The sequence below is a fragment of the Sylvia atricapilla genome, chromosome 10 (assembly GCF_009819655.1).
Source record: "Sylvia atricapilla isolate bSylAtr1 chromosome 10, bSylAtr1.pri, whole genome shotgun sequence".
Classification (NCBI taxonomy): domain Eukaryota; kingdom Metazoa; phylum Chordata; class Aves; order Passeriformes; family Sylviidae; genus Sylvia; species Sylvia atricapilla.
Window position 1 is genome coordinate 19735574 of NC_089149.1, and position 72089 is coordinate 19807662.

Genomic DNA, 72089 nt, shown 5'->3' on the forward strand with positions numbered 1-72089 from the left:
CAAGTAGCAGAGTGAAAACCAGGACAGGATGCTGAATATATTCAGAGCATTTAAAGCAGCAAATGTTTCTCACGGTGAAAATATTTGTAAAAGAAATGAAACAGTAATGTACTTTTCTAATTCTCAATCTAGTCACCAGCAGAGACCCCACAGAATGCTGACAGGACACCCTCATCTTTAGGAATCAATGTTTTTGGTCAAAACCATAAATATCTGCTATCCCAAATTATTATCCCTTCTGATTATGTCAAACAATTACATTCCAGTGTTAACCAGCATACGTCAAGCTGCAATTCTTCAACAAAATTATTTACTCCTCTCTATAAAATACATCCTGTTTGTAGAACAACTATGAATATTTCATGATTTACAGTTTTCAGAAGCAAATGTTTGATTTTCATTAACTTTTGTTTTATTCTGCTCTCCAAAAGCCTTTTAAGTCTGACCACTCAGATATTTCTAGAGTAAATAAATGCACTGTAATCATCTGAATGCATCAGGAGGTAATTTGTTTGATCCCCAAAGCCTTCACATATCTTGACCTGTGAATATTAACTCATAATTCTTCCATCTCTTACACTTAACAGTGAACATTTTAGTAGCTTTATTCACACAGAGTAATAACTTGGTGCACTCTCTGTGTACACACCAAACACAACTGTATGTTAAAAAGGGTATATAGATAGATATTTCTAAGTCTAATTCAATGTCCATACAAAAGCAAAGTAGAACATAAAAAGCTTCAAGAAACTACAAGTTGAAAGTTGCACATGCAGTCCATTGACAATGGAATGGGCTGTTGGAGAAATTCCATTTGCTCACATAATCCTAAGTACCCAGAATGGTGTTGAAAAAAAGCACCTGGAACCTGACAATTCCCACAGAGCTTGTTTTCTTCCATTTATTATCAAAACAGAAAATTGCATCCAGCAAATTTGTATTAAAAACACTAACCCCAAACACCTACTAGTATGAGAAGTCAGAGGAAATGGGACTCATATTTCTCTGTGATGGGAGCACACACAGCTCATTTTCTTCTGCAAGAATCACCTCTGTGATTGTCCATGGAACAAATAACGATAAAAAGTGTTACACCTGTTTCAGCTGTCCAGGTGAGACATGGAAAAGGAAGAAGAAACCACTAAATTACCCAGGAAGAGTCAATAACATGTTATTTGCCTTTATAGGCAGAAGTAAACATTATTCAGGCTGTAATTAAATTAATGCAACATTTTGGACAAAGGAAATCTGTGCAGGATCTGCTGTTGCAGGAACCTCTGCCCCACAGCACTAAACCCAGTGTCCTGGGTTGTAGTTTAGGATGTATTCTATCACCATCTTCAATTAATGGCCCATCAATGCCTTCTGCATGACTCAGAGATAACTCCCAGAGGGAGTTATCTCTCTCTTTAATGGGCCATCAAGGCCCTCTTCCATGACTCATCATCCCATTGTGAGATGCTCCGCCCATGGGGAAGAGCCAAGCATTCTCACCTGGATATAAGCTGGGACTTGGGACAGTAGAAGCACTCCTCACCCACTGGATTCCCAGAGGACCGGAGCTACCAGACCTTTCTACAAGATTTCTGTTTCAGGAAGACCACCTCGTCTGGACTGTTTCCATCACCCTGATCAGGTTGTATTCTGACTCTGTCAGTGGTTTTTTCTTTTTTTATTTATTTTATTTTATTAAATTCTATTTTATTTTCCTTTTCTTCTCATTAAATTTTATTTCTGACTTAGAGCCTCTCACTTGGTTTGTTTTCAAAACCACAACACCCAGCCTCCCTGGACTGCATTTTTGAGCTGCTGATGAGGCTCTCTAAGTGAACAGACAACAACCCATCTCTCATCCATCGACTTGCACTCCAATTCTCTGGGCCCCAAGTAAACATACAGGTATGCATGTATCAAAAATGCCATAATAGTTCTTAAAGAAAGGCAAAATTTACCCGTGTTATTTATGCAAAAGAGAAGAAATAGGCACTGACTCAGGCTGGCTGGCTAGGCAGCAGCAAGACCTGTTAGCAGGATTGACATGTGATTGCTTATACCCTTCATTCTCCTAGGAGAAGGAATTATGTAGAAAGAAACAACTGATGGCCTATCAACCACCCTTTAAAAAGGCATCCTCTACTTGTCAGAAAGCACTCAACTATTCTTAAATTGGATATAATTCTCAGTCAACAAAATAAAAATTAATTGTATTGGTTAAGCACTGCTCTACCTCCCCTTCAGCTTTCAGGTCATCACCTTCCCTTCTGCAGAGCCTTGATCCCTTGAAAATGCCTTACAGCCTCTTGGATATCCAAGGATCATCATTTTGTCATCTAATTACCCTTGCAAGCGGCCACTGTAAGCACCAGCAAACTTTGATAGAGCTTCCAAAGGACATTATGCAACACAGCACAGTCCATTTACATGAAGGTTAATTGATCTTTCTGGAACTCATCCCATTTGCTAAAATAACATACAACTCTAGTGCAATAAAGTGATTTTGTTCCTTTGTCTCAAAGCTAAAAGACTTAAAAAGCTTGTTTCCTTCTACGGCAGAAGGGAAGCATCTAGGGCATATTTGGCTGTAAGTTTCACACTTACATTGTTCAACAGATGTTTAAAATGGATTTGCAGACTATAAAGCTGATTATTCACCAGCACTCTGTGACCAGACCATGTCTCAGCAGAGTTTTAAAGAGCAGTTTAATAAACAGAGAATAGGAGATTCTTAACAAGAAATGGCACCTTTGGGTTTAAGAGGCACATAATTGAGTAAGCCAAAAAGTCAAAGACACTTAACTAGCACTACACAACTACTGGAATGCACCAGAACAGGTCTCCAGAATAATTTAGGAAATGTCTGCTCTAATCTTTGTTTTGTGCTGCAGCACATCCACATTTATCACAGACACAGTTAGGTCTGTGTACATTTTATCAGAGCCTGCCTTTCAGATAAGGGATCCGAGATAGGAATTCTCATCAGAATTCACTTAAAAGAAAATCTGGAGTAACTTTACTGGAAGCACATTCTTCATACAGGTCACAAATAAAATAGAACACAAATAAACAAGAACAACACAAATAAAAAAAGAAATGAGAACCATGTATTTTACTGTGTTCAGGAAAATATTCAAAATCAGGGCCTTGAACACAAGCAATATTTATCTCAGGAAGCAAAACCACTCTATTGAATTGGAATACTTGCACTGAGAGCTGAGTTACATTACCCCTGTTCCGTGTAAATCCATTGTCCTTCACATTTACTATTGCCTATGGAATTCTGTCTTAAGGGCTGCTTAACATGTGATCAACAGGCTTGGAGATGGAGACTTTTGGGGAAGTTACCAGCAGCTTTATCAGTAGTTTTTACAAGGATCAGTCTTTTCACCATCAGAATCTGCAAATCTGTCTAGAGTGACAAACTTGTAACACTTTTGATTGGGCAAGACCAGTGAGCTTGTTAAATCCCAGTGTGGCTGCTCTCATTTAGAACTCAAGTAGTTTGCACTTTGAAAATTAATACAAACCAAAGGTACAGCGCTTTTATTTAGACTAATTAGGAGGAAATTAAGGTAATTTGGATAAATCATCTAAAATCCTTGAATGGATGCATCCCATGCAGAAATTACCCTCCCAGAAGCAAGATCTGAACTACAGGAGAGAACCCTCTGTCACTCACTTCAGCATCTGAAACAAGCACTCAGAACTGCGTGTAAAGTTTGTCTGTAGAGATTAGGAAAATATGTTGGTTTAAAATCTGGCATTAAGTGTTTCTAATGCTGAAGAAGTTCCAAAGATAAATGGATGTAGCACTGCTATTTTAAAAGTTGATAACACATGAATGTTCAAAGTCAGAATCAAATATTTAATTCTGCTGGAAAGCTGAAATACTTGGCTTTTTGCTGCTTTAATGTATGAGTTTATTTTACCAGTAGTTGATAAACTCATACAATAGGCCAGGCCTACATAATAAACTTAAATTTATAAAGCAAAGGACATGAGCACAAGGAAAAGCAAAATGGGAATAGAAAAAAGAGAGTTTTTATGGTCTGATGACAACTAACCTGATACTTTGATCATGCAGTTCTAATTCCTCTAGGACCAGTTAACATTTAGAAAACATCAGTCCCAGGCTTGCATCTGGAAAATAAATTAATGTTGGTTTAGGAAATTCACTACCTATCCTCATGAAATGAAGGCAGCGAGAAAGTAGAACTTACAGCCTCACATGCTAGAAAGAGCTAGAAACCAGCATTGCAAAACAGTAGCATGCAGAGTTTTAAAGAAATATATTGCACAGCTACAAAATTGCTCAAGTAAAAATTACCAAAAATAACAGTGCAGCAACAGAATTCCTGCCTGCTTCCCCACTGCTTTTTCTCTTCAGTAAACAGTCATTGCATCATCATGAATATGAGTCAAAATCCCTAAGAACATCCTTGTAGAACACACAATAAGCCCAGCTCTCTCCTCTTCAGGTTTGGTCCTGCTGCCACTATAAAGACAATGAAAATTGCTTTTCATTTGATGAATTCAGAATCAAAACACTAATACAACCCAAAAATTAAGCTTTTCTACAAATTCTTCTGTCACAGCATTTAACTTCTAAAGCCATTCAGAATTCAATAAGGATTAAATGCCACTAACATCAGATGCAGATGTGAGCATAAGTCTGAGTGAGTCTTCAGTGACATCAGCCTCTTTGTCCCAATGGTACAGAGGCATCTAAGCTATTTTAAGAGCCTAATTTTGATTTATTAAAAGAGGTGTTTAAATACAGGAGTTTCTCATCTACTGCCACAGAATAGGAAGGCAAATGTAGGTTTTAATATCCTCAGTGTGGAATCTCTCTACACAGGAAGTGGAGACACTGCTGGTGCCACCCTTAACCACCTATTACAAGGAGCACACAAACTCCTACCCAGAGAGAAACAGAAAAGTAAAATCCCAAAGGATTTATTTCTATGCAGCACAAAACCTGTTTGACAGTTCAGCAGTCACCTGGGCTCTTGGGGCAGCTAATGCAAGACCAGAGACTCCACCTGGAGCTCTCTGCTTCTTTTGGATCCTCTGCGATCTCATAGGTATGGGAATAATGACAAAAGGAAAATGAAAACCAGGATTACTCAGTAAAATGCACCTGCAACACAGTGGAAACTAATGTTCCTTTTTTATCCTGAATACTCTCCCTAAACCCCTTTGGGTTCTGTGTCTTCAAAAACAACGTAACACTACAAGTTCAAGGCATTTTGACTTCACTGTCCAGTGCTCAAAACCAGCTGAGAGGACAGACTGAAGAAAACTATGAATGGAATTGTACATCTTCGGCGTGCTGAAGGAAGCGCCAAGCTGTGCGGTGTGACATCAGCAGTGCCTGCAACGCTGCGGGAAAAAAGGGGCGGCGAGAAAACCGTTCTGCCACGAGCCTGAATGAATATTAGACCACCGTCCCGGGGAGACGCTATCGCTGGCAGCCCTCTGAAAGCAGGTCACCCGTAACACTGCGGGGCAAAGCCTCAATGCCTCCTCCTCATTAGCGGTGTTGGAATACCCAGCGAGCGCTCATCGCTTCCCGGAGCAGCGCCGGGCTCCTGCGGGATGCTGCTGGAGCATCACCGCCTCGGGCCCCGCTGCCCCGGGACATCGCGCTTCGGGGATGCACGGTGCCTTATCTAACAGCTGAAAAACAGCAAGGCAAAACAGGAAGAAAACACACCCGATAACGTTGACAAAGTGCAGTTTAAACAAAGGTGGTTAAATAAATAGTGTGGTTAATAGGCATGGAGTGCCTCCGCCCCAGATTTTGGAGGCACTCAGCACACGGCTGGCAAGCGGACTCGGGCACGGGAGGGTTCGGGAGGCTGGGAGGGAGCAGCGAATGGCCGGGAAGGGAGGAGCCGGCTGGTGTCTGAGGGGCCCTGAGGGAGGGCGAGTGCCCTTCCCCTACAGCGGGCGGGCGGCACGGCTGTGCGGTGTCCCCTCAGCCCCGCGCACCGCCGGATTGACTGAGTGTGCTGTGTCCCTTCAGCCCCGGGCACCGCCGGGCGGCACTGAGTGTGCTGTGTCCCCTCAGCCCCGGGCACCGCCGGGCGGCACTGAGTGTGCTGTGTCCCCTCAGCCCCGGGCACGGCCGGGCGGGTCGGGCTGTGCTGTGTCCCCTCAGCCCCGGGCACCGCCGGGCGGCACGGCTGTGCGGTGTCCCCTCAGCCCCGGGCACCGCCGGGCGGCACTGAGTGTGCTGTGTCCCCTCAGCCCCGGGCACCGCCGAATTGACTGAGTGTGCTGTGTCCCCTCAGCCCCGGGCACCGCCGGGCGGCACTGAGTCTGCTGTGTCTCCTCAGCCCCGGGCACCGCCGGGCGGCACTGAGTGTGCTGTGTCCCCTCAGCCCCGGGCACCGCCGGGCGGGTCGGGCCGTGGTGGGCTGTGTCCCCTCTCACGGCCGGGGCGCTCCGCGGAGGCGCCAGGCGCCCTCAGGGCCGCCCCTCAGTACCGCTCAGTACCCCTCAGGAGGCACTCACCGGCCGCGGGCAGCGCTGGGCCGGCTCCCCGCTCCCCGCTCCCCGCAGGGCTCCGGGCCGGGGTCCCCGGTGTGCCCGTGGCGGAGAGGCGGCCGCCGGTCCCAGGCGGGGCCCGGGGCAGCCCGGCCCGCCGAGCGAACGGCCCCGCGCCCGCGCCAGCGCCGGGAAGGGCGGGCACAGGCGGCGCGGCCCGAACTGCCTTCTTCGCTCGGCTCTTCTTGCTGAAGGTATCCTTTCTTACAGAAAATAGCGTGAGGTGGCACTTAAAACGTCTACAAACTTCTTGGAAGTATGTAAAGTTTTCGATTGTGGGTCTCAGAGAGTTTTATTGAATAGTTTGCTGTAGATCACCGTGGAAAGGCAGTCGTCGCACACATGGAAACAGAAGGGTCAGGGGTATTGGAATAGGTATTTGGGAGTATGGAAAGACTTGGCATCTGGTAGGAAGTTTCTAAGCTTATAAATGTGAGTTGTGAACATCTATCTGCTTCATAACTTGCCCTCTTAGCTGTAAAAAACCCGAGGTAATAAATCAAAAAGTTACCAGCTATCACGCAGGAAAAGTGATGCACACTGAAGTGTGTGCATCCTATGAAGAACCTGCATAAATTGGTCCTGAGTTTTTAATAAATACTCAGAGCTTGTGTTGTAAACCGTATAAAAATGTTGTGTTTTCACAAGCACAAGGAATCTACACGTGCTGAGAGCTGTGTGTGCTGCAGCAGCACAAACATGAAGTGTGGGGCTTTATCCTCCTGTCTCCAGCATTCCTGCTGAGCCAGGGAAGGGAGGACTGGCACTGGGTAACTCACCACACCCCTGCTTTACCTGCACAGCCAAGGCACACCCTGTCACACCTGAGATGGGCATCTTTTCCATGTTAATGCTCGGTGAAATTAATCAGTGTTTGTGTGCTGAAGCGTGGAAATACACAGTTAAAACGTGGAAACCACTTCTCCCCGGCACTGTAGTGACATTTGATGCTGACTGTTGGGATTTTGATTTCAGTTCTCCTGGACAATGAGGTATGTGAGAATATAAAAGGGTTGTGTGCATTTCAAATTCAGCACAGTAAAACTGCTGTGTATTGCCATGGAAATTCTGTGTTTTACATATGAACCTCTCTGTTGATTCACAATTTTTGAGATTTTTATGCTACTGCAATAAATTCTGACCCCTTTCATATTATAAATCCAGCAGCACTGTCCTGGAAAGCAGGAATGAGTTATATCTAATCACTTTTATTAGAACATTACAAAAAATTACCCTAAGTATCCTTTATACATATAAATCACGTTGTCCTTTCAGCTTCAAAAATGGTGTGATGTTTCATACTGGGACTACAATGGGAGAATGGAGAACTTGATGTCTGCAAAGTGGGAATATATCTGTTTTTTTTTTCAAATGGTTAAAGTTGCTCTATATCAATGAATCATGAAATACCAGAACATAAAAATTTCACTGATGAAAGGCTGAATACTCCTGTCCTGAACCTCACCCATTCCATATTTGGAATTAACCCCCCTATTTTAGTAACATGTAATGATGACTCAAAACCTTCTCTAGATGGAAATGCCAATGATGCTGTGCTAGAAGAGGCCAAGAGGGCAGTGAATTGTGTAAGTGGCAAAGTATCCACAGAAAAAGGCAAATAACACTGATCATTTGCCCTTTTTGTTTCTAGTATCTTCTCAGGATTTAAAATAATCAAATACTCTGCTTCTTGATGAGTTTTGCATAGTTCAAGTTAAGGAGTAAAATTTCTTGAGAAGCTACTTGATAGAGGGGTTAGGACAGAAAATTTGCTCATCATTTCATGTTAAGAAATGTTTGCAGTTCTGTATTAAAGTCAATCGTCTTTAAAATGTATTTGGTCAGTCATTACATGATGATATATTTTAAACAGAACTCAGCTTTGTTAGTGGAGCCTTGTCCAGCTTAGAGAATCATTCTAAAACCTAATGTGTAGGCACAACCAAGAGCGTCTCTCTGCTGAAAGGAAAATAGCAGGTGACATTAGAAAGGACAATACGGAACAGAAATGAATCAAGCAATCACAAACTCTCTTAGTGTTATCAAGGATAGCAGTTCATTTTCATACTTGCTCTAACTTGCAGTGAGCCCATGCATTTGTCAGAGTAAATTTACATCCTTTGTTCCTCAACACAGACTTGCAGAACAGTGATACACACAGGAGGCTCATCTGTAAGTCTTGTTACTGATGAGCCTGTTATATAATAATAATAATAATAATAATAATAATAATAATAATAATAATAATAATAATGACACTGTCCCTTGACAAAAATCAAATTAAAAAACTGTATCAAGCAATCATGTATACTTGCTTTAGGAAACAGAAGCCTTCAAATGTTGTGAATGAATAACCTGAAGGAATAAATGAATGCATAATTTTATCTGTTATTCCAAGACTAATTAGGCATAAAATAATTAACTAGCATAAGAGTACTCATAAAAATATAGTTAGTACATAAAATTATCAAGGCACTCTGTGATTAGTAACATCATTGATATTCTTTGAGGGAAAATTTATTTTTGAACCTAAAATGAGATCTGTATATTTTCTGTATAGACAAAATGTGGCTCTTCATTAACCTAAGATCAATAGAGAGGAGACAGATGGGGGGTGGGGTGGGAGAGAAGAGGAACAGAATCTTGCAAAACCAATTTGTAGCACTAAAAATGAATAGAAATAATAGCCTTGCAATGACAGTAATAATTTTCTTCAAATAGAGAGTAATAACGTTTTTAATTTCCCAATTCTAGAAAATGCTCATGTCACTGTATTATCTGTATGTAATAATAATAAATACAGTTATACATTTAACACAATATTCCAATGCCACATTAAAGATACAATAAAGAGTTTTTCTGGAACCTGAGCAAAATTTTATTAGCCACAAACTTTAAGGTGCTAATAAGCCTCACAAATCATGGCACTGTTTCTTACTGATTTTGCATAATAAATCTATTCCATGTGTTAACTATGACTTAAACATACATTTAGTGCACACATTAACTCTCCTGCCATCTATTTCATTACTACTCTTAAGAGCCAAAAAAGTAGAACTGCTTTTTGTTAAGGTTTGTAAATATTTATATTATACTATTTTTTCACTGAAGTGTAACTTCTGAAACTTCTAGAAGGTAGAGTCAGAGTTGTAAAACATTCAGGGACTTAGGAACCTAGAAAAAACTGAGTCCCTAGAAAAAACTGAGTTCCTAGAATTTGAAGGAATACTGTTTTAATATTCAGCCATATAGCTCCAAGCTTATTCTATATTATATCTAAACTTGTTTTCTGAACTCTGTTAAGTGCCATGTTTGCTGTCTGGTGCCAAACTAATTCACTGCCAAATCATATATGCTTTCTTGTCACCAGCAGTTGGCTTTTTCACAAAATGTGTATTGAACTGAAATGAGAAAATAAACATTAATCAATAAGCATTTGAGTGAACAAATGAAGTTCTATTACTGTGCTATTTTTCTTTGATTTAGCAACTACCTCATGATTACACATCTTACCTTGCAGTGCTCACACAATCAATGTGTTTCTACATTGCACCCAAGAAAAGGCAGTCTTTTACACAGTTTGCCAAACCAATAAATTAGCAGTGCAATTTAGTTTGTCATTTTAATGGATTAATCTTCCAGCTATTACAGATGTCCTTAAAAATCAGGATTGTATAATATAATCCAGTGCATTCAATAAAGCTATTTTCAAGAAAATGTTGACTTCACCAAAGGGCTTCAAGTCAGAATTTAAAAAGACAGTCCATTGGTTTATATTCTTCCTTTTATTTGACTGCATTTTGTGCTGATTTCATATTAATGAAGTCTTTGAATTGGGTATTAAACAAAGCTTACTGTCAAACCCATGAATATAAATCAGAATATGACATACCAGGACCTAGAAGCATTTCTATTATGCATGTATGCTCATGAAGATAATTTTGGTGCTGCTGAATATGGAAATATTTAAAAGGAATTTGGAACTGAAGTGGAGGCAGTCTGCAATGGTAAAGTGCTGTTGGAAGTTCAGTCCCTCTCTGACACTGCCAAACTACAGCAATGGGGAGGAATGGTGGTGCCCTTTGCAGTCTGAGGTACAGCTCTGCCAAGTTAGATTGCCATGAGATAGGTACATCCTGGGCTGTCAGGGAGCATCAGTAAAAACGATGTGAAATAGTTCAATGGAATGTTTAATGAATATGCAAATGTCAGCTAGGAAAAGAACTCATTTTTTAATTTGCTGATTCGAGTGCAAGAATAAATTACTGGAAATAGAGGCAGGAGTAAGCCATCTGTAAATTCATCTCGAGAGAGGAGGAGATGAAAATGTTCTATTCACTATCTCATTGTAGGACATAATGCCCAGGGCATCTTGCCTGAGGCCAAATCTATTTCTTCATCTATGAGATAAGAAACTTCTGTGTCCTGACTGTGTATGGAAAATGGTTTGTCTCCTTCTGTGTCTTTCCACAGAAAATATTCCATGTGTTCAGAGCTCTCCCAGGAGTGAAGCTGCAAGATGTGTGGACAGGGGAGAAAGGAGAAGGAGGGCTCAACAAAAGCACAGCTTATGTGTAGCTGGTCGGGCGATTTCAGCCTCGGCTGAGTTTGCCTTGGAAGAGGTTTCTGCGGAGAGTGTGTGTGTCCTTCAGCCACACCCGGGAGGAGGAGGCAGTGGATGCCAGCAAAGCCGTGCTGGGCCTAACCACACCAGTCCAGGACAAGCTGCAAGCCTGTGCACGCTCAGGAAAGCCATCTACAGGTGCCAGGACACTGAAACCCGGACAGGTTTGGCAAACTTAATTAAATCCTTCAGTGCCTTTTGTGCTGTGGGGATTTTCCCTTTACATGTCTGATGCCCGAGAACACTTTGGGGCTGTTGATGGAGGCAGAATTACTTAGAGTTCCCTCACTCCAACTTCTGAGAAATGAAGAGAATGCAAGATACCTAATTTAATTCCTCTAATAATACATTGCCTTCCTTCAAGCACTTATTTTTTTTTTTTTTAGTAAGAGCAGGATTAGAGTTCTCCTTCACAGTGTAACACAATAGGCCTATGTAGATACTTCACTAGGAAATTTGCAATAGATCCTGTCATGGAGAGTAGTTTAATTATCTTGAGGTCATTACATAACATAATCATAAATGAAGCCAAATCTGAAAATAGCAAAGTAATATTATTCAGAGGTGGAACAATCAGGTGTAAACTGAAGATGAGTTTTCAAATAGCTTGTAAACTAGATTACCTGAATGGAAAGTAAAGTCTGTGTGGGAATCATCAGTGGGTTATAATAAAATGGCCTGAAGCTGAGGGTTTAGGGTCTATGATTTCACTACTTAATTGCTTTTCACACCAAGTGGTTCATGTTTAGCCAGAATAAAATGCACATTAAAACTGATGGAGAGCAATTAGGTGACTAAGTACCACTTTGCAATTCTTCAATGCACATCAGAAACAACTGAGCCCTCTAACTCAACAGGTTATTTTCCTCTTTCTCTCCTTTCTTGATGTATACTTTTTATTTCCTCAAATCCCAGATATAAATAGTGAAGATAAATATGACAACATGGATTTCAAAGCAGTGTGGCACAGTAAAAGCTGTAATTGGTATTAGGTATGCTCCAACTGCCGAAGAAAAAGTGGATTATTAGCATGAATAAACAGTAACCAAACTCCAACACAATAGCCCAGTGTTAATGGAATAAGCAGAAATTTAGCTTGTCACACTCAAATTTATTATAGTCTTGATTTCCATATACCATAATAGTAAGCCCAGTTTTCAAAGCAAAAGCCAGCCCAGCTGTCTTCTGGAGAACTAAGAAAAGCAGAACCACTAATCAAAGCTGAAACATGTGACTTTGAACTGACTTGGTGTCATGAAATAATACTGGCAATAAGAATTTGTGAAGAAGCTATAAAATAATGTTCCATCAAACTATTGAAATGCATTGTTTGGATGGGATGGAAGCTATGGGAAGAGGGATATATAGTATAATTAGAAAAAACAGTGGAGCATAACGTAATAGTCCAGTGACAAATCTGTAGTCTGGGAAGAGCACACCAGAGCAATGTTTGGATTATGGAGCAGTAACAGCAATAGGATCTCTGCAGCACAATTGCCTGTTCTCAGGAAACAAGGTTGAGAAAATTAATTTCCTCAAATGCATAGTTAATAAAACACCTGATGCCTCTGGTGAAGTTTTCCCAGTTGATTCTTCAGAGAGTAACAGAATGAATGAACTTACATTTCCCCTCAGAGAAGAGAATCATTCAGACAATAAGCATGAAGTTAAAATTAAGCTAAAATAAGTAAGATAATAGTACAGATTTTAAACAGCTTTTGAAGGACTGGTTTCGATTAGATAATAGGCAAAAATTCTTTACTGTAAGGGTACTGAGACATTGGCACAGGCTGTCTAGAGACGTGGATGCCCCATCCCTGGAAATTTAAATTCAGGTTGGATGGAGCATGGAGCAACCTGGTCCAGTAAAAGGTGTCCCTGCTCATGGCAGGGAGGTTGGAAGAAGATGATCTGAGGTCCCTTCCAACCCAGGCCAATGTATGAACACTAAAAACAGAGTATTTAACTGTCAGTTATGCCTTCACTGCCATCCTCCAGCAGTTAAGCTATGAGGTTTCATCAGCCTGGACCAGCACAGGCAGCTGTGTGCAACTGAAGGTACCCATGTGATGCTGCACAAGGAGCTGTTAGGCTCAAATTATGTTTAATTTTAGAAAATAGCATTCCAATTATAAATTTTCATCTGGCTGATGCTTGATTTGTAAAGCCTTGAAACATAAGTACAACTTTTTAATAATTCTAATACCTCCTGTGAAAGCACTGAATTTCAATGCAGTGTAGGGAATATACTGGACTCCATTGCCTTCCCAAACTCTTCACTTCAGATATTTGAAAATACAGTTCAAGTAACTACATTTACTTTTCAAGTGAAATCCTCTAAACTAAACATATTAAAACTTTGCTAAAGTTTGTGATAAACTTCAGGAAAACACCATAGATGTTAATGGTGGGGGACATGCTGTCCAGGTATATTGATGAGTAAGTATATATCTCACCCTCTTTTCAGACCTGAAAGGAGTCATTCCAATATTTTTTCCTCTTGCAAGTCAATGGAGAGAACTGAAGTTCAAAATTAATTATTTCTTTCCTACTGTGTAAGTGCTAAGTTAGGAAGTGCACATCATCCTGAGGAGCAGAGAAACATAATTTACTGATGGCTCTTTGAAGGGAAGTTTCTTAATGAGGAAGTGAGCATAGAAACAGAGCTGCTGCTCAAAGGGTGAGTGAAATACTGGATTTCTTTTTTATTGTAGATTATCTGTATTCATGACTGTCCCCAGCTAGGTGCTGACTTCAACTTTTCCTGATCTCATCACAGCAAGAGAAAATAATCATAACCCAGCTATAACTTTTCTAAGTCAGCAGTCAGTTGACTGTCACTGTCAGTCCCTGTCACTCAATTTCTTCAGTGCAGCTAATAAAAAATATAGATTTTTTCCTTTCTCAGGCAGTAGAGATGATCAGAAAGAGACCAACAAAAAGGGAAAATGCCCTCAGCAAGATGGGGCTGGAGAAATTCTATTCTTAGCTGCTGACAAACTAGACATTAAATCTGTCATTTAATTCCAAAACCCTCCAGTCAAGTGTTTTTCAGTATTTTACTTGAAGGCTGTTAATTTAATTTTTAAAAAAAGCCTAAATGGACAAGACATATGGAATGATATAAAGTTCATGATGATTTTTAAGCGAGGTTCCATTAATTTTATAGTTTTGTGTGAATTAATGGAGTTTATCCTGTTTTGGGTTTTGGGGGGTTTTTTCCCCTCCAAGATGATCTTTCCTTTTGCAAGCAATCAAACCTAAGATGCTCTGCATGGTGCTTGGCTGCTGTGCCAGCCTTCAGCATGGTGTTAGCTCAGTGCTGGAGTTCCCAACAACTCTCCTCTTGCAGACCTCACCCTGCAGGTTCTGGGGGAACCCAGGCTGAGCTGCCCAACAGGGACACCGCACAGAAGCTGGCTCAACTCAGGAATCTCCATGGTATCGCAATATTAGATGATGCCTGTGTGGAAAAGAAGGAGAAGCTAGCTGGCAAAGCAGGTAGCCACACTTCAATGCCATTTTTCTGATTCTGTAGCCACTAAGCACCCCTTGGGACCAAATCCTTCACAAGTGACTTTAACATTTATTATAGTGGACGTTAGCAAGCACTCAGTACAGGTAATTATTTCTGGTCCTCTTTCAGCAGTAACTATAGATTCTGAGGCAGTGCATTCCCACAGCATTAACCTGAGCAGATAAAGATGATGACACACATCTCTCCCTTCATGCTGAACTCCCTGTTTCATCTCTGTTTCATTAAATACAACCTTTGATTACAGAAAAAAGTAATTATCAAACGTGTCACAGGCATGCTAAAAATAAATTTTTCAGCGCACAGTAGCTAGGTAGGTAGGTTAATTTGCCTAGGCAAGATCTTTCCTGCTTTTTATCTTGAGCTCTCATTTGAAATGTATGTTTTCATCACTTCCATTGTAGGTTTCACCTGAAAATTTGAGTCACTGTTGCAATTACAATAGTTAGAAATAAAGCTTTGTACATCTTTAATAAGCTCTCCTTCCAAATTCAGGTGGTTAAAAAGCACGAGGCATGTCTGAATGGGCTCTGGTCTGACTTTGGCTAAACAGTGTCAGTGCTTTGGGAGTGGCAGAAGTTTCACACCTCTGAGAGCAGCAGCTCACCTGAGTTTACACATCCCTAACGATTCCCACATTCTGCAAGAGCCAGACCAAACACAGCATTTTCTTCCCCCTTTTCTGATACAAACACCGTCAGCTTTGCAGGGCAGCCCAGATACACCAAGCAGGGAAATGTCATAAGTTCCATCGGGAACACTGGGAAATGTCCATTAAGTTCCTACATTAACATGATGCCTGCTGGCTTTGCTTGAACTCTCAACCAGACAAAGCAACTTAAAGCATGTCCCACTACAATTCTTGTCAAAACTATCTGTGATGCAAAGTTAAAATGCTGCAAACTCAGTTGAGAGATCAGAACAAAACATGATTGTGCTGGGCTGGAAAAGTGGAATCATAAAGATTTTTTTTTTTTTGTGGCTTTGTTTCAGAAAGATGTTAAAAAGATGTATTTGCACTACTAGACTGCCTAGGTAATTGTCCAACCCCATGTTAAAAATTTATGCAGACATACAAGAGTTATAATTATAAACCCCTGAATAGTTAGAATCAAGAAAATGAGATGACTGGTGTTTAAGTAGGTTGAGCAGGTAGAATGGTCATTTTGAGTCGTTTGCTCATTAAGAAAGCAGCCGAAAGAATAAATCTCAGTTCAAAATATTCAGACATTTTTATACAGTTGCCTGTCAGGGACCCAGTGACACTATGCCCTTGATGGTTAACCAGTACATTTTTATGCATGTGTGAATGAATAACATTTAATTCTCAGTTGTTAATGAAACATTTATTCTTCGTGTAAAACCAGATATAGCAGTGGTAATCCTGAAGCAGCCACTTTCACATTCAGAGCTGTTCAAATGTCAGTTGCCATATATGCTGCGTGAGAAGTCACTCACAAACTTTCATACCAGCCAGAAGAAATCAGCACCAATACCCACTCTCTCAGTTCCAGCAGTGGAAGGGTGTGGGAACAAACCAATGAGCTCTTGGAGGAAAGTGGGTGAGGGTGAGCATTCTCACTCTCAGAGCCTGAGAGTCAGTTTGTAAAGCAACATAAACAAGGCTGGTGGCTGATGCAAAAGCCCGAAGAGATGGCAGAGAGAGTATTTGTCTTGTTACTGGGAGGCTTTGCCTGTGGAACTGGGGCTCCTACTGAAATTTGGGGGTTCCCCCCATCTGAAAGTTTGGAAAGCACTGACCAGCTGAGCCAGAACAGTGAATGCTGCAAGTCACAGCTGTTCCTTTTGGATGCAAAGCATCATTTGTTTCACCTGCAGAAGAAAAGGGCAGGGCTCTACCTGAGCCTTTAAGTTTTCATCTCTACTCAAGGCTCAAATTGCCATTGCTGCAGTACAACTCCTGACATGCCCCAGGATGGTTTTACTCTCAGATCATAGCACTGCACTTTGCAAAAGGTGTTGATATCTCCTTGTTAGAAGTTACACATGGTGTCAATAGGTCATTTCTTAGGCTGAATTTTTTTGTGGGAGGAAATTAAACTGATACTCCTTTGCCTATTGTGCCTGTCTACTAAAAATGGAAAAAAAAAGGTTAAGGTGGTAGTTTATACCTAAAAACACTAGAAGCTACTTATTCCTACTGCTGTAATTGAACACGTTGGCTCTTCGGTCTACTGTCTTGGTTTGGGAAGACAGGTATCTGCCAGGGAAAGCTGGAGCTTCCCTTGGAATGGAGAATGTAAACCACCACCACCACCCTTTTTTCAATTATAATTTTTTCAGTTAAAAGCTTTTAGGCAAAAGATTTTGGAAATAGAAATAGCAGTTCTTTACTGGTATGTATAAAAAACCCAAACAAAACCAACAACAACAAAAAAACAACTACAGCATTGATAACAAAAACAGTACTAAGAACTTCGAGGACTTTGCTTCATAAAAACCCAGGGCAGTTTGGTCTCGGTGCCTTTGTAGGATCCTCAGAGCACCAAGCTGGGAACAGTGGATAAAGAGTCTGGGTAGCTGTGGAGTGGCAGGATGTCCCAGCAGGGCAGGGGGATGCAGGGTCACGCTGTAGTGAGAGGAGCAGTGCTGATGGAACCACGACGGCAGGGCAGGGCTGGCCCAGCTCTCACAGGGCAGCAGAGAAGCTCAGAATTCCAGGGTGAGCAGATGATGGCAGATTACCCAAGACTGGACTGCAGTGAAATCCTCCAGCAGGAGCACCAACCCAGCCGTGCTTTCTCCCCGAACGCCGAAAACCAGACTGACCGGCTACCTGAAGCTCTGCTCTTTACCTGCCTCAAACCCTCACTCCCCTCTGAGCTTCGACCACCCCTTTGTTTTGTTAAATAGTCTTAAGTACGACATTTAGTCTCCTTGGTAACTTATGGGGAAAAAATTCCTTAGAGTAAAAACGAACAAAACCTAACCTCCAACATCTACAGAAACAAAATGGGGATGTAAACGGATTTTTCTTAACCAATCATCTGCTTTGTCACTCCCCCTTTCATAGATCTAAAATGGTGCTCATTTATAAACATCGATGTTGCTGAATCTATGTCCTTACCCTATTGAGAGGACCGAATGATGTAGGTATTTTCTTCAGCTGCATTACTCATTTACACCTACCTGGATAATAGGTGGCTACAAGAATAGCATCATTTTAGCACCAATTTTTGAATATGCAAAAGAGGAGCTTGAACTTATCCTTAAAAAAGGTTTCTGTTATAGAACAGGTGTGCAAAACTATCTAAAAAAAACCCCGACACAAAACCAAACCCCCACATAAAAGAAAATGCTTACTCCTTTACATGAGTAGATTTAAGAAGATTTTGACGCTTACAATAAGGATCCAAAAATTCTTCCACAGAAATTAAGTTGGAGAAGACAAACATTTCTCATTGTACCATAAACCTGTTCAGCCCAATTGGTGTTCACTGCTATGTGTTTTGCAAGATTTTGCCTTACCCAGCTATTTATAATCATTACAAATATTCCACAATAAGGCTTTTTCCATATAAGAGATTTACTGCATTTTTATGCTAATTGAGCAAACTGAACATAAATTTGAATAATAATGAAATTAAATAGCATTTCCATTATTAAACTATCAGCTGTGGGCAGCAATTCCCTTCTTACTTAGGACTTGCCAGATTTTCCTTGGGAAATATTAACTTACTAACTGAAGGACTTTATTTCTACAATAAAATATATTAAGCAATATCTATTAGATCAATAACTTAAAAGATAATTTAAACTCTGATTCTAGATATGTGAAAATTATTTCAAGAAATAGATGCAGGCTTTTCCTTTACACTGAATTTGCATAAGTTACATAACAAAATACTTTTAGAGAGCCCAGTAAAGTCAGGTTTCCAGGCCTCTGTGGATATTAGCTGATTTCAGCCCTAGTGAACACTTTAGGAATCACAGAGCCTCACAGGGAAATTGAGAGTATGGATAAGGAGGCATTTGTGCAGCACTGATACAAACCAGTTCGAGCTCCAGCACCCTGGCTGAGCTGTATCCACTTGAGGAATTCACACCCTTCTGAGTTCATCACTTTTCCTCTCTTGGTTCTTCTAGGCTTCAGAGCAACCTGAGAAACAAAGGCAGTATCAGTTGAGTGCAACCCAGCCCCATGCACTCATCCTTATTTCATCAGGCAAAACTGTGCTAATGCCATTGGAAATGCTCCTGATAACATTAATGATGTCAGCACCTCACCCCAATAGATATTAGCTTTAAGAGCTCGATGGTGGCAAATTGATTTTTGATATTTCTGGCATTTTCCCTACTGTTTCCCTTCCAGAACTACTCTTCACTGTCCTGTATTGCTGTATTGTATCACTTGACCTGTCTTTTGCTCATGCTTTTTGTCAGGGAAATGATTTGGTTTTGTGCTACAGGAGGAGACTGGAGCTTCAAAGTCTCCAAATCTGTAATGAGCAATTAATTCTGGACACCTTCCTCCTATAAACTATGACTTTAGGATTTGAACATAAACACTAAGATGTCATTTTATCAGAATATTCCCTAATATGTACTATTTTTCAAATATTTGTCAGTAACATCACTCTTGTTCAGTGAAGATGCCTTTACCTTAAATGCAGCACACCCAGGTGGAGCTGAGTCTTTCTCTCAAGCCTTTCTCCTATAAGGAGAAAAGAAACAGCAGCAGAAAAAACATGGAGTTGCCAGCTGAGGTGTTTGTCCAGCTGAGCAAGGGCTCCAGCCCAGCTCACAGCATTCTCTGGAGGCTTCCCAGAGGCAGCTCATTTCCTACCCCGCTGGCACCTTGTGACAGTGTCTGCTCAGAGACAGAAGCAGAACATAAAAAGACAAAATATGTTTGCACATGACCTAGACAAGAAATCATAATGCAGATTGCCAGAGGTCAGGAAGCATGGCCAACCTACGGCAGTGCACAACCTCAGTTACATTCATAATGCTGGTAACAGTGCAGCACAGAACAATCCGAGCTAGTTTTAAACAAGCCATATAACGAGCTCTAGGTCTCTCTAAGCATTTTAGAAAGGTAAGGTGCCTTTAAATTAAGCCTCTAAGCATCCACTGCAAATTCTCTGAACTGCTCTTTCTGGTTTTATTGGGTACAAAACATTAATCGCTGTCAGATGAAAAATACTACTGTGATTGATCAAGAGGCCTGAAGCAGACAAGTGCATGGTGCCTATTCTGAACTTTCAACAAAGATGGCCCATGTAGTCTAGGTCTCCAAAAAGCCTGATGTTCTCTTTCCCCAAAACATCAGGTGTTTTGGTGAGTCAAAAGGATGCCACAGAGGGACCAGAACTCTCATTACAACCTCCTTCTTAGCTTTGTCACTCTTCTGTTTTGGCAGTACCAGTTTGAGTACTTCAGCTACAAGCTCGTTGACTGCCCAGTTTCTGCTGGAAAAGACAGGCTAAAAAAATTGCCTAGATTTTTTCTTTTCCCAATACAGTTTCCTTACTCTGGTGTGACCCATCTGAAATACCGTAGAACTTTAACCAAAACCCCACAGCACTGAGGTATGTTTAGTGATGACATGAAAGCACCAGGACAGCAAAAGCTACTAAGACAATATCAGTGTAAGCAAACAGCAGACTCTCTAGTGAGATTTCCCATATGTATCTCACAAAATAACTATTGCTTCAGAACAACTCCAAATTTACTCCACATTCACAAATAACATAAATCCCAAAGCTAATGGCTGATTTCAGACATTTACATTTTAATAAGTGTGTGGCACAGGGCCATGTTCAAATCTGTGTCTCATGGTTTTTATGCATAAACACAAAAGTGTATGAGATTGCTGAGCTAAGAATGTTGAAAATGCCATCCTGGGTAAATCCCATAGTGCACATTAACAGTGAAAAGTCTTTATCAGTGTCCTGTTAAATACAAATTTTCTATACATCATGAAACAAAATTCTTCACAGAAGACAAAGGTACATGTTTTTCTAAAGATTTCAGTGAAAAATGACCAAAGGCTTTACGCTGTAAGTGTCCACCTGGCAACAAGAGATGAAGCAATTGCCTGAAGTATTTTGCTTGTTTTTTGAATTCTCTGCTTCAGTTCTTGAATGTTAACAAGAAGAAAACCAAAATTATTATATAAAAGCCTGCAGAGTGTATTCATATAATCATTAAAGTGTTTAGATTTTCAGAGCAGGGCTTTTCAAGTATGCCAATTTAAGAAACTGAATTCTGCAACCTGTTATTGCACAGAGCACTGAAATGGAACTAGGAGAAACTGAAGCGTGAACAGGCAGGCAGCTGGAGGTGACCTTCAGGAAACTGGGAAGGACTGAACCACCAGGCAGGGATCCTTGTTATCAGTGCATTTCCTCAGGCTGTCTCAGGCACATTTTCAACAGACTGCTGAACAGCACCAGCCCAGGAAAAATATGGTAGAGAAACACATGATTACCTGGTTAATAATCATATCTTGTAAGTAATCACATGCCTGTGGCAGTGCCATGGACACGGCTGGCTCTTTACACCCTGTTGCAGAAAAGTGACCTGTTTATTTCTTATAGGGAAATAGGAGCTACAAACACTCAGTTTGATGCAAAGTCTCTTAAGATGAGGGAAAGAGCAGAGACATTATATAATGACATTATTTTCTGTTAGTTCCACTTTTCTGTGGTGTCATCTGACAGCAGGAGTTGCCTGACAGCATCTGAGCAAAGCAGAACTCCAGAAAATGAAATGCAGGAATTCTGAGATGCAGACTAATTAATCTATGGATGCTACACTGGATAACAAAGCATAACCCCTCAGATATCTAAAATAGCACCCAGATTTCATCACTTCAGTAAGACTTGACACTCAAATTCTCAAAGGAGCAATCACTTCTCTTATTGTACACTCAGTTTTTCCTCTACTTATGATTCTCACATACAAGTAGGATACTTTACAGGACCATAAAAGTAGGACGATGTATTTGAGCTGAAAAATATTGTTCCACTATTTTAAAAATTCCTTTATATCATAAAGCAGGAATAGTGTTAGCATTAATATTTCTCTTACAAGAAACTTCCTCATCATTTGGCAGATTTTACAAACCATTTAAGGACAAAGTGGGAAGACAGTTACAAAAGTTGCAGGACTGAGATCTTCAGCAGGCTCTCTATTCCTTCAGTGACCAACCAAATGGCACCTCAGACATTGCCATGGCACAAATAAGACCAGTTGCAGAAAGAGAAAATCGTATTTATTCCCTGGTTTGAGTTCATCTTATTATATATTGCTAGAAATGCCTCTTTTACCAACAAAGTTTTGACATTCTTTCCCCCCTCACCATTATCTCTCTATAAAAGTAGAGCACTGAGCCCACATTGAGTGTGACTGGTGCATATAAACTCACTGGCCATAAGCAGAGAGTATTCTCACCTTTGTTTTAGCATAAGTCCAGTGAGAAGATGAGAATTTACACATAAATTGCAAGTGAATCAGAAAAGAGGAATCAGGATCCCTCTTAGCAGAAATACAGCCACGATGAACTAGTTCTTACAACACTGTTCACATGTTCATTATGTGCTACTGACCCCCATTCACATTCACCTCCCTGGGGCATGACACACAAACAAATACGTATGAAAAGCTTGTCTGATGCTTTAAGGATTCCAACTTGAAACCTTGACAGCTACTAAGCTGTCCATAATGTGCTACCATTGAGGAAATCAGAGAACAAATTTGTCTCTCCCTCATGCAGTGGAGATAAACTTGTTCAACTTGTAAACTAGACTCCAAACAACTACCAGTATGCATTTCTGGAAGAAAGATTGCTGTGGTACTGTATCTCTACACAGTGTGATTTCCTTAATAGCAAGCTTAATTCTAGAATATTCTTCAAATGCATGACAACATGCAAACAAAAGTTTGAATTTCTCCTCTGAAAACATGGCAGTACAGCAGGCTATTTTTGATGGAACATTGGGTCATGTGTGAATATGAGAGAAAAAGATGCAAAAAGATCCAAGACTCCACTCAATGTTAATTACTATTATGTTATTAACACATACTTTTTTCTAATTATTGGTCAGATTTAAAGATTGTCTCCTCTTTAGAGACAAGAATATTGCTGGCTTTATAATCACTTCCCTGACATAACATTATTCAGGCCCATGAAATGTACAGTTATACAGCTTCTTGTTTGTGTTGCTGAAATCAGTGCCTCTGGATGTACCTAAAGATAAGGATACTGTGGGAAGATAAATGCTCTTTTAATCCAGCTGCTCGAGTGGGCTGTATGCTCTGCTTGAACACACTTCCCTCTCCACCAGTGAGCATGGAACGTGTAAGAACTCTGAAAAAAGTAGCAGGAGTTGTGAGTCCTTTTCTAGAACTACCTTTGAATGAGCCTTAGTTGGAAACAGAAGCAGCAGCCACCCTTCCCATTGAAGCTGAACTGAACTCACAGCAGCCTCCATGCTGGCTCTCCAAGCCCATCTAAGTGTGGGCTTATTGTTCTGTGTTTTTGAAAGCCTAACCCAAACACCAATCCCTGGTGGCCAATATCTCCAGTGAAACTGATGCAAGTCAGACAATTCCCTGGCTTTTTCTGCACTAGAGGAATACAAATGATTGGACTGCAACCTAGATGATTCTACCCTTTTTGTTTTACCCTTGCAGTAGGCTTAACAACCTGAATGCCTCCCCAAAAATCTGTGTAAATCTGGTACCATCCCCTAAATTTAGGGAAGCGCATAATCCAATAAAACTGAAATTCTTAAAAATGCTTTTGCAGAAAGATCTAAGTGTAAGGTAGGAGTTATCACAACACCATTGACTTGTCCGAGCACAGAACTCCGAACATGATCCAGCCAGAACTGTGTCATGTATCCATGCTGTGAAACTGAGCCACAACAATAAAAAAGCCAGCTAATTCCAGAGGTAAAGTTAAACAGAAGTTATGGGTAGGCGCTATTACAGACAGGTTAAAAGTCTGAAAATCTGCAGTCTGTGTTGCATTCTTTGTATCAGTCCTTTCCTGAAAGCAAATTCTAAGATGCAGCTTTAAACCTAAGCAGAGATATTATCCAGGATACATTTTCCTAGTGCACACAAATGAAACGTTCTGACATCTTTCCTGCAGAAATACTCTCTGTGTGATGCCCAATCATTCCAAAGATAAAACTCCCATTCAGTTCAGGAGGAGTTTTCAGTCTCTACAAATTTATTTTTCTTGGCTAAAATGTGTGCATTTAGCCTTGTAAGTGAAAATGAGCAGGCATGATTCTAAAGAATAAGATATTACAGTTAATTTAACTTAAAAGAATTGAAAATAGTGCCAAACTTACCAATAACTGTAAATCCATAGAATAATATATACATAAAATGTTAATTAGGTAACATATGCCCTCAGTTTTAGCATAATCCTCTTTCATCACCATCCACTGCAATATTATCAGACAGAATAGTCTTAAAGTAGCACCATTTGTGTTATCAGCATGGAAAATGCTATTTGGAAATTTTCACAGACCCTTAATAGACCCATTCTACTCTTGACCTTGACACTTCAGTCTATGCCATCATCCTAAACTAGGCTCATGCCAGTTTTGAATTATACTTCCAATTCCATTAAGTAAAACCTCACATGTGTTATCTATCAAGTGACAATGCTTCAGTGCATCCAGTGCACCAGATCTTCCACCTCTGCTTGCCACAAGGGAACATCTCCCAGACAGCAAGGCTGCCCAAAGGCAGGGCTAATTAGAAGACCAGAGAACAAAATACCCTTTGGAAGGAACACTGTTTCCTTTGCATCCGTGGCACTGTGTCTCCCTGCAGGATCTACCTGTTTGTACACATCAAAGGACAGCTGGAAATCCTATTAAACATTCCTGCATGTAAGCAACGGCAGTGGAGCAGATTCACTGGGAGGTCCCAGCAGGACAACTTCCTCCAACGCAAGCTGTATAATGAAACAACTGGAAGCTGCCTGCAGTGGCACAACTCAGCCCTCCCCTGCTCACTAATGCCAGACAGAGGATATATTTACCTTGAAGTACAGCACAGGCTGTTATGTTACCTGCAGGCAGACTCATCTCTGTCAAATACTACAGCAGGAATTTTTGACACCTTTTGTTTCAGGCATAAATGGATTTGGTACAAACCCTACTGCTATTTCTGCCTTTCATTCTCTTCTTCCAAGGCTGCACTAAGGAGTCCAGGCAAATCAGAGGCCAAGAGAATGGAAGAGATAAGTTTATTGTATTGCTTATAGGGCATTTGGTGAACTAACAGGAAAATGCCCTCTCTCCTAAAACATTAGTTGTTATTTTTACCTGATAATGTGTCTATTAATATCCTGTCCCTGACTTAGGTTCACTGTCCTTTGGATTTTTTTTAAGACCATAATCAATACTTGGCAGCATTTTAAAATAAAGCATACAGTTTACAAAATAAAATCTTTAGTCATCTCTGCAATGATTTCTGAAGTTCTTTTTAAAACATGTCTTACTTAATGCATTTTAAGACTAGTTGCACCTATTTAGAATGCCTTTGTAAACCAGCAACAAACTCCACAAATTTGTTTCTGAGCTACCAAAAAAAAGTGAGAATTGAATAAGGAGTAACTCAGTATTTTCACCCCCTACTTGATTCTCAGCTGGGAGGAAACAAAAGATTTCTAAGTCCCACAAGTGCAGTTGGGAGACAGGCATATGAGACACAGCTATGTAGTAAAATGGATGGAAAATAAAAATTCTTCATTACAAATTTAGACACTTCTGTCAATTTAAATCACAGCTCACAGTGCAGGTTCACAGCAGCTCATCAGGGGCACAGTTGGGTGAATCCCACTAACCCTGATGGAAACATTTGTTACACTCACAGCTACTTGAGAGCAGTTACCAACCCCCAGATGTTTCTCAGCAACCCTGAGCCATATCGTGGCACTTCTCAGGGTATCATTCTATTAGTCACCACCCACCAAAGAGCACCAGCTCAGGGAAACAGATTCTGCCAGCTGGAATAACACTACTTCTTCCTAGAGCAAGAGCAGTATCTCAGCTGCAGCAGGAGAACCCAGGACAGCAAATAAGACAGCTCTGAATGATTTTACTGCAGCTCTGCTAAAAATTCTTTTAGACTTCCTTCAGCCTTCTGTAGAGTGGTTAAATAGGCACTCACTGCCTGGGGCATAAACTGTTTAATATACACCGTGGAGAGACCACTTTACTCAGATTGTTAGATATGGACATGACCAGTGCAATGGAAAGGTTTTTATAAAGTTGAGAAGGAAGAAGTTGGCAGTCAAACCCTGACAAGTGACCTGGAAGCATCCAAGGGCAACTTGTCCTTTCCTTTGTGTATAACTGGATTGCTGTACTCTCTTCTCACTTTCAGTGTTTTTCCTGAGGATATCACACATCCATGCTGACACGAGTGACTGAATGCAGTGTTACTGTGCCCAGGATTCCAGTTCTTCAGTCCTGCAAGTCATCTCCACTCCCATGAGCTTCATCAAGATCAAAACTTGCACTGCATCTCTTGCTGCCAGGAACTGTGGATGTCTGGATGCCCACCCTTAAATTCCTGCAGGGCCATGGTTAAAGATGGCAAATAGGCACATGGAAGTTCAGCAATCTCTGAAGGCAGAGTAACATTTGTGCCACCTGAGTATTTTCTGTGGGTTCTCTCTATTAAAAAGCCTGTGTTGTCCCAGCTGAGAAGATGAACAAATACAGAGAACAAGAGATCAAGACTCCAGCTCTGTGCCGTGCTACCAAGAGGCTTTTATGATTTAGGATTGTACTCATACATACTCAGGCCACTCAACACAAGGCCTCTCCTGGGTGCTGTGATTTCATTTGTGATGTCCCTGAAGAGCCAGAACTCAACAGGCTCAGGCACAGACCATCTCAACCACTGTCAGAACACCAGAGTTCTGAGGCAGGTGCTGTGTATGGTCTTTAGGGCTGCCCAAGATATAGAGAGTGTTTTCTACAAAAGTTTACTTGCTATCTGAATGCCTGTAGCACCTTCCTCCCTTTTGTACTATAACAAATTCCAACAGAGCATCCACATCAGAGTCCAAGGACACTCAGGAACCTGATTTACAAATTCTACACACTGTGAGGTCAAACACATTGAGTATTCAGAAACCAGAAAACAGCAATAAATAAAAAAAAGATAGAGTTTACCCAACCAAAAAAGCCCCAACAAAACAAAACACCCCCCACAAAAACAAAAACCCAAAACCCAACCACCCCTACCCTCGCCTTTATCAGGACTGGAATTCAGATAATCTGATATTCCCTGCCATGCTTTCAACTGCCACTGGATCACTACCATGTGTCAAGTCAGCTGAGATCCAGAGATGTCTTCCTGCCTATGGAAATTCAGCATTACATTATCTCTTTTGTCCTCTGATGAAATTCAAGCATTTAGACTAATGTCTCACACATTGATTTGCTGAAACAGATCTGATAAATCTAAGCTTCTAACACAGCTTTGCCAGGTTCTGCTTCAGATTCTTCAGCCACTGTCACCAAGACTGCAACCAGCCTTTTCTTAGTTCCATTTCCCCCAGTGGCATTAATGACATTTACTTCTATAGAGTGCTTCATACTGATTTTAGCTAAAAAGAATCCAGCCATGACAGATTTGACATATCTGTGGCTACAACAGTTTAATTCCTCAATTACTTCTTTGACTGAGCAGTTCCATGCACTAAAGCTGTCAGGTTCACAATGGAGATATAAGCAAAAGCTCTGCCAAAAATCTGACAGACTGATTACTTGCACATTTTTAGAAATTCCTTGTCACAAGACTTCAGTTTGAAGATCTCAGACTTTGACTCCTAGCCCAAAGGGATCTCCTGCTGGCTTTACGTCTCAAAACAAATACAAATGCTCATAGGAACAGCTCCATTTCAGTAAATTCAGATTTGCTTTGGCAAAAGTGCAGTATAACTGCAGTTGACCATTGCAGGCTGTCTCTGCACTAAGGATATGTAAAGGATCACTACGTGTTTGGATGAAATTCTCCTGTTTTTCCCAGTGTTTTACCCTTGTTTCCAACCATTGTTCTGCTGTGCCCCTGGTGCCACTGAAATACCAACAGGAAGCCTGTAAACCACATCATCTTACAGGTGTGTTCTCCTCACCTGTGATCTCCAGGAATCTGACAAGCTTAACACAGGGCTGCTCAGAACCTGGGGCAAGACTGAGAGGACAGATCCTGTTTGCAGTGATAGTTAAAGCTGGGAATCTGGTCTGCAAGGGTTGCTGGAATTCTTGCACAGAGCTGGTGCCCCATGGGGTACCTGGCAGTCACAGATCCCACTGAGACCCCAACAGCACAAGTAACTAACTGGGTGGGAGTGAATGCTGTCAGGAAGCCAGGTCTATGGAATGTAACCCAACCAATACTCTGTCCCTTTTGAGGGGAGCACAGTGTGGCACTGAAACAGAAGGACAGCACTATTTACTAACTCAGCAGTAACATCTTGGGTTTTCTTTCTTTCCCAGTCCCTGAACCAGACTGAAATATTTGCAAGATTGTTTGCAAGAGCTGATGAAATCCTAGCTCCAGATGGGACATCTACAAGTTGATGTGTTCAAAAAATAAACTTGTACTAGAAAATGCTTATCTTTGGATATTGCATCAAGGGGACACATATATGGTGTGAATTTACATTAGGATCAAACCCAGGGGATCCTGCCTAAACTCACATCAACAGCCCCTGACTTACACGGAAAAAATGCCAGTGTTTGTTTAGACCCGGTGTGCAGCAAAGCCACCAGTTGCTGGCAGGTGATACTGAGGGGCATCTGTGTTCAGGTGACAAACTCCCTGCTTTACCCTGAGCACCTCTGAACTGAATTCCAGAGTTTGTTCTCGTGTGTGTACTACAAAAAGCCTTTTTTAAGCTACTTGTCAGCAATCTTACAGCACCTCTAATGGTTTACAACACCAGCAAACTGAAGGCAAATCTCTCAAGTCGTTGACAAGCAACCAAGTACCACCTTATTTTGTACCATTATATTCAAAGCCTTATAGAAGCAAGTAGTCAAACATTCATTTTGGTCTCTGAATTCTCGTATGAAGACTTTTAGCATATTTTGTTTGAGAAGTGTGATAAAACCCAATTAAATCTATTTGCTTCTAGCTTCAGCAACGAAGAGATGATGTGCCATTTTTCTAAGTTTGCTGGTGAGCAGACATGTAGTTTCACAAAAGAAAATTTAGTCCAAATCAACCAACTCAAGCAGAAAAATAAATTATGAGCTTATCCTTCTCTAAGAAAAGAAAAAGATGGAAACATTTTTGGCAGCATAACAACATTAGCTGGAGAACATTAAATAATTAGTTGGCAGTGGTGAGCTTTTGATTCAACTTCTTTGCTGTGAACGAGTTTTGCATTGCAAAGCAGGTTTGTAAAATTTAACAGCATTTTCACATTATAATTTTTTTTTTCTTATGTTGAGTATTCCAGAATTAGCCAGGCCCACTGGAATGCTGCTGCATACTGGCAAAATAAAAAGTGAAGGCTTTCAAAAGATACAAATGGGAGTTGAACATCCAAGTCCTGACCTTCAGGATGACTTTCAATGGGAACCAAGTATTTAACTACTATTTATGTAGGAAAAAGAAAACATAACATTTAGAGCACAGCTTTCAGAGATACTCACCTGCAAGTATGTCCAGGTGCCCAGACCATGGACATACAGTCACTCCAATCCCCTCCCCAGCTGCTTGTTCCATCTCTGGCTTCTACTGCAGCAAGATACCACATATAAGCATATTCTAATGCTTTCCTGACAAAATGATCAGTGAAATAAAAGCATAGTTCCAATTACTCCAATCGATTTGTGTTAGCAGCATCACTGAGATGTGCATGGCACCATATCCAAGAGTAAACTTCCTCCAACAGGGAATTGTGACAGCAGATGGACCATACTAGAAAAAAAACCCTCTTCAACCTGGCCCAGGAAGAGGCATGCACAAATACATCTTTATTTATGCATGGCTGCTTCCAGACCAGGGGTATGGGCAGCTCAAGGAACATCCCTTGCAAGGCAGTCAGATCTGGATGCAGAATGGTCAAACACAACCTCCCAGTCTGAAAACTGGAGAGCTTCAGATACTCATGCAAGGAAAAGAAGGCTCTGCTCCCTTCAATCTACAGCTCCTTCCCCTTCACTGCCGTGAAGGTCACAGTAGTGACCCTTATGACAAGAAAATATCCAAAGCTGAAGTCACAGCTCCCCTTCAGAACAGCATGCCTGATGCAACAAAGTTTATACTTTTTTATACTTGTTCTCTGGGTCTACTAATATTTTCATTTCAGGACCATTATGGTTTTGTGTTGTGATTTTAAACAGCCTGCTTTTCATTTTACATTGTGGTGATAGTTCTTTACATTTTGCAACAAGAAACCAAAAGTCTCTCCAGCAGTTCTGTTAATAAAAATCCTTACAAGTAATACAGCTGATCTGATTAAGCTTCACTAAGATTAAGGAAGCAAGCCAGCCTTCCAACCAAGACTTGGAAGGAAGCTTATAAATAGTCTGAATATTCACCCATTCAGCTGCTTCCCTTCTCCCTCCCTGCAAGCCCATCCCATGGAGTTGCCCCATGTCCATACAAGACATGATGTCTTTCAAATATCTTTGGTTGCTTCTCACTCTCAGACTCCTCAGCCACATCTCTGCTAATATTCCTGCACAGGAGCTGTCTTTAAAAGGGTCTGATCTAAAGGAGCATAGCAGGGAAATGTGCAGAGAGCCAATGACAGTGCATTGCCTCAGACAAAAGCCAGTCCTGTTCTGAAATATTCTGTGTTGAGAAAACGAAGATTATTTCCAATGTGCTCACTTATTCCTGACCCTAAAGCAATTCCTGGTTATATCAAAATACCCCTGTGTCTTTGTCTCAGAATAGGGGCAAAAATGCAAGATTTTAATTTGCAAAATCTCAACTGAATAATGACAAAGAAAAATCCTTACTGAAAGCAGTCCAGCACTACAGTCACAGAACTGCTACTTATTTGGATTTTGTATGGTTTCAATGATAAACTAACTTCACCTCACATAGAAAATAATCTCAAAGCATGAGTACAGGAATTAGATGTCATGACAAAATTATTCAAACTGCTAAACATCAAAGAATTTACCTCAGCTACATAGGATTTCCCAATTCCCCAAACAATCAAAACAAAATTCTCATAATAAAAAGAAAAATTAACTATGATTTGCCTCATTTAATTAATTGACTGCTATGCACCTTTAATATTTTTTTCCCCATTTGGTCTTACCAATTTGATGGTTTCACTTTTGCATGACTTGTGTTAGGACTTGCAGTTGCTTGGGTGAAAGCACCTTACATGAAGGCACAAGATAACAGCCTGAGGGACAGAGAATGCTGGCATAAATTAAGTCACACTTAGGCAGCTCTAATTTAAAGCCTCTCTGAGCCCAAGATGTATAATCCCTTTTGAATGAAACAAACTCTCATCTAGAGGAATCCAGGAAACCACTCTAAGTTCAGTCTCCAGAAAAGGCCTTTCTGAAATTAGCAAAAAGCTATTTCTGTCACAGGGAAAAGAGACAGCTTTTTGTGGTTCACTAAAGTACCTGTAAATCTATTTATCTTTGGCATAGAGAGTAGTGCAAAAGAAAACAGATTTTTTGTTTTTAATAAGAATCAGTGATTTAACTCTCTGCAGGAACAGCTTTCTCCCCTGTAGGAAGAGCTTTTTCTCCCACCCTCCCTCAAGACCCCTTCTGTTGGCATTAGCCTCAATCAGTACAGTGCAGTCACCTGGTTTATGAATTGGTTTATGAATTACATAGTTCCCAGCAGGAAATAATGGGAAATGCAAAACTTTCTCAGGAAAAAAAAAAAAGGGGGGGAGGATAACAACTCAGCTTTTTCAGTAACAGCGATGAAATCTGCAATAAAGACCAGCTGCCAGCAAGTTATTTTATTATCAGACAGATCAATTGAATGCACCTTAAGTTCCACACACATTGTTATTTATATCCACAGCCTGTCAGTGCATGGCTAATTCCCACCGAGAGGGAACGTGATTTACTGCTGGCTGTGCACAGCTGCAGAGCCAGGAATGGAAGTGTTGACTCTCCCATGACTTTAAACAACCCCTCCACTGAAGGACTCTGTAGGCTTGAAGGTCAGACACAATGCAGTAACGTCAGGACAACAGCTCCCCAAAGCTACAAGAGCAATTCTAGGTGTGCAGCAATGAAGGAGAATTAAAAACCACTGGAATGCTTTTTCAGGATAGCCCTACTCTGTGCTGCTGGAAGAGCAGTAGTAGGCTGGCATGATGGCATCAGATGGGAGGGATTTATTTAGGCAGCGTAGGAGGGCAGAATCAGGCCTACAGAACGATGCAAGCAAAAATATTGTGAGGCTGCACTTCAATGGTGCCATAATTTCATGTATAACCAAAAGGAAATTTAGTGTCTATAGAGCCATAGAAAAACTTTGTACAGAATGCATGAGTCAGTGCTGCAAACCAGCAATTGAGAGCCAAGATACAGCAAAAACAATCCAAGAGAGTCAGTCTGAACTAATTGCTGGGGTGCACAGAAGCTGGGCCAGCTGTGCTATTTGCTAACTGTAAGACAATAGCTGGCTGATTATTCAGCTTGTTTGTACAAATATGATGAACTGTTTTAAAATAAAAATAAGACAGCAGTTTTACTACACAAATCCAAGAACAAGGCAACCCAGGCCACTTCTCTATATGCAAGTTGCTACTCAAAAGCAAAAAACCCCACAAAAACAGCAGACAAAGGGAAGTCAAGGAAACTCTCTCCAATACAAAGTACCTGAGACAGGTGACTCTTTAGAGGGCTGTTGGCATTTATTGTCACTGGTGATATCAATTTCCATGGACTCTTGCTAGGATAGTTGTCCTGGGTTGTAGTTTAGGATGTATTCTATCACCATCTTCAGTTAATGGCCCATCAATGCCTTGTGCATGACTCACAGATAACTCCCTCTGGGAGTTATCTCTCTTTAATGGGCCATCAAGGACCTCCTGGATGACTCATCATCCCACTGTGAGATGCTCTGCCCAGGGGGAGGAGCCAAGCATTCTCACCTGGATATAATCTGGGATTTGGTACAGTACAAGCAGCCCTCACCCACTGGATCCTCAGAGGATCAGAGCTACCAGACCTTTCCACGAGATCACTGATTCAGAAAGACCACCTCACCTGGACTGCTTCCATCAGTTTTTTTTTTTTTTTTTGTATTATTGCATTTATTTTATTTCATTTTTTCCTTTTCTTCTCATTAATTTGTATTTCTGACTTGGAGCCTCTCACTCAGTTTCTTGTCAAACCATAACAATAGTAAATTAGAGCAGTTTCAACACAGGAAAGAAAGCCAGGTTTTGAGGCAACCTCCCAGTGGAACAAGTAACCTAATTAGTTTAGCGATGAAGCCTGGTAGAGTTATGAATGGTATAGGCCACAAGCTCCCATAAGGACCTGGATTTAACTACACAAGAATCCCTGTTTGGTCCTGCATTGCTAAGTGAGAGGGGAATAATTTATGTGCCTGTAGGTGCTTTGGTTGCTATTCAAGCCTTGCACAAAAGTCAGAGAACAGTAACAATACAGGTTTGTACCAGGCTGGTTCAGTGGCAAGGCCCTTATGGGGAGCTGGGCAAGGATAATTCTGAACTGGAGAAAATTACTTATAATTCCAATGGTCTTTAGGCTTCTACCTTCTTTAGTCCTCTGCCATCATTCCCAGGCCACTTTTAAGCTATAAACCACCTGCAAAACACACTGGTTTCTCAGTAGTAATACTAACCTGCACATTAACGTCCCATTTTTGCAAATTTTATAAATCCTTGGGAGGTACATTTTGATCTAGCTAAACAACAGTGTCACAGACAGCACAACAAGGTATTAGACACTTCCATGTCATAAACAACTTACTGGAATTTACCAGGTTTATCAACCATAAAAGTTATCCTTAATACCAACCTGTAGAGAAAATATCATCAATGAAACTTTACTAGAAGTGTGACCTACTAAAGACTCTCTTTCAAGTCATATATCCACTTCCAAACTTTTATCACATGTGAAAAAAACATGTATTACAAACATGTGAAGAAAAGCACTAACTTTTCTATACACTGATATATCCAAGCTTTATCCAGGCTATTCAAGACCTGGGTCTTGGCTTTGTTGCTTTTTGTTCGAATTCCCACTCTGAATCATGTTTTTATATTGACTAGTCATATAAAAGAACACCTCTTTCTAGTGTTTTATGCCCTCATCTCTGGAGGGCAGTGACATCTCAGACAGAGCTCTGCAAATGGACTCTGTAGGAAGTAATTTGTTAATTTTACAAATTGCTGCTTGGTGGCAAATACATCTTAAGCAGATTTTCTGATTGACAGGTTGAAATAATCAAAGTACAAATACAGAATGAACCTCAATAATACTAAGTTCAACAAAATGTTACACTTAGTCACCTTAAAAAAAAGGTAATTCTCATAATGTTTCACATACTGAGGGAAAATATAAGCAAGCTCAAATATACTTCCTTTCCTGTCCTATGGGACCCCAGATGTTATTTATGAATGTGAATTTATGTGACACTCCTGTTCTCTAAGTGCTATGACCCATTCATGGTTTACTGTCAGTGACCCTACTGTGCTGCACATAATTCTGGCTGTAGGACATTAACATTATCTTTAACCTTGAAAGTGCTTTCTTAAGCAGTATCAAACTTTTCACCATGTTAGAGACTTTCTGTTCATGTTAGGAGATATTTGATTCCCTGTAAACAAGGAAATAATCAGCATAAATTAATGTTTTAGGCATTAATGTAATTTTAGTCTCATTATTTCTTACTGACTTCTCACTAACCTGGAAAAGCTGAAGTGGGGGGCCATGGAAGGGTGGAAATACAGCTGGGAGAACAATGACTGGAATTGCTTTAACTGGAATGCAATTCCCAAAACACCACACCACTGTTCCTGCACTGAAATTCTTATGACTAGAAAAACAGTGGGAACACCGTGTTACTGTATAAAAAAAAAAAGCTGCTTTTGGCAGAAAGCGGTAAAGTTGCATCATGAAAAGACATATTTGGGCCTGAACAAATACACCATTTTGCCCCCAGAGAGAAGTGCAGTCATTTACACCGTGAATACGAGGGTTGGCTGGCAGAAAAAGGACACTGTACACTGGATCAGATTTTTATAAACTTGCAAAACTATCAGTTTCCATAAGTGAAAATGGGTACTCTTCTATAGATCTGTTCTCAGTATTTTTTTATTGTACTCAGTCCAGAGACCAGAAATGCCAAGGTCAAGAACAAAACCCCACCTTCAGAGCTGAAAGTTCAGAATGAACTTTCCCAAAAATAGCCATCTTTTCACTAGTCCCTCTGGGTCTCCTGAACCTACACTGCTTTTTCACAGGGAACCACTTGGTAACACTTCAAATTAACAGGCTAAATTACAGCTCTGCTAAATCAGATATTACAGGTGGAAATGCTTTTCTTCCCACTAACACTCCTAAATCTTCAAAAATTAAACCAAGAGAAAGCTAAATCAAGAATGTTTGACTAAATAGTTTTTCTTACTTGGTTTGCAGAAAATTAATTTGCATGCATTAATAATAACCTAAAACATTCTGCATTAATTGGGGTCTGCTTAGAAGGCAGCTAACATTCCAAAGGTGCACACCTGTACCTTGCATGAGGAGGTCCTGTTCACAGGATCACAGAAGGGTTTGGGTTGGAAGAGACCTCAAGGGTCATCTCATTCCAAACCCTGCCATGGGCAGGGCCACCTGCCAACTAGACCAGGTTGTTCATGATTAACACTCCTCAATGTTACAGTAGTAAAATTCATCATAATCCAAATTCCCCGAACACAATTCCATGGAAGACTATAGCTGAGATACTAAATCATCTCACATTATAGTGACCTCATCAGTCCTTCCTGTAGAAACACCTCTAAACCTACTTTGAGAACACTACTGTTAAATTGTTCCCTGCAGTATAGTGAGCTGATAATTAAGTTTTCCTTATGCAAAGCTCAGCTGACTTATACCTCAATTCTTTTCCTTTTGTCTTTGCCTTTATTTCATGTAAGAGGGTGAATTAGTCAGGGTCAGGATAAAAAACACTACTGCAGGTGTCCTGTCCATGGCAGGGGGGTTGGAACAAGATTAATTTAAGGCTCCTTCCAACCTAACCCATTATAGCCTTCTCTTATATATAGCCCACCTATTATTTTTCAGGGTGACTTTGCTGATATTCCACTCTTACCCTGCCTTTAGCAGGGACTGCCAGGCTTCTTGCTCAGTCCCAAAAATGCTGTTTAGTCTGTCAGCTCAGGGTGGTTGTGGATGTTTCTGTTATAAGTTTTTGTAATGCCACTTGAGTTTTCTTGTAGAAAAACTACTGTACTTAGATAATCCCATTTTTTCCATCCATTACCGCTTTTATGATCAAAATCTACAACTGAAAGAAAAACACACACACCCCCCTAGTAAACAGGTGCAGAGTCAAATTAGGAGTTTTTGTTCCTTGTTTACAGTTTAAAGTCACCCTTTATCCCTCTTATGTCTGGCTCAAGCAAAGAGGGGCAACACTGAGTATACCAAAAGGCCTGGGAATTGCTTCAGCTTTCTTCCATCTCCCCTCGCAGCTGCATGAGGACAGGAGGCTGAGAGAAACCGGGTGCTGGGAAAGTTCCTCTGCTCCTTTGTCAGAACACGCAAACTCGAAAAGTGGGATATATTTGAGTAAGGTGTATATGCTCTGTAACACTGCAGTCCAGAGCCTTGTTCATTCCAGGGACTTAAAGAGGAAGCAACTGACACACTGCTTTTTCTAGATGCTGTTTCTTATTTCTTATTCAGGAACAGGAACCCATGGCAGATACTTCCCCCACATGTTCCCATCCCTCCATTTGAGTAGCAGGTTTTTCCACAGCTAGGAATGAATAAAGCTCAAAGTCTCACAAAGATTTATATTTCTTGAGCTCTTTGGGAAGAAGGGGGATGGTTATATAGTTTTGTTGTTTCTGCTAAGTTAGAATTCTCATGCTTCTACTCATCTTTCAGCACTTTCCATATCTGTCATCTATAAAATTCCCATCCCTTCCAAATTAATTCTGATCACGTTTTCGTGGAGGGTGAGATAAATGACAGCCCAACTAAAAACTCAGATCCTGAGAATTACAAAAATGCTGTCCACAGAAATATCCCATCATACCTGATAACCACTCCAGTGTCCCTACCCTGCCACAAGGAAATAATCTTTTACCCTGGGAAAGACGGTACTGGGAAGAAAGTTTAGTTCTGGCTGCCCTGAGGTCTGGGGAATGCTGGCTCTAACTGGTTCAGTCCTGTGTGTCCAAATGTGTATTTGGTTTTAACAGATCTAGGCTGCTCCCGCTCCAGAGGCAAAATTCCATTTACATCCTAGCTATAAAGTTTTGGCCATGGTCTCCTCAGTTTATAACAATTAGGGACTAGGGCAGATATTCTTCTCCCTAATGGGGAAAGGTCAATATTTTTTATACTGGTTTTGTGATTTTTTTTAAATTTTTTTTAGTATTGCAAAGAAAGCACTTTAAATCTTTGTCTGTTGGCTGAATGAATTCGGGAATAATGTTGGACCACCCTACAAGCAGAGCTGAAGGGTTGTCATTTTTCAGTAGTTCCACTCAAGTAGTCTCTCTGGAAAATGTGTCAATGGTAATAGATCATTCTTGTTTCAAGTAATTCAAAGCAAATTTTCAAGTCTCTAAGCATATCCAGCATGAATCCAGCTGGAGCTCCCCAAATCAACTTGCAAGTCACTGCAAAGGCCAGAAACATTTACAGTGGCAGTGCAGGATAACAGAATTCTAAAGTTTTGCTGCTAACTGCACTTTAGAAGCGATAGAATGGAAACAAATACCTTCAGAAATGACAATAAAAGTAACTGAGAACTATCATGAAAACTTACCAGCTTCGAAACAAATTCTGCTTGCCTGCCTTTAGCAGCCAGAGGAAAAAAAGTTATTTGCACATCATTAAGAATTTTCTGCAGGAAGCAGCATTTGTGGACAGTGAAAGTCTTAACAGCAGGATCTGTCTTCACCTGTTTCCAGGCAATGAGGAAGGAAACTCTTCCCCAAGCAGACTTCACTTCTGGACAGACTGAAAGAGAATACCTCAGGAAGTCCACTGAGATGTCTCACAGAATTCCTTAAGAATGACCCATTTCTGGGAACAGATTTACAGTTACTGGACTTTCTTAGAATGAACAGTGTTATTTCTTCAGCGTTCACTTCCTTTTCCTATCCAAAGGATAAATACAGAAACTGGGGAGCACCTTCTCTCAGGAGGTGTGCTCTCCTTTCAGCATTCACATCCACAAGGCTCTTGCTGGTGCTCTTTTAGCCAAAATCTATCCTGAGATAATATCAAATAGTCCTAAGGAGAACAGGCCTTGTCTCTTTAGAGGGAAGTGACCTGAGCTCACAGAAACATTTCTGCTGCCTTCTTGTGGAGGTCTTGAAGAGCTAGAAACAGCACAGTCTGACACAGTCCTGAAAAGTATCCACATTACCTTCTCAATGGAAGAATCTAGCACAGCTAAACAGGGATAAAAATCCTGCAAAGATGTACTTGGAGAGCTTTTTTCCCTTGGGTGAGAACTGCTGACAAAGGGGACACCTTCTCAATTTAAAAATATTGTTACACATCTAACCCAAAATCATAAAAACATTAATAAAACCAAACCAAATCACATTACCTACTCACTTCTTCCACTCTATTTTTACCTGTTTCTTCTTGCTATGGCAAGGATACTGCTCTAACTCAGATGTGACCAACTTCCAGATTTTTATGTTTTCTCAGCCTGTACCTTGGCAAGGACAGCTTCTTGCAAAGTTCCTTTGAAAACTTTACAATGCCCACACACTTCCTCCAGTCAGTACCCCAAATCCTTGCTTAATGCAGAAACTCTCCCTCACTACATGCAAAGAGGAACAGACCAGGATGAACCAGCCCAGAACATCCCATACGAAAACCATATATTATCTCCTAACATCCCAGCATATGACAATGTCATTCTGTCTGTCCTCAGACAGTGACAGAAATATAATGCTGTCAGAAAAGCATCATGTAAGCACTGGATCAGGACAGATTCAGATCAGCAATGTAATAACTCATTGTTTAGTTACAGTGATGAACTGCTTGAAGATATCTAGAGAAAGAAAAAAGTTAGATTTGACCACACCAAATGATTTTGACAATACCAAGACCACTTTTTGTCAGAGTCTTCTTCAAAGGCCATCAAGAACTTGCAGTATTCACCAGCAATCCAACAGTACCCATTACAACACACTTGCTCTTTTAATCAAGATCTTACCATGTAGAAATAAATAAGATATTTCCTTTGTGGTTCCATATCCCATAGCTCCAACAAAGCCCCCACATGAACGCAGGAGAGCCAATCTACGTCATGTGAAACACAGATGATCATAAATTATCATCAGCTTACTTTAAGACCAGCAAGTCTTGCTTACTGGCCAGTTACCTTTATGTCAAGAACATACTTTGCAAAAGAAGAATGTGCTCTAGAACTCTACTACAGACTTGAGTCTGTAGTTTTCCATTTTACATTCTGGTTCTATGTTATCTAGTCTCTAATTACAACGTGACACTCCCACACTACAGTATTTGGAGCCTCACTTTCACATTGTATTTCAGAAGTTTGGGGGAATGACCGTCTCAAAACAGACAGCTTTGCATTTTGGTTACACTCCAGACAATTCCAACATGCACATCCTCAGTCCCATCCTCAGTGTCTGCTACAGAGCAGGATTAGGAAAAGCTACCAACTTGCAAACAGCCACAGATAATGGAGGAAACATTGCCTTTGTGGAGGTTTACCTGGAATTACCAGCATTTCACCATCTTGAACTTGTCTCAGAAGCTTCAACTTCATACAACTTCATCACTGAGGTGTCTGCAGTACTGAGCCCAGTCTCAGGAGCATCCCTTGAAATATTCCATCTAAACAAACAGAAGGTCTTGTACTCCAGTTTGCCTTTCATAGTTCAAGACACCATTTTGTTTGCATCAATTTGCTTATGAAAACTGGGTTCTAGTCCTGGTGTCTCCTGCCTTTTACAGAAGCTGTGCAGGAAGATAAGGATGCTCTGAGTCAGCACAGAGCACACTGGCTGAGCAGCATATGCAAGATGAGGGGAGTGTTTTGTCTTCAGAAGTACATTTTAGTGTAAGTGCATTATCAAATTTAAGGGCTTTCCTTTGAGAAAGACACCATTGTCAACCCTCACGTGCTTCCAGGCTGCATCTCTGTCAGACTGCACCGCTGCATTAATGTCAAGTCATAACCAATTAGCACTTTAAATACACCTTCATTTTACACACAGCCTTTTTGACCATGGCAAGCTCAACATACCCCTTTCTAGCAGAAGGTGTTGTAAAGCAACATAAACTTCAAAACATCCCCACACACTTATCCTGAGCTCTGCCCTGCCAAAGTGCCTCCAGTGCAGGGTAAAAGTGAAGGATCAATTACAGACAATTACAGATATGCCAGTTAGAGGCATAATTTCAGATGTGTCAGGAATAAGCACACTGGTTGCCTGTACTGGTTCCAGAGGACTGACTACCTCTAAGCCTGGCTGGCCAGGGAGCTACAAAGTGTGGCAAGGTAGGGCAATTGACAGTAACACCTACCAAAAGAAAAAAGCTATCACAGATGTGCTGATTTAATGTGAATGCTGAAGTAGTTTTGAGTAGCTGAAAGAATCAAATCAGACATCAAATCTGCCTCTGTATTAGACACTGTAAAGACTCAGGTCCAAAACAGACGCTGAGGGGGAACAACAGCGGTCACCAAACAAACCTCATGTTTGCATTTGCAGAATGATCTGTGAGGAAGCTCAGCACAGACTTCAGATCAAACACCAACTATCATAAGAAAACCAATATCAGTATCTAACAACGTGTGAGGTTCAAAGACTTGGTTATAACCTCACATGCAATTAACTCTGAGCATTTTAAGGAATTATGGCCCTTCAGTTTTGTCAACAGTGGCTTGTACTAGGTGGCACTTCAAAGGGACACGAGCTCTGTGGCCACCAGCTCCTGAATCTCAGCTGACAGACAGGATCACTTCACTCTGCAGAGGTAACTGTGTTCAAATCCAGCTGCAACAACACATACTGCTAGTTTAGGTCATCCATGAATCCCTCCAAAAAGGCCATACTAAAGGAAAAATACACTCACCTTATTTTCAGCTACTAGAAATTGGCACAAGATAAAATGATTCACTGGGTTAATGATTTTTTCATTTTTAATCACAACTGTGCAGGCACTGGTATGTATCAATAATAGAAAAATTAAAAGGTTAAAAACAGCGTACAGTTTAGCACAGCAGGCAACATTTGAACAGAAACACATAGTTTTAATTTGCTTTGAAGTTTAAAGCAATCCAAACAAAAAGTTAACTATATAAATACAGAGTAAATGCACATAGTTTACAGCCAACTACATGTATGCAAGAATAATAGCAAACCTCACATGAGTACTGAAGTATTCTCAATCTGTCATCTGTGAGTGTTTGGCTATGACTCTGAGGGCATAGTTATGTTCACATATGCAGGGTAGGCAGACTCTTAAATAGAAGAACTGAAAAAACTTACATAACTCAGTTTTAACAGACAGAAAATTGAAAAAAGTAGTACATTTACCTAGGCACACTTCAGCATTCAGCTTGTTTTCCAAATCTGAACAGTTTAAACAGGAAGCAACATTTATAAAGGCTCTCCACTCTTGTGTCTGGAAGCATTCTTTTACAATGATGCAGTCTGAGGAATGTTGCAGACGTGTAAGAAAAACAGACTATCAGAAACTCATTAACACCTCAATCAGCAAGGGAAGATGCGGAGTGCGTTACGTAAACAGAGATGGGGCAGCGTTAATGGATAAGCGGACAGGCGATGTCTCGGTTACAACTACAACGACCAAAAAACTCCACAGCTCCCTCGCGTAAGCCCGCTTCCAGCCGCGCAGAGCGGCAGCGGGCCAGCCCCAGCGGATGTCGCCGTGCAGCTCAGCCTGTCCCCGCACAGCACGGCAGGGCCAGGAGGCGCTCCGGGCCGGCATTCCCGCCCCGCTTTTCCCAGGCTTCTCCTGCCGTGGGTGCCGCGGGGGGCGCGCCGCCTGCCGGCCCCGCCGTGCGCCGGCCCCGGCTCCCAGCACAGCCAGGGAAAGGAGCCACGGGCTCACCGCACAGCCTCTCCTCTAGCGCACACACGTGGGGCGGAAATACAGGACACCCAAATGCAAATCAAGACGGTCAAGTTTAAATGCACCGCTTTCAGCTCTGCAGGTAAAGATTTTATTGAATGAAGCATCTTGTTATTCTGCTTGAGTTTTTATAATAAATATCAAGAAAGCTATATAAATAATTTAAAGATCTTTGGGAAATATATCAGAGGTAATTTTGCGGATACTTGTAGTTTAAAAAGAATGAAAAATCCCAAGAAATTTTTGGGTTATGTTTGGTTATGCAAAGGAAGCCAAAACAACCACCCCTGAAGTTTAAAACAAAGCTGGAACGCCCTTTAAAGAGGTGGAGTAATAAGCTGATTGTCTGCTTTTAGCTGTCATCTCCCATATTCAACTGCACTTGTTAAAATGTCCTGCTTATCAACTCCAGGGGCTCTGCCCTTACCCAGAGAAGGCACACACACAGTACCCAGGAATGGGAGACAAATACAGAGCCAAGGGACAATGTATCCCAACAGAGGGGGGAAACTCCCATGAAGCCCAGGCTGCTCCAAGTGTTCGCTGTATTCATCAACTCCACAGCTCAGTATGGTCTCTGCCAGTTTAAGTTTTGGCTATGACTGAGCAATCTAGATAACCTGAAGAGTGACCCACTTTCTACATCACAAAAATTACAGTAAGTCACTATTCCAGCATTTATTTATCTGAACAAAAGCATGACATCAAATCTTAGGTCAGCCATAAATACTCCAGTCTTTTCCTAGAGAGATCACTAGAAAAAGCCCGCTTTAAAACACATTTCAGCACTCCTTTCACTTTGAGACAATTGAGTTCACCGTGGTCACCCCTCAGACCATGCTATGTCTTTAAAAAGGGAACATTTTCCAAGCAGGGAAGTCAATATAGCACTGCAAGGTCGATGTACTTTCTATGGGTGGCTTTTAGAGGATGAGCAAATTAACACAGAGAAATTACATGAAATACTCAAACACTGACACTGTGTGGAGAACATGACAAGGGTCAAAATAAAGGAAAGCAAATGAGAAAAACCCAGACTGATTGTTCTGCAAACTTTGAGTTTTTACATGGAGCCTACAGAACCACTGCCACAGAGATGCTATGAATTTACAGCATAAATTCCTGCACAACTTACACAGAAACCACCTGCTTTGTTTAAAACCAAACTGCATGTTTCAAACACAGTTTGATTCCAGATAATCAGTAAGAGGAAAAAAAGTCCTAAGCCCTAAGAAGGCCGCAAAGTGCATAAGAAGTCATTCTTAAAATAAAGCCATTGCACATGATGCACAGTTCAAGTGTACTGCAGTACCAGACTGGAAGAGCCAAGAGCACAGTTCTGTCCATGCCAGGGCAGCAGCATTTATATGGAGAAAGCTATTGACCCAAATTTATAAATGATCATCTTCCTCATAAGGAAAATGGATGCAGACTGAGAAGATATCTGTCTGGAAAGCTGTAAAAATTCCTGTAACATTCAACTGCTTGACACTCCAGTTGCATGACTTTGCAAAATTCTGTAATTTATGACAGAATAAACCAGCTAAGCCTCACTGCTGAATGCAGGGCATTATTTTGCAATTGGCTTACAGAACAAAACCAATTCCTGAAAAATCAGACAATGTGGAGGACAAGGTTATATAGCTCATCTACTGAGCTCAAGCTGACAGAAGTGATACAGCAATTATCAGGGGGAAAGCTTTCAAGAAAATATCATTTACAATTTCTCCATCCTTCTGCACAGAGCCTGTCTGCACTGACAAGATCTATCACAGCTTCAGCTGGTTTCAGCTATCTGCTCACCCTAGCCATGGTGATATGTGCTCTCCCCCAGTACTCCCATATAAATACTGGTAACCCAAGGCAGGATTTGCCAGATACTTAAGGGTAATACAGCTTGTGCTTAAGCAGCATGACACTATCTGAGTGAATCCTGTCTTCACAAAGGGGAGGCTGGACTAGTTGAGATTTCTCATCACATTTCAAATCCTTAAAAAAAGCTATAAAGTAGTATTCAGAAACTTCTTCCTTAGCTGGTGAGCGACCTGAACAGGTTGGCAAGGAAAACTGATGATACAAGACAATGTTCCATAGGCCTCTCTCACTTAAGAAAAGTTCCAGAAAATAAAAAGGATGATGCAGCAGGACCAGAAGTCCACATACACCAACGTTAACAGATTGATAACCTGAAGAGTTAACAATCAGACCCTCTCTCACTAACCTACAACACTGCTCAAACATCAAGGAAAATAAAAAGAACAATCAAAACCAAAAAGCTACAACAGGTATCACCTTTTGTAGTGAAGAAAGAACTGTTCTAGGTCCCTGCACCATATTTATCTTGAGGTAGCAACATGGAAAACTTTACACACTTACCACTACCTCAGTCTCTTTATAAATCTTCAGAGCAACTAAATGGAAGTTTCATGTATAGAAAGCTATAAAAGTACTGTCTTGCCCATTCCTCCAACAGGTTACTATGCAGTAAAACAAAACAAAAATGATATAGTTGAGAGCAATCACTAAGAGATGGTAATAGGACTGCCCAGGAACATTTCATGTCCCCTCCCTCACCCATTGGGTCTCTGAAGATGACTCAATGGCTTTGTCTAGATTAACAGATGCAAAGAAAATAATTCTGAATTAAGAGATGTATGAAGGCATTCTCTAAGGGGCAGTTCCCATTTGTCACGTCGACATGAGACCACACAATAAAGGCAGCAAAATTACTCAGAGTTGCCCACAATCAACCTTCTGTTTTGTCCACAGTTGCTTGTTCCTGATCCAACATTCCTTTTGCCCACCACATTGGCATTGACATTCAGTGGTCCACTCCAGTCTTCCCATCTTCCACCTTCTTCCACCTTGTCACACTGCTATCCATCAAGTAAGTAGACTACAACTTCATAGGTGGACATCATGATAGCAGTGTTTGGAATCTGTCTGATCAGGTGTGTAGTTAACCCTCGGTAAAGGGAGCCATACCCTTCCTCTCGTACAAGCAAAGAGAGTGTCTGGAAGAAAGATCTGTATTTTGTTCCCTCTTCTCTTAGTCTTGTTCGCACAACCTCTGTACAAAGAAAACCAATGGAAAAAAAAGAAAAATTGAGTGGTTACCTTCAGCACTTTTCATTCTTTTTCCCCAGCATCTGATCAGGGATTTTTACATAAAAATACCCCTCCCCAAGTTCTCAATCTCACAACGCCTCTTTAAAGAAAAGAGGAGGAAGATGAACAGAGAAGCAAACAAGTACGTGCAAGAAGAAAGCAAGTATTAGATATTTGACTAAACAAGGCAAATTGATTTGCTTAGCTACAATCCAGAGGAGGACTGTTGCTTGGGCTTACATTTTAGCTCAGAAATTGACATTAGTCCAGTACTTAGTTCATTAACAAACAATATACACACAATTACTTTGCAGGAAGATCAAGTGCAACTGACACAAACTAACAGCCTGTTTCCCTAGAAGGGGGGACAAGAACTTGCTGGCACATTATGGAAAATTGCTGAGTATATGGAAAGATTCCAACTAAAAGTACCACTTTGAGAACCTTGGGCCATACCCTGGCAAATCCCTTGGCAAAATGAACATTGCCTAAGAAAAGGTCATGCTGGCTATCCACTGTAAAGCACTTCCATTTCTGAATACTATACTCACGTTGACCTGCTAAATCTGCTATTTAGACAGAAAAATATTTCTTGAGCAACTAAACCAAAGTTGGCTACAAATCCCACTGAGAAGGCTCCCTTTGATGGAGCTGACTCAAGGCCTCAGCTGCACATGTCCCACTTACCATGGGGATATGCTATTGACGTTGCACATGTTTTGGAAGTGGCAGCAGCCATCATCATGCGAACAAAGTCCGATGCTTCTTTTGCTGACTCATCCTCATTGTCCATGGCAGAAGCAGTCTTATACTCCAGTAATCTCTTCTTAATACTCTCATAAATGACAAAGTGAATAACAGTCTCAGATATGCCAGCGTAGGATGCGGACATTCCCCGGTAAAAGCCTTTGAAGCCATCCAGGCGATAAACTTTGCGGACACACTCAAAAGCGCTCATCCGCTTTTCTCCACGATTCCTAAAAAGGAGAAGTCCAAATATCAACTGGTGCAACCAGTGAGACTGGAAAATAATTAAAACAGATTTGTAGTGATGAGAAGACCTAGGAAATAGCCAACACTGATGCTGAGGGGCTCCAAGTCACTTGACAGTCTCAAAGGCCTTCAGCACTTAACACAGGTAAAGCACTACACGGAGTCCAAGCCAAACTTCACACACTGACTAAAGAAAAAGTACCACAAAGAAACGTTGAGCAGCTTTAGGCCTCCCCAACTCTTGTGCAATAAAGGACTAAACTGCTGGGAAACTCTCAAATGGGCTATCCATGTCAGCAAGTCATAAGAAAAATGGCCATTTCCTTTTGCATAATGGATTTACCCTAATTGTTGCCTCAGTAAAGAGCTCCACAGTATTCAGGGCTAAGAGTTGAAATAGTAGCCCTCAGCATTACAGCTCTCAGCAAACAACTGGCGCAGCAACCAGTCCAACACTGGCAGCTGTTATTTGATTGAACTAAGCCTCTGCTGATGTCATGGAAAATGCTCATTAGACATACCTGTTTCAACAGTATTTGGCAAATGAAGTTTTATTCCCATTTTGAGCTTGCTGACAGAATTGAGTTGTGCATACTGAAGTAGAACACTGTACACAACTATGCAAACCCCTGACAACCCTGCATGAAATGTGCTTCACTACAGCTGCAAGCGCAGGCACACGGATTGTGCCAGCAGAGGTCTGAGTGAGCAAGTCACAGAATGAAACAGCAGATAACTCATATGGACACATCATATGGCATCATACCAGTCTCTCCCTACAGGTCTAAATAGATGGGAATAAAGAGGTCTGTCTTCTTTCCTATTTGCATAAAATTCTACTTTCATTACAAATTTCACAATAAACCATTTCTGTACTCAATTCTATGGTAAGCTGAAACAATTTATTGACTATCCCTTGTAAGGACAATTCTTGTTTTTCATCCATGAAAGAAGTCTTTCCCTTTTTATAGGCTAGAACCCACTGGCTGTAAAAAAATAAGCCAGAACAGAAAAAAACCCAACAAACCCTGAGCATGTTTAAAGCCTTTTTCTAAACAGCTGCTATAATACTGACTCCGTATTTCAGGAATGTTTAGCTCAACAGTTAAAGAGAATGTATTACTGAATGAAAATGTAAGCATGTGGTTGACAGAACATGATTTTTATCAAACTGTTAACCTTGTAACTCATTCCAAACTTGCTGGTGAGTCTACTACAGTGCCTCAAGCCTGTCTCAGAATAAACTAAACAAGAGAAGTGATAGTGTCACTTGTAGAGAGACCAGCATTAACTTTCCAGATCTGAAATGCTGAATGTTTAAGATTTCATTCTATTTTGGAGCGCAGAACAGATTCAGAACAATTGAGTACAATGTTATCACAGCAGTGAGGTTTCCTATTGTCAATTTACCTTGCATCAAGCTGCAATCGTGTCTTTACCAACCAAATGGGATTAGTAGTTGTGATCGCAGTAAAGCCTAAAAATGTAAAAATAACAAAATTAGATGTGATAATACCACAAGAACAACTGCATCTAAGTTCCAAATGCACACGGTAAGGTACAGTGGATGCAAAAACTCGGACTATACTGATTTTTCTGAAGTCCCCATTTTACTGACATTTTGTGAATCCATACAGCCAATGAACACTTAGATTTTAAATTTTACATTAATATTGAGTAAGTTTGATTCTCAGCAAGAGATACCCCATATAAAATAAGCCAAATTTAGTACAGTTCTCTGCCTATCTAATACCAACCCTCTTTTGACACCACAGAACAGCAATGCCAACTAGACAAGGATCAGCCAATTGGGCAAAAAAGTCAGTAAGAATGCATTGCAGAGACAGCAATAGCAATTTGAGATGCTATAAAGCATGGCCTCAATTTACTTTGTTACCTGAAATACAATCCGAGTTTAAAAGCATGCAGACTGAATAAATACTACTTTTGGTGCAGTTAAAAGGCATTTATTACTGTAAATTAAGTGACCTTTTAATACTGAACTATAAAGAGCAGTTATATTTGAGTGCTAATCTTTTATTTAGTATTCAAAGCAGAGATTGTTGGCTGGCCTTGGAATACTTTTACAAGCATATGAGTGTTTAAATTGTTAAAGTAAATACTATGAGTTCTAACTATTCAGACAGACAGCTACTACTCAGGCTTGCATAAGGGCTAAGGGTTAAAGCTTTGATTTTCAGTCCACTAAAGAAAACAGAAGAAAAAGAAAAAAGGAAACAAACAAGAAAATAAAAGGAAAAAGAAAAAAAAAAGAAGTAAGAATCACTCTTACTTCTGCACAACTGTGGAGAGAAAGAGAGAAAGCAGAGTGAAAGTAGCTCTGAAACAAAATTAAACTAAAAAAATCATCTCAAGCTGTAATACCACACATGCACCATCAATGAGGTGTCATGTCTGCAGGAGAGAACAGGAAAAGGGAAAAGCTGGAACATGGCCAGGCAAGAGATGATAAATTTAGACACTTGCTCTCTAAGTGACACACATGGCTGGTATATAACTACAAAGACATACTGCCCTCCTGCAAGGGGACGGACGGGGTGTGTGGGGAAGGACAGGGTTACCTTGTTCAGTGCATGGCTGGGGCACAGCACTTATCCAGCAACAGGCTATTGATAAGTTCATTTATCAGATCAGTAACAGCTCACAGAAATAGCTTTAGCAGAACTGGTTGCATACATGCTACTCCTGTTCAATCACAATCTACATTTACATTGCACACAAAGGTCTGCAATACTCAGAAATGCCAGGGGATCTTAACTGTTCTAAGGTTTGTGCCCACCCCCAAAGCTTAAACAGGTCATTATGGTTTTCAGGTCAAGTTCTAAAAACAAATTATCAGATTTGGCAGCAACCAAGACTGAGCTAGTTTTCTACACCAAAAGAATAAAAACAGATTGGAGGCTTCTGTTCAATTTCCTGATTAAACAGATTTTTAAACTGACTCAAACTTCATAACTAAGCAACTTGCTGTGATAGACAATAAAGGTTTGGAGTTGACTTTTTTTCTGATTTACTACTAATTTTTCCTCTATCTCAGTACTTATATAACCACCATATGATGGAGTGAAATCCTAACAAGCCAAGAGTTTTAGATCTCAATTTCATGGAGGTAAATAATGATATAAAAACTCAAAGCACTGGGGAACTACTTTGCCGTAACAAGGCATGGGATGTTTTTAAAACCACATGTGCAAAACAGGCTCTGTAGCTCAAGTAGCCACAGCCTGTCAGACCTGTGACTAAATGTCACAGAAACTCCGCTGATTCCAATAGTGTTTGAGCCCAAGTTCAACTACACTGAAAGAAAACTTCCTTCTTGGATGTTTTTATTTCTTTACACTGGCACTAATAAAGTTTTAAATTTGTTTGACTTCCGATCAGAATCTTTGTGGCATGAAGTGAATTAGGAAATGCACAGAACTGAACCAAGGCTTTGAAATAAGGTGGGGAAAAAAATCACTGACTTTCCCTACGAACACATCTTCCAGGAAAGACTCCTCTAAAAACCAAAATTAATTCTTAAGTCTCTCCTAGTTCTTAAATACAAGTGAAGAAAGCCAAAAGGCCTTTTGCACTCCTATTTAAGTTGCACATATTGGAATTTTGTAAGTCTTAGACCGTAACATTCAGTTTTTCTCCTTCAACTCAGAGTGTCTGCAAATTCAAAATCTGGAACAGGCAATGCAGTGGCTGAGTGACAGCAGTGATTGTTTCCACTCAGCAGCAGCCTGATACTTCTAGGCTGGCTGGGAACAGCATATTGGAAATTTCCAGTGGAAAGTGGTTGGCACAGGATGCAGCCCCTACTCCACTCAGCTGCACTCCTGGGGTCACTCCAAGCATTATTTAAATGCATCTCCAACAGTAGGATCAGACACTCAGCAACATGGCAAATATTTTTCCTCATGGCTGTCACAGGCCTGAGTTGACAGTTCAAACTGAAGTTTTCAAATGAAAGGGCCTTCAATAATCCAGGTTTCAAGATGAGATAACTGCAGGTCAATTTTTACAGCTAATGTAGCAAATGCAGTTAGTGAAGAAGAAAAAATAATTAAGACTTGAGAGATGCTGACACCAAGGAAAGCCCTCCAAAACATGGAGCATACCATTTGGGGTCCTTGAGAAGATAAACTTAGATATTTAAATACAGAAAATCTGTAGCAAAAATATTTGGTAAAACAAACTTTGGGAGCTTTCAACAGCTGCCATGAAGCTCCATCAATTGTTTCCTTTTTTCTTTTTAAAGGCCTCAATGATCTTTGTAACACTGCACAATGCCCTATCAATGTGTTGCACCCTCAAGAAAGATCCCAGATACACAGCAAGTAGAGATAAATTTGGCAACACTACAAACTCCTGCAGTTTTATTGTACCCCAGTTTCACACAATTATCTCAATCTACTTTTTTGCTATCCCAGCTACTGACAGGTAAGATCCCAGGTATTCCTATTATGCATCATATTTCAAAGGATAGGGTTGGTGCTTTTTAATCTATGAACTAATGTAATTGATACAGACACATGTGAATATGGAATGATGAATTAAAATTTAAAAGTAGTAAAATAAAAACAAACCAAAAGAGTAAACAGAAAGAGACAGAAAGGATTATATACACATATTAAAAAAGAAAAAGAAGAGGTCTTTGAAATAAATGTGACAACAGAGAATATCAGCTGCAGCATTTTAAAGGCAGCTCTGGAACACTTGGAAAAAATCCCCCAAAATGCCTTGTTAACCCAGAAGGGGCTTTCAGTTAGCCAAAGCTAAGGACAGTAGCAGCTCTCAGTGAAAGGTATTTCCTACCTTTCCCTGAAGGGCACAGGAAAAAAAAAAATAAAAAAAATCACTCTATACAGAGTTAAGGAAAAGTGATGTTTTTGTACAATGCACATCATCTGAGTTCAAGCTAGAAGTGTCTTTCCCCTTAGGTGGTTTATTCAATAGATATCACAAACCCAATGTGTGGTTCTTACACTAGAGGCTGCAAGAGACGCTCAGTTCAGTACTCACGAGGTTTAAGTTAGTCCATATTGCTGCAGGAAGTGACCTGCGGAGGGGGAGCATGAGATGACACGATCTCACTCTTTTCACGGGAGAAATGTACAGTAAATGCCTAAAATAGACACAGGCTTTTCTGTATCATAACAACAAGCAGTGACCTCATCAGACACAAGTGTACAAATCAAATCCCAGCGGAAGGATTTGTCAGTTATTGGGAAATCTAACTGTTTGCAGGTAAAAGTTTAGGAAAAAAAAAGAAAAATAATCAAAACAGGCCACAGATATTAAAATAGATGTGTAAAATGCACTGAGTACTGAAATTTCTGCTCATTTGCAGCAGTTAAATTTTACACCTCCAAATACTTACCTATATAGCAAATTTACAAGTCAACCCTTCTCCTTCCCCACTCCCTTGAAAATATTATTCACTAAAGCTAGCCTAGTCTTGGGATGAAAAAGATGCCTTATGAAATCCAACTTTCTAAGACTGGTGAACTAAGTATGCATTTTATTTGGTATGAATTAACTGTGTACATAGCACTAAAAACTTACAAAGTAATGTATTCTCTAAGTAATGAAGTGGTGCCAATTATTCTTCAATGAATAAATATTAATTTTTTAAAAAAAACTGCATTTGGGTTGGTTTGCCAGTAAAGTTCTAGAAAAAACAAGCAACAGCATACAAGGCAAAGTAGTTTTGCAGCAGATTTGCAACCATGTTGTCTGATTGAGGCTGTGAATCATTAAAAAAGCAAACAAGAAAGCCATACAGGAATCAAGTATCTCATTCAGTTCTCTACAGCTTTTCTTCTCTGTAGTGAGAGAGGCTGAGTGCAATGAGAAGGCAGAGTTTATAGTGAATCTGAGAATTTAGCCTAACTTGGAAATGTCCAGAAATCAATCTCTTCACACAAGCAAACACTCAGTCTTGTAGCAAGCTCAGATATATTCCCTGTCCTAGTTGGCATAAAGAGAACCAAGATATGCTGAGGAGTAAGCAAGAAGGATTGCTGAGTACTTCTTCATGTCAACACAGATATTTTAGGTATGAAGGGGGTGTTCTTCATATGCTGGAAACTAGCACAGCATTACGACAGCATTCATTTCTGTTTGCATAAGGCATCAGTTACTAATATGTAGATACTCCACTCTCCTTGGGATAAAACAAAATTAATAGAAGAATCTTAAAACCATAAATATATATTTTGAGAATGAAGAACCAGGCCTAAAACCAACCAACAAAAAAAAATTGCTTTAAATACTACTATACCTCAGCTTTTCACTCCCAAAATCACCACCTGCATAAAACAATCCTTATTTAACAATGACATCAGTCTAGCCTGAGACATGTATTAGTACGATGCAAATAAACAGAATTTAAAGTTGACTAAAGCTCACTGTTTGCAGTACTTCAATAAAACAATGCTACATTTTTTTAATGTATTTTTGCATCATTACTGTATTTTTCAACCCACAGGAAAAACTGTAAGTACAAATCCTACTTCATGGTAATTAGGTATTAAGACTTTATGAAACAGAAAGGTCATATCCAAAAAAACACCAACCCACCAAAAAACCACCAACAAAACAACAACCCTCATTTAAGATGGAATTACTCAATTCCTTACTGAAACCAATGGCAGCTGAAAAACACCAATACTGATTTTTTTTTTTTTTTGCTAATTTGGAAGTATTTATCCACCTTGCCAATTTTAAAATCTTGGGTTCCAAAGCAAACATGGCAATGATCTTCTGTATTAACCTGTCAACCAAATATGAGCTCACATTTGATCTTGCCCCTGTTATTTTGCCATTTCTTTAAGGTGATTTGCATCATACAGGAATACAAACCTTGCAGGTAAAACTGTTAATAGCTGGTTTAAGTGCATTTTCTGAAATATATTAGAATTACAAAAAAGGTTAGCACATTCCCAAGAAAGCACTGTTAATTTTAACTGCAGAGTCCTTTTCATGTATCAGAATAACACCAGAACAGAGAATTGAAATGTTGTTTGTCAAAGAACCTGAGAATTTCTGTACTGCACAGTGCCAAGACCTATGGTGTGAGCCTGCACTGAGCATTCTGGTTCACTGACTGACGTTTAAAAACACAACTGCAAAACCTGGGAAGTATGAGAAGGTTAACAGCCCCAAGAGCTGATCAATGTTAAAGAAAACTTGTACACAAAAGTCAGTAAAGACAAACAACAATTAAGGCTCAAATCCATTTCCCCAGTCTACTGCAGCTGTATGGACAAATGCACAACACCAACCTTCTGGAAGGGAAGCAGCTACAGAGCTCCATGACAAACTACAGCCTGAGGCTGCAAACACTCAGGCAAAGGCACTACAGCACATCTCCATAAATGTGCTTTACTGAATGAGGGTAGGAGCTTCCAAAGATGAGGAACACTCAGAATCTTCACTTGTCTGCAGCACTACACAAGATGCACAAGTTATCTTCAATTGAGGACAGATTTGTTTACATCGCCCACATTCCCCTGCCCCCAAAATAAAGGCATTTTTTATTCCCTTGACAAGGACCTGAAGACTCTTCATCTTTCTTGATGCAATTAACTGATTAAGATGAACTCTTCATTAAATCCTCTTCCATCCCATTCCCTAGGCTGTTCACCTACAAACAAAACCACTCACTTCTAGACGACAAAAAAAAAACCAAACACTGCATTGTCCTTGTCTGACTTGGGCAAAATAAAAGAGCTCCTCTTTAAAGATTAAAAACTGTCACAACATTTCATGTGCCAGAGAGGAACATTAGTGTCATTTATGTATAAAGCTGGCAATGTTACTTATATTTTATATGCTATATAAAATCTCTATGTATCAGATTATTAGCAAGTATTAAATAGAAAACTAATCCTACTGCTTATTCTGACATCACACCTTTATCAGTCCATTCCACATTGCTGGTACTCACATTCTACAGATTGGTTGTAAAATTTGATGGGACTTAGAAACTTCATCAATTAAACTGTCAGAATTCATCTGTAAAGTGCCCATGGACTCTAAAAAAACCTAAACGCTGGTTTTTGTGTGGGAAAAGCACAGGCAACAATAGATAAAGTGCTGCCAACTGAAGTTTTGATTTTCCCAGCACAAGTCCATGACCATAACTCAGCTCAGTTGCCTTTAACTCCCCCTTGTTAATGATTCCAAAGCACAGAATATATAAATTAAGCAACCAATATTTGTAGCTACTAAAATACACCGAAGTGACACTGCAGATAAAAAAATAGGAATTATTTCTACAGAGATAAAAACACATGAAAACTATGAAAAATCTGCTCTTCTCTGACTCTTTAGTGGTAGAACAAACTTCGCATAGACTGGTATATGAACAAAGGCGGGGGTGTTACATATAATTTACACAAATAACTGCAGGCACATTTCTGAAAAACAAACATAAGTCAAACATACAAAGCTGTAGCAAAAAGTGGTCGTAAAAAAAACTTATTATGAAGAATCAAACCAGAAGTCAGTGCAAATGCAGTTTACAGCTTACCGAGCAACAAGTTACTGTTTTGAAAGGTTACATTTTTCATTTCACAAATTTACAACTGAAAAAGCAGGCATGCAAGCTTTCTAGAGTAGGCTGGTCACACACACAGTTATTTATCACTTAGTGTACATATATTCTCCAGAGAGCCTGTTTAATGAGAGGCCAAGGCAGATAATCATTAAAAAGACATCATTCAATTACTAAGCATGTTCTGTTTTGTTGGGGTTTTTTTTTCCGTACTTATTGTCACCTCTCATTTGCAGATATGACTGTAGGATGAAGCTAAAAAGTTACAGATCCTTACCTGCCACACCAGCTGAAATCATGTGTACCTGGGTAGAATCTGGATTGAAAATATTGTTCAACTTTTCCTTGCAATTTGAGTAAGCAGCAAAATATATTGCTCTAAAATTAGAACAAAATCCAAGTTATGTTATGTTTTACGTTTCAAAATCCTCAACAAGCAGTGCCATTAACTTCGCTGACTGAAGATTACCTTGGGCTCAAACTTCCTTCCTCAGTAAAGAAACACTCAAGGATTAACTCTTGCAAAGTAGCAGGACTCTGGTACGAGTGGAAATGCACAATCTAAACATGACACTTGAACTTTTTCTTCCACACAACCACTCCAATTACCAATTAGTGAGGGGAAGGACGGATAGTTTGAAATACAGTAGCGATTTTTGTGACACTAGGAAGCTCAGCCAGGGAAGAAAAACACTGAAAAACTTTCAGTATTCTTCAACATTAACAACAGAACAAGCTTCCAAATGGACCAAAACTCATTTCAAGAGTAGGACAATTTGAAGAGAACTAGCAATTATGTAGCTTCTTAAAGAAAACAAACAACATTCTTTTACTTCAGCATTTAAGATTTAAATGTTGATAACTTGACATTATAAATATTTATACTTTAAATGCTAGAACAGCTGCGATACACATTTTGTTTCCAGAGTTCTGTATTTATAATAGACACTGATTTTTGTCTCTGAATACACCATGAAAACTGTTTTAAACTTGCACTACACCTGTTTGTGAGCTGGTATCTAAACAAAGCTAGACAAAGTCAGCATCCCAATTCAATATATTACAAAGAATGGTTGGTTTTGCTCATTAAAGCTAAAAAACTTATTTTAAGCACACATACATCACATTTCAGGCTGTAACTCAATTGTTTTAAATCCACAGACAACCCTCTGTAAGAAAAAAAAATGAATGTGCCACTCTTCCCAAGCAGAACATTAACCTCATTAGCTGTGCAAACGTGTTTTTCTTTATTACAAAGAAGATAAAGTGCTTGCTTTATGGGTGTAATTTTTAAAATGGAACCTGAACTCAGTTAAGTACATGGGATGTGTTATGAAATATGTTTCTCTGCAGCTTATTTAAACAAAGAGCTGATGTTAAATCCACTTAGCTAATGCTTAATTGAAATGAAGTACTGGTTGAAGACAGAATCAGCCAGAGGGAAATGAAGACATGCTAATAAATAAGGTTTACACACTACATCAAGTGGACATTTTTGGTATGGTGGATGGGAGGCAACAAGCTAAGTATTCCACTTAGGGGAAGAACCAAAGGGAAACAAGATTTAACATATAATTAACTGAAAAGAAATAGATTTTTTTTTTTCTACTAAAGATATTCTTCATGGAGAATAGTCACTTATGCAATGGATCCCATTCCTGGCTAAAAACTGCTATTAAAGTGATACCAATATTGAAGATTCGACAGAATAGACTGGTCTATTGTACAAAAACACAGGCTCTCCAGACTAGGAAGTGTTGATATCCCATAGGTGTCAAGAACAAAAATGCTACTTGGTTTACTTCAGCTTTTCCAAAGAGTGATGCTAAAGCTAGTGATCAGAAAACACCTCTGATATTCCTAAATCCTAAAAAAATTGCTAAAATAAAGATAATCTAATTCCTTCATGAAGTTTTTTTTCTTATTTATGCAGAGGATCTAAAGAACATTACCTCACCAAATCTAAAACTCATTATACAATATTTTTCAGAAACATCCGAATACCTCAAACCAGACAAGTTAAAATACTCTCCAACTGAATGTGCAGGAGATAAGAATATTTTTTTGTCTCAAGAGGAAACAAGCAAAAGCAGGGCACTAAGTCGAGGAAAGAATAGAACCTTTGTGGAATATATTCCCTCTGCATAAAGGCTCTTCTCTTAAACAGAGAAGAAAAAATTATGACCGAGGAAAGAACTTCAGGTATCCTCATTCAGGCCTAAGGAATATATTACTTTTACACAGCTTTGTTTCAATACTCTTCCTACGTACTCGCCTATTTTTGGACTGAACTTCAGCTAACAGTTATGTGTAAGGATAAACTCAAACTCTGGCATAATGTGCTCCTGTCTCTGCCTGCCAGCACCAGCTGAGCAGCTGGAGTATTTGTGCTGATGCAGAGCAACAGTCAGCACCAACACCACTGCCAACTAGATCAGATTTACATCCCCGGCCCTGCACTGCCCCAGTACCCTCTGGAGCCCAGCCCACTGAGGGATCTGCTTTCTCTGGGACAGCTGGTAAGTCTCTCATCCTGCCCAGTGTCTCACACTTTTTGAGGTTCCAGAACAAGCTCCTGCTGTGCTTCAGCAGAACTCAGGAAGGAAGACCCAGTGTTTTGATGCTACAATCACATAATTGCTTCCTGAAGATGATGGGTTACCTGAAATTTAAGTCTACCCTTCTATTTTCCAAGATCCAAATTTGTAGTTTACATGTGCCATGTGCAATTCCTTAAGAATTTTTCTTTTGAAGTGGACAGAACTCTGCACAAGGGATAGCACACTATTATGCTATCATTGTAAATACTATTACAATAGCACATAGGATAAGAAATGCTGAGACAGCTGGAGCTCTAGAGCATATAAATGGCTCAGTTCCTCAGGCAAAAAAAAAGGTTACTTGCTGCTAATTAAGTATTTACAACTGCAGATGCAAAACTTGTTTCAAATAAACATTAAAGCCTTTAATGTATTTAATTTATTGTGCATGCTTGTACTTACCTGGAAGGAGCAACACCAACTAAATTAGGACCCAGCCCTCTGAACAGAGAACGAGGGCCTTCATTTTGCAAGATCATCCTAGAAAACAAGACAATACTGTAACACTCAGAGTAAAATTAAGGAATGCACCAACCACCAGAACTACATCATGTGAAAAACTTTCATAGTAACTGACAATAATACAGTGCTGACCACCAAAAAAATAGTTATTCCATAGAATCAGCATAAAAAAAACTACATTATTGCTCAACATACCATGGAAACCATAAACTAAATGCAGAAATAAGACTTGAGATCTCAAAACAGTTTAATTTCTATATATAGGAACACACACATGTGCAGAGTTGTCTGTTAGGAAGTTAAAGTAAGTGTCCCTGAATCAGGGAAAAAATAGTAAACATGGAAATGTTCCCATACATTTGGGTTGTAAATTGTTCAGGAGGCAAAAAACCTTTTTCTATGCTACAGTCCTTTCCCCACCCATCAGCTCCCAATGTTTGTGAACTTAATTTTGAGTGGGAGGGCCAGGGAGCAAAGGGCAAGAAAGGAGACAACAGAGACTTCAGAAGCCCAGTTTCACTCAGTCATTGCTGTCTGAGAGCCACTCTGAAAGATGTTGCTGTACTGCCTGTGACACCCAGCCAGGCACACCTTTGGCAATTTATTATTACCTCCTCCTCTCAAAAATAGAGAGACCTCAATATGGCTTTGCATGTGCTACCCCAGTGTGATTCCACAAGACTCCCAACAGGACATGATGTTTCATGGCAGAAGCTTGTGTCTATGACGCTGCTTTCCTATTTGCCCTGCCTTCCTCATACCCATAAAATACTGAAAGCCACTACTGAAAGCCACTTCAATCAGAAGCCCAAACTCAGCTTTATTCTTTAAGAAATGGTGATTATTTTGACTATAGCAAAAGAAAGTTGAAAACTTTAATATGAGAAGTGACCCTTCCTAGAGGCTGGCAGGGATTTCCTCCTGTCAGTTCTGAGCTGCTGCCTGTGTGCTCCTAACCAAGCACTGCTGTAGGCTGTGGAGCCAGTGGTTTTTTGGCTTTTGACTCATTCCAGAGAAGACAATCCTTACCTATCCATGCAAGGTAATTCACTGATAGTAACAGAGACAGGAGTGTAACCCTCACAGAGTCACAGCCATAGCAGAATCCTCACATCTTCTGTACCATGTCTACTACAAACACAGCTCAGGAAAAACTGCTTGGGTGGTAGCAGAGTGTACCTTTCTGCATGTGTGGAATTTGCAGGGAAGCATGGATACAAGCAGTGAGTTGAGACTTCAAACAAGGCATTATTAGTCCTTTAGTCTTGCAATATGGATCCCACATAGTTGTGGATTTTAAGAAGAGCTGAAGACCATTATGCAGCAAGGTACTCCGGCACAGTAAGAAGCTATGCATTAATATCCAGTTCTAGTGAAATCAGTCTGCCCCACAATCTAGATGCTAATCACATTGGTATTTTAAAAACTATGGTAGGACATGGGAGGAGAAACAAGGACTACCTGCATCTCATTACTGGAAACTGCTCTAGCAATTTCTTTAGAACCAGATTTAAAGTTAAGAATTAACTACATTCCCAGATGCTACAAAACAGAACCCTGTGCTTGCTGACTTAGAAACACTGGCCAAGGCACCCAAACAGTTCTGTATATTTCTTCTTCAAAGAGCTATGCAGGTTAATGACAAGTCAATTACTCAATAAAGCAAACTACCCTCGTATAAATGCCCATTTTGTTTGGCATTTCCTAACAGAACAAACAAGTGAAAGCAATCTATAGCTCTGAAGGGCATTCCAATACTATTCTGACTTCTAGTAGCTGGTTCACCATTGCTTTGCTGCTAAATCAAACTGAAAGTTTACCTTTGCTTTCACTAAGCAAAAATAAACCAGTGGTTCTGCACTTACCACTGCTATTTAGGAACACTGACACTATAATGTGTCCAGCAACATCCCAGCTTTGTGTCCATAACAATCAGCCTCATTCCACAGCAGGAATTCGAGTATTGAACACAATACTCAAAGACACCTTGGAAATACAAATTACTTGGAGCTGTCTGTCCAAGCAGATTCACCTGCCTCCCTTTTAATCCTGAATGCATTTTTATGCCTTGCAATGCTGAACCCAATTCACATGATCTGTATCCACTTAAACCACTACTTAAAAATCACTACTTAAATATCACATGTGCAATATACATGATGTGTTACACATGTATATTGCACATATAGCTTATACATTTATTCAAAGCAGCAGGAATCTCAGTGTCTTCAAAACTTAAGAATGAAGTGTACCAGGTCTATTTGCTACTTCTGGATCTACAGCCCCAGAATTTGACAGAGCAGCAAAGAGCTAAAGTGAGGTTGCACAGACAGGATTATAATGGAGGTAGTTACTGATGCTCTTCGGTTACTTCTGCATTCACAGACAGCAGCTGGAGGAGTGCCAGAGGCTGCACTGAAAATAAGACACAAACTTTTTGCACTAAAGAGCAGATCCCAGGGCTTGCACTTGTTTATTGAAAGCAGTTAAGGGCAAATCCACGGCTGGAAGAGCAGGACAAGTGCTCCATATGGCCTCAACTGACTTTCTTATGTCACATGGAGAGCCTGCACTGGGAGGCTGGTGAGATTTCCATTAGCAAGACCTCAAGTTTAAATTGTGTAAGACGAATGATGAGAAAATGTAATATGACATGCAACACAGATATTTAAGAAAAAAAGAATTTGCTTTTGTCGCCAGAGAATAGAGTCACCTGTTTTTCTGAGTTTGTTTCCTGACAGATATGCCTTTGAAGTCACCTCCATGATGCTTAAGATGCAGAAGTGACTCCGCAGCAGTCAGTTCACTGAAATTCTGGCATAATTTGCCTGAACCACTCTGCTTTTAGACTGAGTAATGTGAGCCTTGAGCACTGCACTGAATTTGCTATGACACAACCAAAGTCTGACAACTGTGAGTTAAAAATATCTAATAACAGTAAGGGCATGACAGTGACAAAGGAATCCAGTTTTATTTCCTCACTAAACAGCCCTAGTACCTTAACCAAGAGTAACTATGTCCTGGACCTATCTATTTTTTATTATCACAGTGCATTGCCATGTTATTTGGGATTTTTTAATCTTTATTGTATTTAAAGAACTTGAAACCCAGGCTTTGCATATCAGCCTTTTGACAATGGCCTGGAAGAAAGCACATCTAAGCAAAGAACAAAAGCAGCAGAAGAGACACATTCTTGTATTACAGATAAACAGCAGCTGTAAGAGGGCAATTGTTAAAGACAAACTAACAAAACAAACAAGCCCCACCAATAAAGCTCATCATGGGCTCCCTCTACCTCAGTCTGAATATGCCTCCTGGGAATACCAAGTTATTTTCAGTTTTAGGGATGCATTTAAAGCATAGCAGAGAAGCATAACGAAATCACATCTATTCAATCTGGTATTCACTAATACACATTTCTAAAAGGAAAGTAAATTCATAACCAAACATTCAGAAAAGCTGAAGCATTCTACTTCAGAGAAGTAGAAGTCACTAGGTCAAGCAGATCTCCTTGCTGGTCACCAGCCTTTCCTTCCCACATACCTGTTCCAAACATGTTCACCCATCAGAGCCTCATGAAAAGCCTCTGAACCCAAACTTTTGTAAGAATGATCTTTCATTCAAGGAGCTATTTGGGTACAACCTCCATTTAAGCAAATTCTATCCTCTAACCAGATGAAGTTTAAACCCTACACTTCATCTACCAGAAGAGGCTCTCTACATAATTAGTTGAGAATAGAAAACACAAGTGATCAAGACTCAACCAACTTTCTAATGCAAGAAGCAGTGGCAGGTCCTTCCTGTAGGAAATCTCCCCTCATCCCCAAATACTGAAGGTACCTCTCCTCCCCTTAACTGGCTGGCTTGGGTCCCTCAGGGTAAAGTGAACCCTTCCTGGCCCCATGCAAGCAGTTTAACTGCAGCCTTACAACTTTCCTGCTGGCTCCTGAACTACACAAGCACTGCAAACAGGAGGGGAAAGGCAGCCCCCATTCAGTGAGGCACCACACAAACATCTCAGATCACTGCAAAAACTGGTCTTAGCTATTTCTTAATAGCTCTAAAAGAAGGTTTCGAGTCATATGACCACTAGAAGATACTCAAAGGCAAAAAACTGTATGGATGGTGAAAGTTGAAAGGACTAAGAAACTGAATTAATTTTAACTGCCTCCATATTCAGTAACTTCTATGATTTGGACACAAAACAGTTAAATAGAGTCTTAGACCAACTCCTCTTCAGGATGAAAATAGGAGTCTGGCACTTCAGTGTCAACTGTTGCCAGTGAATTTTGGGGAGGCAGTTTCAAGCTTGGAGCTGCACAAGATATACATGTTCTGGCTATTTCAGCATACAAGCTCAAGCATGAAGGACATGCAAAAAATTAGAAACACAGTTAAAAGACAAAATATGGAAAGTCATCTCCTGGTAGAATCATGACAGACATAAGTGTCTGAATCTTTTATATAGATTTTCACCTCTTCCCTCCCCAAAATGAGCCCAAACCCTTGTGCCAGCTACACTCACTTCAGACAGTGGAGAGGTCCAGGAGAAACTCTGGTTACTCGGTTGACAGTAGCACCATTCACAGTGTTGAGATGAACTTCAGAGATATAGAGAGTCACAGAGGAGGACTGCAGGCGTGTTTTTACAACTTCCAGTGGACATGTCAGAATTGCACCAACAGTACCTCCACATCTGCAAAGGTAAACAGGACCATCAAGTTTTTAACTGAAAACAAACTGGAGGATACATTCACATGGAATGGACATTACAGTCAACACAGTCCTACCGCAAGAAGTGAAGAACCAATGGGAGCATGTGTGACAATGACAGTTACTTGCCCTTGAAGGCAAGCCAAGTTAGTCTGCAAACCTCACAACTTGAGGTGAAAATTTAAACAGAAAAAATGCAGTGAAGGTGCATAGTACATGCTGTTCAAATCGGTTCTGGAAAGTAGCTCAGTAGCTTAAATGTTTAACTTTTTTAGTAAATTTTACCTTTTCTTTTTTTTTTTAATGATTAGTGCACACCTGACCACAAAAAAGGTGCCAAAAATCCTTAAGAGCAGAAAAGATTTATGCACTATGCACACAGGACTACATGCAGAAGCTGCTAAAATCCGTGGAGTTGCAATTTAATAATATCTTCAAAAGCTTGACTGTATTTTGGTCATTGTACCATGAAAGCAGCGATTGACCAAGTGCTCCCCAAGCTCTGCCCCCTTCAGCAAGGCAGACCAGGTACTGCACAGTAGAACCTGCAAAGCCAGAAGAGCTCATGTGGCTGACCAGGTGAAGACTTGCTGGGTTTGCTCCAGTCTCTCATTCCTGAGAGCTAACCAAGGCAAGCCATGCACAGCTTGTGCTGACAGCAGCTCCTGCTGTTGTGCTCAACCACAGTGCAGCCAGGAACACACCGCCCTGGATGGCTCTGCTCAGAGCCTTCGTCAGAACTCAGTTATTAAGATCTACATTCCTAGCTGTGCAACTATAGCCTTGGAGGGAAAAAACAGCAAATCCACAAATTCTGAGCTCCAAGACAGTCTCCTGAGCCTTTTCAGAGACCAGGACTCTTATTGCTAAACAACCTTCAGATTGCTTCAGATTGAACCTTCCTCAAACTGTGGCCAGGACGAGAACTCCTTTACAAAACAAACAAAAAAAATTCAACCCAAAGAAGCAAATCTAGATTCCAATTCAAGTATTAATGCTAACTATAGCTCAGTTTGAAATCCACTAACATAAAAATACAATTTGCACTGAAGTCAAAGGGTCCACATTTGCTTGCTCTAATAAATCTATGTAACAACATTTACGTAACTAGAAGAGGTGCTTGATGAACTGACATGACAGTTATCAGCTATTTTTTTTCCTAACACAAGAAGCTCAAACACGCCCAAACCCTTTAACAAGCCTGTTCAAGTCTCTTTAAAATGTTTTCCAAAATGAAAAGGAGAGCTCAGTCCAAATTAGGAGTAATAGCTACGACTCAAGATATTGTATAAATTTTCATAGGAGTAGTCTGATCACTTTCTTCTACCACACAGAACACCAAAAATACAGCACTGCATCCTACAAACCTCATGTGTTTCTATGAAGCGAACTGAGAGTAGAGCTGCAGAAGTTTGATGTTCACTTAACACTCCATTTAAACCCTGTGACCTAGAAGTATCCTATTACTAAGCCTAAAGGCATCCTGCCCGTCCCTAGCTCCAACATTAGACTGAAGTCTATTCTCTTTCAAGGTTTAAATGAGGAAAGATATCGAGTTTCTTTGCCAGTCTGGAACAAAGTGTCATCACAGGATGGTGAAAGACAGTCTTTCAGTGTGTGCTGCACACATGCAGTTACAGTCTGACACAGACATTAGAGCAGCCTGCTCTGAATGAGCGATTCACTTGCTTCTAACAGTAAGTTACAAATAGACTTCTTTTAAAATTAAGAGCTGCAGAAAGAGAGTAGATGTGCTAATATTTATTTTAGTCAGGGTTGGAAGCAGTAAGAGCCTGTAAGGTGAAGGTTCAAGACATGAACAGCACGTGAGAAGCACAGGTACATCAGCTCACAAAACAATGTGACATGAAGCTACTGAAGCTCTAAAGCTCTGAGACAGACAGAGTTGTCTGAAGTTCAAAACAAACCCCAGTCCATGGTAACATGCCTGTGCAGGCAATGAAGGAAGTTGGCTTTACACTTGACTTCCTTTCCTACAACCCTTCTGTTCTCCTTGAGCTTACTCTCTTGAAAGCTTTTCTGCATTTGATTTTGGACCGGTTACACAAGAACTTGTTCTCAAGCAGCAGCAATCACAAGAGAAAGCAGAAGATTTGATTTATATTAATGAGATAAATGCTATGGAAGTAGGGAAGAAATGACGACAAAAAAACGAGTCCTGCATTCTTGAGCAGGGTTTGGAGTTTGGAGCTCTTAATTGCCCCCATCACCCACTACACTGGAGCAGAAAATTTTCCTAAAGTTGAAGATTAACACTGACCTGGAGCTCATGCCCTGCACGCTCCCCTGCACCACACCCAAATCACAAGGGATGCCTGATGCAGCAGTTCTGGCAGACATTCAGGGTCGATGGGTCAGAACCCTTCACTCAGCAGTGGATTACTGGGGAAGGGGGCTAATACACAGTTAACTCTGTGCTTGCTGGTTTTGTCTACAACAGGCAGTGGTCAGTGACACCAGCAGATATAACAGCAGCCAGCACCACGTTCACATGCATCCTAAATAAGCAGCAGATTCACCTACCTCCCTTAAGAGCCTTTTCCTGCACCACATTCTGCCATTCAAGTAATTTCAAATAATCAGCACCCTTGGAAGTTTCCTGCTGTTGTGTCTATTTGGTTGGGCTTTTCTTAAACAATTCAAGATGTCCCATTGAACCTAAGAATATTTTTAGTGTTTTCCACTACGTATTGATAGTTTAAATTAAGCTTCTTCTGTCCCCCATCTTCAAAATGTCAAATTTCTTCTTACATATGAACAAAGCCCTTAAGTTTTACAGTGCTGTGTGGTTCTGTGAGTCTTGGCAAAATCCCCAATTTCTACTTCTGCCAAAGTAACACGCCACTTTCCCAGCCCTCAAGAAGCCCCATATAATAGAGACAACATCTGAAACTGAAGGAGTGAAAGAAATGTCTTAATATGTTAAGGAGCCAGAACTTTCTCAATGGTCACAAGATCCACTGAGTTTGAATTAAACTATTAAAGGCATAATCCAGTAACTACCCTGACTTGTCTACTTCACTTGACCTTTAAGATAAACACCTCCAGGCTTGACAAAAATACGTTTACGAAAAATTGTCAAGAAACAGAGCTTGTGGGTAAACAAAGAAGAGAAACAATCCAAAAATATGCACTCAGTATAAATAAACAACTTCTAAGAAGCATAGCAGCTGTTCTGTTACAGCATCAATGACAGTGTATTTTAGTTAGATATGTATTTCCAGCCTTGCTTATTTTACACACTACTGGGAATACCAACAGAGACAGCTACGTTTTTGTGCTGAGTCCCAGCGGGTCATTAACAGCCAGCCACCAGCTCCAGCCTACAACAAGTGCTCTATAAATTGCCAGCAGATTGCTGCCACCTTTCTTGCTCCCCTCCTCACTGGTTCAAATTAAAGAGAATACTTTCAGTTTGTGCTTTAACACAAACTAGGAACAAGGAACAGTTCAGAAAAACATTTTTTAACAGTTTGAAAAACATGAGTTATCCTCTCCATAAGGCAGGTGGGATTCTGTAATCTACTTCAGAAATTTCTACTACCTAAAACCACTTTGAGCTTGAGTTTTTTCAGTCAGGCATGCACCAGGCCCCAAGGAGTGAGACTTGTAGGAACATTTACTAATGTGTAACTTTTTCTCCAGGATTAGATGAATTTCACCTGTTAGAGTAAGTAGGTGAACAAACACACTCCTGCTGACACAGTGTAAATGAACTGAAGACTGGCAAGAGCTGAGACACTCCTGTGTCTGAACGCTTACTGCAGTTCCCAGAGAATGCTATTCAGAAGACCACTTGCTCATCTTATCTACCCTAAATATGATATCTGCCTCTAATGAATGTTTACTGCTTCAGCCTTCTTCAGCTTTACCACGTGAGTATCTAAAGCTTGCAAAGCTGACTTTCAGCAGAAACAACCTGATCATAAAACGGTATGAAAATCCACCAGTAGGCCCCAAGTAATTTGAAGGGGAGAAAAGCAGAGATCAGTAGGTAAATCCACAAAAATAAACAAATTGGTTAAAAAAGGAAGACTACAATCTCACTACTATTAATACAGCCAAATTAGAGAATTAGAATTTCAACTCGAGCCTTCTTGTACAATGTAAGAGACATCACATTCAGTGAAACAAAATATATGGACTTGTAAGTAACAAGAGAAAGTTCTCTTATTGCAAGGTTAAGTTATCTGCTAAGGAGTCACTGCCTTTGTCTAGAGCAGCTAAGTATCTTGTACTGGTACATTTCAGCCCTACAAGTACCAACAGAGACAGCTCCAGGACGGATGAGGGTCTCAAATTCAGCCACTACACTGTCTAGAAATGTTCTAAAGCAGACTGATATTCCAAATGCCCATGTAGGCTGACTTCAAACAAAAACTGTCAGTGCACATTTTTTTTAATTCCTTGAGATAATGATAGATTTTATGAAAACAAAAGCCACTGCTGCCTAGAGCTAGTTTCAGATTCACCTTTAACAGTATTTGTAACCACAGCCTCAAAGACTTAAAGATAAACCTTGACCCTGTTATCTTGGGTCTACATTAATTCATGCATTTTACCAGATACTTATCTTTACTGTATGAAAGTGAAAGTTCCATGCAAACACTGGCTGTCAAAAGAAACAGCAAGTAAACTGAGCTCAATATTCTGTAAAAAAAAGAGTATCCAAGCCACTTGCAAACAGAACACCTTTTTATCTCTTCATCAGTTACTGCAAAATCAGGTGCCAAGTCTATCAGCAGTTTCATGGAGATGCTTTACAAGCAGAGTAACTTTCACGTCAACAGCCTTGCAGCTTTGGATATTACGTGTACAGTATCAGTCTTCAGAGAATATAGAAGGGCTTTACCAAGCACAGCTTTCAGAAACAGCATTCATTAATCCTCATAATTCTCAGGTTTTGCTGGTGTAATACTGTTCAACTTGAGTACCAGCAGCCACAAACCCTCAATCACTTCACTCACTGATTACTTTTCTTTGCTGAAACTTAGGAAGAGTAGGTTAAGCTCACATCCATAAGCTACAAATGCTAATCAAACTTGCCATGTCTAATGAACGGTACAAAAATAAAATCCTCCGATGTGCTGCCACATAGAAACTTACAAGTGAAAACAGGAAAAACACCACCCAGGGATCAAGCATCACTGGGTTCCATTATCCAAAACAAACATCAACATGAACAGCGTAGCTCCTATTAGGAGCCAGGGTAAATCAATATTTACAGTAACATTTCTATTAAGTAAAAACAGCTCAAAGCATCTAGAAAGAAACACGAGAAAAATACCAGTGGCACAGTTTCTCAAGTACTGACAGCAATTTTAATGCAATTTACTAACCCCATGGAGCAAACCACAAGCTTTAAACAAACACTGTCTTATTTCACATAGAAGCGTATCTGAATATAAAAATAGCCTCGTTTGGAGAGAAAGGCATTAGCCTCCTTCTCACTTGTTCTGAAATATATCTAGGGTTATGCCATGAATGTATTTTAGGGCAGAAAGGAGCTGAGTGCTTGGCAACTCAGTTATGGCTCAAGTGGCTGTTTCCTGAAAGGGCATTAACAAGCCCCCATCATCACAGTAGCTGCTGTGCATTATTAACAATCTTCTGAAATCAGAAAAGCCCAAGGGTCTCTTACCTTTAATTCAGACATTTCACCAGTGTCTGATCTTGCTGAGAATTCAAACACATTAAGTACATCTTTTGCATCTTAACTGTTTTAGCCACTGTAGGGACTTGCTAAGAACCTCTGTCAGAGTGATTACAATTACAGACCAATTTGAGACAGTTTTATAATCAAGAAAAATAAAGAAGCTCCTCCCTATATTTCCTCACACATTAAATTAGAAAACAGTCAAATTTCTGCAAGAAACACCAAGAGTTAAGAAAAGAAACCTGAGACTATCCAATGGTGAACTCAAAAAAGCAGCTGTCCACCTCCTAACCCAAATCTCTCCTTTTGCTGAGGAAACAAGACTCATTCAGGTTCACAGCTCTGAGTGGAAGTTTATATGATACAAAATTACTGTCAAAAGCTTTCTGGAAATGGAGAGCAAGTCATGAAAACCTGAACACTATTTTTGTAGCTAACACCTGAATTTGCACTGTATGGTTGCAAGCATCCAAAATATACTAATCTTCCCTATAAAGCAAAACATTAAGGTTTTCTACTACATTTTAAAAGAGTCTTACAACTAAAAAAGCAACCATAACTTACTACTTGAACTAAAAATGTTAATCTACATCCCACATTTCAATCACATGACATTTTAATTTAAGAATGAAGAATGTTCAACTGCATGCTTGGTTTAGAATAAAAGCACCTGAGTTTATACCACCAACATAATGTCTACAGTGACAACAGTTGCTATTTGACGAAGTGGGGGGAAAAGAGAAGATATACAAAAAAAACCCATTTAGCAGCTACAGAGAAATCCCAGGACAGCCTCACTTATGTTACTAAACCAGCAATGCCATCTGTCAAAGTTTCATTGCAGAAAGCAGGAACTGAAGAATGAACTTGAACAGTTAAAAAAAAAAAAAAAAAAAAAAAAAGGCAGCACCAGCAGATAGAGATAATCATGTTGTTTCCATAGAGGCTCTGGTGCAACTTAAAGGCAAACAAAACTACAGAGCTTCCTTCCTCTAAGTTTCACTGAAGACTGAAGATCGCTCAGGTGATCTGTGGTGCACCATGCTTGCAAAGTCAGGAGATGACCCCAAAACACTCTTCTGCTGCAAAACGTGACCAAACACACAGTGTTAGCTAGGCTGAACTAAGGTTACAGGAACCATGTGGCTCACACTCAGCCTTTTCCTCACAGCATAACCCTTGACCGAGCTGGCCAGCACTTACCCATCGACCAGACTGCTCTGTAATAAATAGGAATGAGCAAGCTGAGCTGAGCCATCTTCAGCTGGTCTCAGGTTCCATGTTTATAAACCTGTTTCTGACATAACACAATTCTGCTCAGTAATCTTCCCTGTGCAGAGCTATCAACCAAAGGGCTACAGACAGGCACCATCCACTGAATCCTTAGGGCTGGAAGGGACCTCTGGAGATCATGTCTGATGTCCCTGCCAAGGTAGGTCACCTGGAGCAGGTAACACAGGAACACGTCCAGGTGGGTTTGGAACGTCTCCGGAGAAGGAAACCCCCACAGCCTCCCTGGGCAGCCTATTCTGCCACCCTCAGTATAAAGAAGTTCTTCCTCATGTTGAGGTGAAACTTGTGTTTTAGTTTATGGCCATTGTCTTGTCGCTACACACCACTGAAGAAAGTCTGGCACCATCCTCTTGGCACTTCTTTGAGATATTCATATGCATCAATGAGATTCCCCTCTCAGTCTTTTCTCCAGATGAGACCTGAAAACAGGCTCCCCCAGATTATTCTCATAACACAGACGCTCCAGACTCCTCTTCATATTTGCAGCCCTCTACTGAATCCTCTCCAGCAGCTCCTGATGTTTCTTGAGCTCCTTTTATTGCTTTTCTGAATGCTTACAAGGATGCAAAGTCTGAAGAAAACAGTACACACTACTAAATCTTGGGCCTCCTCTGCATAACCACTCTCCTCTTAAACAGGGTGCAAGAAATCAAGGGAATGAAAAAACCCCCATAGGTTCTAGAGCAGGTGTACAACACTTCAATGTGTGCCTTACACAGAGAAAGTACTGACAGGTATCCAAGTCACTCACACTTTCTCAGAATGAACACACTATTTTCCCACCTCAAACACCTTACTCCAGAAGCAGCAAGCTCATTTTTGTCACTGAGGAGCAAGGGGAAATCACAGCTTCAAGCTCCCTCATGGGAGGCACGTTGTGTCCTCTCACTTCTGTACAGTCGTGCTCACTACCCAAATACACTATTACAAATCAAGCCCATCGGGGCCCCCAGCCTTCCCTTTTAGGCTGGGGGAACAACCAGAGGCTTCAAAAATACAGCCCATACATCTTGAAACTTCATCAATAGCTGTGAGGATAAAAAACTACCTCGAACCTAACTCAGGCTACATTTCTATTTCTAGGTACATTCTTCCCTCCCCTTTCTTCTGCCTTTGTGGCTGGAGAGCTGCGGGACGGTGCCCAGTCCCACAGGGAAGCACAGCACACGGCGCAGCGTTAAAACGCACCGCACGGATACAGCGGTCCTTGGACAGCGGCGTGACCGGCGGGGCACTCCCAGCCCGACAAGCCGACAGTCCCGGCAGGCTCTCCGTGCACGGTGGGCCCTGCGTGCTTCTCCAGGAAAACGCCAGATACGGGCCAAGGCCGGGAAGGGCGAGCAGAGAGAGCGGACTGGTTTTCCGGGAAGCCTCCACCCCCGCCTCCCCAGGGGCCCGCGTTCCACCCGCGGCACAACGCAACGCTCGGGCCCGACGGCCCCGGAAGGGCCTCAGGGCACGGGGCGGGGAGCAGAGCGCGGCCCCTCGCTCCTCCCCGCAGCCCCCCGGGCACAGAGGAGCGGGCAGCCCCCACAGCCATACCGACACGGCCCAGGCAGCCGCTCCGGGCCGCCGCCGCCCCCGGGCACAGGCCAGCCAGCGGCGGGCACAGGAGCGAGGCCGGACCCGCAGCCCAGGGCAGAGAACAGGACAAGCGCAGCAGCAGCTCTCGGGGCTTCACCTACCCGCCGGCAAAGAGATGCACCAGGGTGTCTCTTTGGCTCATCCTCGTCGCCTGCACCCGGGCGGGAGGAAAGAGGTGGCGGGCGCTTCCGCCCCACACTCACGGCGCCGCTCCTGGCGGGACTCAGTATATATAGGGCGGGCCGGCTCCGCCTCCCGCTGCCGGCGGGGCTCCGCAGGCACACGGGCCGCGGCTTCCTGCGAGGGGAGGCCCGGGCCGGACACGCCCCTCGCCGCGGCCGCTGCGGCTCCGAAAGTGCGCGGCTGTGAATGTGCGTAAATGAATATGCGATCGCCCACCGCAAACAAAGGCTGCTATTGGCTGCGGCGGCGTGACGTCAGCAGAGGCGCAGGGCCCGCCTCGTGAATACGCAACGAACCTTCTCGTCCCCAGTTAAACAGAGGCCGCCATTGGCTGGGGCGCCTGACGTCACGCGCGCGGGGCCTCCAGTGTGGGCCCGGGCTGGGCGGGGCCTGTGTGAGGCGGGGCCTGTGTGAGGCGGGGCCTGTGTGAGGCGGGGCCTGTGTGAGGCGGGGCCTGTGTGAGGCGGGGCCTGTGTGAGGCGGGGCCTGTGTGAGGCGGGGCCTGTGTGAGGCGGGGCCTGTGTGAGGCGGGGCCTGTGTGAGGCGGGGCCTGTGTGAGGCGGGGCCTGTGTGAGGCGGTGTCGCGCGCGGCCGCTGTGGCGGGCCCTGTCCCGGGGCCTGTCCCTGGGGTTCCAGAACTGCCGGGACACTATGCTCTTCCTGCGCTCTGGGGTCACCCCTACTGAGCAGGGAGGTGGGACAGATGCCCTGCTGTGGTCCCTTCCAACTTGACCCCTTCTTTTGCCCCCGCAGCTGCTGGGCCTGGGAAGGTCACAACCAGCAAGTGCAGACAACGTGGGGAAAAGGGTATGGAAAACAATCCCAGTGCCCTCAGCACTCCCAAACAGCGGCATTAGTAAGGTGTGTGGCCTTAGTAAC

At 40.9% G+C, this 72089-nt stretch overlaps 1 protein-coding gene and 2 long non-coding RNA genes across 3 annotated transcripts in view; 1 reads left to right on the forward strand and 2 right to left on the reverse strand.

Annotated features, from left to right (window-relative positions):
• Positions 1-17034: 17034 nt before the first annotated feature.
• Positions 17035-29689, reverse strand: LOC136365627 (uncharacterized). Its single transcript, XR_010744381.1, has 3 exons — positions 29378-29689; positions 19332-19539; positions 17035-18828 (listed from the first exon to the last, which is right to left on the reverse strand). It is a non-coding gene; the product is annotated as an uncharacterized lncRNA (long non-coding RNA).
• An 11365-nt stretch (positions 29690-41054) lies between these two features.
• SLC25A36 (solute carrier family 25 member 36) lies at positions 41055-71391 on the reverse strand. Its single transcript, XM_066326243.1, has 7 exons — positions 71129-71391; positions 62286-62456; positions 57701-57778; positions 54976-55076; positions 47540-47606; positions 45824-46113; positions 41055-45098 (listed from the first exon to the last, which is right to left on the reverse strand). Exons 1-7 carry the CDS (start codon positions 71167-71169, stop codon positions 44905-44907), a joined length of 942 nt encoding a protein of 313 aa, XP_066182340.1. The 5' UTR covers positions 71170-71391; the 3' UTR covers positions 41055-44904.
• Positions 71392-71815: 424 nt separating this feature from the next.
• The window catches only part of LOC136365795 (uncharacterized), a 2538-nt gene continuing 2264 nt past the window's right edge, over positions 71816-72089 (forward strand). The window contains exon 1 of the long non-coding RNA XR_010744412.1: positions 71816-72071. This is a non-coding gene — a long non-coding RNA (uncharacterized lncRNA). The remainder of the gene's footprint in view (positions 72072-72089) is intronic.

Coding starts and splice junctions, on each gene's coding strand:
- SLC25A36 (XM_066326243.1), bottom strand. CDS start 71,169: ATGAGCCAAAGAGACACCCTGGTGCATCTCTTTGCCGGCGG. Junction 55,077..57,700: donor GTTGGTGTTGCTCCTTCCAG/GTAAGTACAAGC, acceptor TTCTAATTTTAG/AGCAATATATTTTGCTGCTT. Junction 45,099..45,823: donor GTCAATAGCATATCCCCATG/GTAAGTGGGACA, acceptor TTCTTTGTACAG/AGGTTGTGCGAACAAGACTA.